The sequence below is a fragment of the Pipistrellus kuhlii genome, unplaced genomic scaffold (genome assembly GCF_014108245.1).
Source record: "Pipistrellus kuhlii isolate mPipKuh1 unplaced genomic scaffold, mPipKuh1.p scaffold_m20_p_19, whole genome shotgun sequence".
Lineage (NCBI taxonomy): Eukaryota > Metazoa > Chordata > Mammalia > Chiroptera > Vespertilionidae > Pipistrellus > Pipistrellus kuhlii.
Window position 1 is genome coordinate 13,816,965 of NW_023425504.1, and position 72,089 is coordinate 13,889,053.

Below are 72,089 nucleotides of genomic sequence, written 5' to 3' on the forward strand. Positions count from 1 at the left end.
GCAATTAGAGCTGAAAACCAGGGCAGGGGCACTCAAAAGTGAAGTCCCCAGACCAGGAACCTCAGAATCTCCTGGGAACTTGTTAGGCAAACAGTTTCTCATACTCTACCCCAAAACCACTGAATTGGAAACCGAGGGTGAGACCTAGCAATCTGTATTTTAACAAGTCCTTTAGGGGATTCTGAGGCATGCTAAAAATTGAGAACCATTGCTCTAGGTAGGATTTTTCAGCTTTGAAATTATTGACATTTTGTGCTGATGGATTCTTTGTTGAGGGGCTGTCATTGTATGGTGTTTAGAAGCCCTCTGGCCTCTACTCACTAGATACCAGTGTCCCCCCCCCCCCCAACCCTTACTTGTGAGAATCTAATGTCTCAACATTGCTAGATGTCCCCAGGGGAAGAAATCATTCCCAGTTGAGAACCATTGAACTAAGGGTTCAATTCTCTTTGCTTTCTAAAGTGGTCTCCTCTTTATTTCACTGGGGGATTCATAGATCAGATAACAGTAACTAAGTATAAGTACCTGATGGTCTCTAGCATACTGTCTTGTTTTTTTTTATGTTTCATGTGTATATATTTCCTAACTCCGAGTCTGTCTTGGGCTAGGCAGATAATAAGCCCAGTGTCTGATAGGTTTTAACAGTCTATTTGGTCATCTACATTAATCCCACATTTCCTAACTTTTATACAATAGTAGAGGCCTGGTGCATGAATTCGTGCACCAGTGGGGTCCCTTGGCCTAGTCTGTGGGATTGGGCTGAAACTGGCTCTCCAACATCCCTTGAGGGGTCCCAGATTGCAAGAGGATTTAGGCCAGGCTGAGGGACCCCACCAGTGCATGAATGGTGCCAGGGAGGGATGAGGGAGGTTGGCCAGGCGGGAGTGGGGAACTGCAAGAGGGCTCCAGGGCATGTCCAGCCCATCTTGCTCAGTCCTGATCAGCAAGCTAACCTACCAGTCAGAGTTTCTGACATCTAGTGGTCAGTGCATGTCATAGTAAGCTGTTGAGCAGCCTTAGAATATCATTAGCATATTACTCTTTGATTGATTGACCAGACAACCGGACACTTAGCATATTAGGCTTTTATTATGTAGGATTCTTTAACTTTCCTAAGAGTGATTTTCGTGTCATTGTATTTAACCCAGTTACTAATTAACTGGAAAGAATCAAAGGGATGGTCAAATATTATAGGCCTAGTGAGGTCTAGGTGGCATAGGGAAGATGCTTGTTTGTCAGTCATACATGGGAACAGGTCATTGGCCAGGGTATGTATTGCTACTGCAAGGGTGTGAAATCTCAAATACATAAGCTCCTGAACAAAGGAGTTTGGTCCTACTCTCTTGCTGTTTGCACCTGACTTCTGGCTTGAAGGACTCTCATGTTTTGCACTTGCCTACATGGCGCATAGCCATGTGGACCCCATGTACAATGTACTAATGGACTGCAACTAGTCTGATGCTGTGCCAGACTCTGCTTCATCATGGGATGGAAACTCTAGACACTGGCTTTAATTTTAGCTCTGCTGAATCCCCAGGTGCACCTTTTCCAGGACTGATGTAAGAGAAATGGGACTTCGCAACCCAAGGGTTGTAATTCCATACACATAAAGCTTTCTAATACATGTCATCCTTCTGTGGGGGCCTCTGGAAATACTTATTCCAGTGGAGCCCCAAGAACCTCATTCCCACTAGCAACCTAATAGGGCAATCCATGCAATTCTCCAATTACAATTTGATTTTTGTTTCCCCAAAGACTTGAGAGCATTTCTAGGCTGTAAAAGATGTGAGATAGTGAGGGCATTCAGACAATGCCATCACAAAGGAGGGGAGTGGGAGTAGGGATTTATGTCCATGTCCCTGCAGAGAGCACCCAAATACCCAAGTGCCAGTGTTAAGAGGACAGGTGAGAGTTAGTATCTGTGCTTAGAGTAAATGGGTTAGGCTGGATTAATGTGCCTTTGGACAGAAGTCTTTCTACAGCAGCCTGCTTTCTCCTTGAGTATCTATCACTTTCCATCCTCCTTCCATTCCCAGTCCATGGCAAACCTATCCTTCACTCCTATACCTGAATAACTCCACATCCCCTTCTCATGAAGCACCCCTTTAGTATAGGGGACCAGAATGCAGACTGAAGGAAGAGCTGGGTGTATGAACTTCAGCAGCTGGACCACTGGGAGAGGCATCAGACAGAGGGCAGTCATGGAAACCTGCCTCCCACCACAGAAATGGGCTGGGACATTTATATATTTTTTCTTTTTCCCCATTTTTTATTAAGGTATTATATGTGTATGTATCTTACCATTGCCGCCTCCCATTCCCATACATGCCCTCACCCCCCAGTGTTTTGCTTTCAATGATTATGCTTACATGCATGCATACAAGTCCTTAGGTTAATCTCTTATCTCCCCTACCTCTCCCTAACCTTCCTACTGTAATTTGACAGTCTGTTTGATACATTACTGCCTCGGTATCTATCTTTTTGTTCGTCCATTTATAATGTTCTTTATTATCCACAAATTAGTGAGATCATGTGGTATTTTTCTTTCATTGACTGGTTTATTTAACTTAGCATAATACTCTCAGGTTCCATCCAGGTTGCTGCAAATGGTGATAATTCCTTCTTTTTTATGGCAGCATAGTATTCCATTGTGTAGATGTACCATAGTTTTCTGATCCAGTCATTGCTGACGGGCACCTAGGCTATTTCCAAATCTTAGCTATTGTAAATTGTGCTGCTATAAACACAGGTACATATATCCTTTCTGACTGGTGTTTCTACAATAGTTTCTTAGGATACATTCCTAGGAGTTGGATTACTGGGTCAAATGGGAATTCCATTTTTAGTTTTTTAAGGAAAATTCATACTGTTCTCCACAGTGGCTGCACCAGTCTGCATTCCCACCAGGAGTGCACAAGGCTTCCTTTTTCTTCGTATACTCAGAAAAACTTGTCATTTGTTGATTTGTTGATGATAGCCATTCTGACAGGTAAGAGATGGTACCACATTGTCATTTTGATTTGCATCTCTCAGATAATTAGTGATTTTGAGCATGTTTTCATGTGTCTTTTGGCCTTCCTTATGTCTTCTTTTGAAAAGATTCTATTTAGGTCCATTGCTCATTTTTTTTTATTGGATCATTTATCTTCTTTTTATTTAGTTGTAAAAGTTGCCTGTAGATGTCGGAGATTAAACCTTTATCAGTGATAACATTTGCAAATATGTTCTCCAATACAGTGGGCTTTCTTGTTGCTTTGTTGATGGTTTCTTTTGCTGTAAAAATGATTTTTATTTTGATGTAGTCCCATTTGTTTATTTTCTCATTAGCTTCCATTGCCCTAGGAGTAGTATCAGTGAAGAAGTTCTTTCAGCATATGTCTGAGATTTTGCAGCTTGTGAATTCCTCCAATATTTTTATGGTTTCCCATCTTATGTTTAAGTCCTGTATCCATTTTGAATTTATTTTTGTGTATGGTGTAAGTTGGTGTCCTAATTTCATTTTTTTTGCATGTATCTGTCCAATTTCCCAGCACCATTTGTTGAAGAGACTGTCTTGACTCCATTGTATGTTCATGCCTCCTTTGTCAAATATTAATTGAGCATAGTGGTTTGGGTCAATATCTGGATTCTCTATTCTATTCAATTGGTCTATATGTCTGTTCTTTTGCCAGTATCAGGCTGTTTTGAGAATAGAGGCTTTTAATACACCTTGAAATCTGGTATTGAGATCCCACCTACTTTATTCTTTTTTCTCAGGATTGCTGTGGCTATTCGGGGTCTTTTTAAATTCCAGATAAATTTTTAGAGAGTTCTTACTAGGTTTGTGAAATATGCCATTTGTATTTTAATGGTGAGTGCATTAAATCTATAGATTGTTTTGGGTAATCTGGACATTTTAATGATGTTGATTCTACCAATCCATGAACATGGTATATTCTTCCATCTGTGTGCATCTTCCTCTATCTCCTTTTTTCAGTATCCTGTAGTTTTCCACATATAAGTCATTTACCTTCTTGGTTAAGTTTATTCTTAGGTATCTTCTTCTTAATATTTTTTTGTGTGTCTCTCTGTAAGTTCACTATTGGTGTATAGCACATGTGTCAAACACAAGGCCCGCGGGCCAAATCCGTCCCGCCAGGCCTTGCAATGTGGCCCGCACCGCGCTGTCATCACTGCACTCCGCTGCGTTTCCATCACAATGACAGTTTATGACTGTTCAGTAAACCATTTGGCCCGCGATTTAGGCTGGATTTTAGATTTTGGCCCCTTCTCTGATTGAGTTCGACACCCCTAGTGTATAGAAACGCCATAGATTTCTTGGCATTATTTTTGTATCCTGTTACATTGCCCAATTAATTTATTAAATCTATTAGTTTTTTGATGGAGTCTTTTGGTTTTTTTTATGTACAATATCATGTCATCTGCAAATGAGGATAGATTTACTTCTTTTCCAATTCTGATGCCTTTTATTTCTTCATCTTGTCTAATTGCAAAGGCTAATATTTCCAGTACTATGTAGAACAGGAGTGGTGAGAGTGGGCATCGCTGTCTTGTTCCTATTCTTAGGGGAAATGGTTTTAGTTTTTGCCCATTGAGTATGATGTTAGCTGTGGGTTTATCATATATATATATATATATATATATATATATATATATATCCTGTTTCCCCGAAAAGAAGACAGTGTCTTATATTAAATTTTTCTCCCAAAGTTGTGCTAGGTCTTATTTTCAGGGGATGTCTTATCTTTCCATGCACTAGATCTTATTTTCAGATAATGTCTTATTTTCTGGGAAACACGGTAATTATGCTGAGGTATGATCCTTCTATTCCCAACTTCTTGAGAGGTTTTTTTTTTATCACGAAAAGGTGTTGGATTTGTCAAATGCTTTTCCTGCATAAATTGATACGACTATATGATTTTTATCTCTCAATTTGTTTATGTGATGTATTCCATTTATCTAATCCTTGTATTACTTGGATAAATCCTACTTGGTCATAGTGTATGATCTTTCTGGAGTACTGCTGGATCTGATTTGCTAGAATTTTGTTGAGGATTTTGGCATCTATGTTCATGAGGGATATTGGCCTGTAATTCTCTTTTGTTGTATTATCTTTATCTGGTTTGGGTATTAGGGTGATGCTGGCTTCATAGAAGAAGCTTGGAAGTGTTCCTTCCTCTTGAATTTTTTGGAATAGTCTGAGGAGGATAGGTTTTAGTACTTCCTTGAATGTTTGTTGAAACTCCCCTGTGAAAACATCTGGCCCTGAGCTTTTGTTTGCTGGAAGCTTTTTGATGACTACTTCAATTTTTCCCATAGTTATTGGCCAATTGAGCTGTTTAGATTCTTCCTGATTGAGTTTTGGAAGGTTATAATCCTGTCCAATAGTCCCCCACCTTCTCCTGGAGTATAGCTGCCCCTTAACTCACCAACAAACACTCCCCATGTGATCCTCAGCTGGTCTTTCTTTCTGCTCTGGGACAAGGCTTGAGACACATCTGTCTATTCAATCACCATTTTTTCTCTCTCCTAGTTGTTTGTTTGTTTTAAATATATATTTTTATTGATTTCAGAGATGAAGGGAGAGTTAGAGACAGAAACATCAATGATGAAAGCATCATTGATTGGCTTCCTCCTGAACTCCCCACACTGGGGATTGAGCCCACAACTTATGCATGTGCCCTGATCTGGAATGGAATTGTGATCTTCTGGTTCATAGATTGATGCCAAACCACAGAGCCACACTGGCCAGGCTGGAACATTTAGTATTTGTTTTTTTTTCCCCACCAAGCCAGGCAGCCAATTAAGAGGCAGCCAGTTGGAAGGCTTTCCAGACTGTCAATCTAGACAGGCCCTAAAACATTAGTGGACTAAAGCAGCAATATAGTATCAGTTTATTCAGGTTTCCATACATGACTTCACATAAATGCACATGCAAATTGCTTCTGTTCCTTCCAAAGTAGACAGCATCCTCGAATGAAAATTAAAAAAAGAAACCAGACAAGAAATACCACACCAACAAACTCACTTTACAGTCCCAGTCAGCTGAAATTCTGACACTTAATCATGTATGGCATAGTGCTGATAATGGTAATAAAAATGTTACTAATTAAACGTTAAACCCTTTAATATAACTCTAGAAATTGTTTGGTTCAGAAATTTGCAAAAGAAAAGTAGAAAACATGCTGTTAAAATAGATTCAGCCAGTGGGATTAATTAATAAATGCCTTTTATTTATTAATATAAAATCACTTTTACTCACCACCACTAAATCAATGTTAAACAAATATTTGAAAAGCATTCCCAAAGCATCCTGAATCTGAACTCCAAGTCTTGCATAGGTCTGCATAAAGCATTTAAAAATGTACTTCATTCATTGGCTCTGGAAAATATGCCTTTTAAGCCTCGCCTATCTTCTAACCGCCTGCACTATACCTTGCTCTATGTGCAGCTGTATTTTCAGGCACCCTTGAGTTCCTGTATTGGCTATCCCTTCTCACCTTGCATTCTTTATACTTGGTAGCCTGATTCCCATATAATCTGCCAGTGGGAATTGCCCTGCACACCCATCTTTAGAAATTCTGTTCATGTGCACCAATAGCAGCAATGAGTCTGTCTGAAACTCAGGTGTGCATAAAATGTAGCTTTCTTAATTTTCTTTACGTAGCTCTGGAAAAAGAGAATGCAGACTCAGAATTTTTAATTAATCCTTGCTGTTTATAAGAAGTGTCTTACAGAAAGTAAAGTAGAGAAGTACTCACCAGTCAGAGGATGAGGCCCACCACAGCCCTGATCCTTATTTCAAAATTGCAGGCTGTTGTTTATATATGAGTACAACCTAAGAACCTTTCCAAAGAATTCTCTTGTGATAATATGTGATGAAGATACTTTGTGATCCTCAGATGGAGATTATGAAACCTTTTCTAATATAGGTTGTAAGAAGTTGTCATGAGTAAGCAAACTTCCAAAGGGCTGTTTAAAAGAGGAGCTGGTAATATCCATTTGAAAAGGCGGGGTGGCTGTTTGTCTAAGAAAACTTCATTTTGCTAACACTTTTTCTCTTTTAACTGCTGGCATGGAAAATGCCTAGATATAGATATAGATATAGATATAGATATAGATATAGATATAGATATAGATATAGATATAGATATATTTCAAAGAGAAAGAGGGATGTAGAGAAATGACAATGATGAGAAACAATCATTGATTAACTGCCTCCTGAATGCTCTACACCAAGGATCAAGCCTGAAATCCAGGCATGTGGGCTTATCAGGAATTGAACCATAACTTCCTGGTTCATAGATTGATGCTCAACCACTGGCTGGGCAACAATGCCTTTTAATGGAAAAGCTAATTTTGTCCTCCTATTCTATCCTCTATAGATTTTAAGTTCAGACATTTTTACCTATACATAAACTTGGCTATGAATATGCTTCACCAAGGATTATACTTGCTCACCATTACCATTAGAGACAATCTGGGGAGATGGAGAAGGTGGGAGGCAGGAAAGGAAGCCCTTTCTAGTGGATGATGGAAAATTAAAATAGTAAGGAAGGTGAATATAGTTAAGAAGACTGTGGCATTAATTAACTCAGTTGTTTCTCAGTTCATATATTTAGTCCTGAGGTTATCTTTCCATGCATTTCTTTAAGAATTTATTGTGGTCAATACATCAGTGACTCATAGAAGACAAGACCCTTTTTTTCTTCTAGACTAAAGATGCTACTGGCTTTGGAACCTAGGGGTTCCCATCAAGGCTTTGAGATCTTAAGTTGTGTCTGTGTTTTGCAGGAGATTTAGATTTGCCCTGTTTTTATGGGCCTGGTGCTCTGGTTCACAGGTGGGGCAGGCTGGTAATTAGATATATGTTTTCTATTGCATGATCTGGAGCCCACAGAGCTGTGTGGGTATGCTGTAGATTGAATGTTTGTTTCTTCCTTAAAGTTCTTGTGTTAAAAATCGAAACCCCAGGATGGAGATCTCTTTCTCTCTCATGTATGTGACCTAACTACCTTTCAAAGGATTAATCTGCATATATATATATATATATATATATATATATATATATATATATATATATGAATTTTGTGCACCGGGCATCTAATATATATATTTTTGCCCGGTGCACAAAATTCATGCATGAGAGTGGGGGCAGGGGTGTCCCTCAGCCCAGCGTCCACGCTCTCCAATCTTGGACCCCTCGAGGGATGTCCAACTGCCCTTTTAGATCCGATCCCACCGGACATACCTCTCACAATTGAGGACTGCTGGCTCCCAACTGCGTGCCTGCTTGCCTTCCTGATTGCCCCTAACTGCTTCTGCCTGCCAGCCTGATCACCCCCTAACCACTCCCATGCCTGCCTGATTGATGTCTAACTGCCCTCCCCTGCAGTGTTGATTGCCTTCAACTGCCCTCCCCTGCTGGCCATCTCGTGGTGGCTATCTTGTGTCTACATGGGGGCAGTCATCTTTGACCACATGGGAGCAGCCAAGATCTCAAAACCTTGATTGGAACCCCTAGGTTCCAAAGCCAGTGGCATCTTTAGTCTAGAAGAAAAAAAGGGTCTTGTCTTCCATGAGTCACTGATGTATCAACCACAATAAAGTCTTAAAGAAATGCATGGGCAGATAGCCTCAGGACTAAATATATTAATTGGGAAACAACTGAGCAAATTAATGCCACAGTCTTCTTAACTGTATTCACCTTTCTTACCATTTTAATTTTCCATCTTTGTGTGTTGGAGTGATGGTCAATCTGCATATTACTCTTTTATTAGATAAGATAGAGGCCCAGTGCATGGTGGGGGCCAGCTAGTTTGCCCTGAAGAGTGTCTCAGATCAGGGTGGAGGTTCCCTTGGGGTGTGGGGGGCCTGAGCAAGGGGCCTGTGGTGGTTTTCAGGCCAGCCACATCCCCTGACAACCCAAGCGAAGGTATCTGGAATTTATTTATCTTCTACAATTGAAACTTTGTAGCCTGGAGCAGAGGCCTGGGTCTGCCAGGGTGTGTAGAAATCTTGGCCTCCTCCATTGCTGGGAGAAACCCTAGCCTCCCTCCTGCTCTCTGTGACTGTAGCCATCTTGGTTGGGTTTATTTGCATACTTGCTCTGATTGGCTGGTGGGCATGGCTTATGGGAGTGGCTTTGGAGTATAGCAGAGTGATGGTTAATTTGCATATTACTCTTTTATTATGTAGGACATATGCAATATACATGCAGATTAGTCGTTTGGAAGGTGGTTAGGTCATAAGAATGGAGCTTCAGGAATGGAATTCGTGTCTTTATAAAAAAGACCCCAGAGAACTTCCTTGCCTCCTTCCACAAAGTGAGGACACAGCGAAAAGATGACCATCTATAAACCAGGAAATAAGTCCTCACCAGACACTGAATCTGCAGGTGCCTAGATCTTAGACTTTCTCAGCCTCCAGAATTGTTAGGAAATAAATGTTCATTGTTTAAACCCATCAGCCTATGTTATTCTGTTATAGTAGCATGAACTAAGATAGGGCGAGTCTAGGAAATTTCATAGGACCTGGCGCCTCTGAGTTTAAGGTGATTTATACTCTGAAATATGTTTTTATGGACCTAATCTACTTCCAGGAAAAGATATTTTGGTGTAGAGTCCAGTGTTGGTCTGGCAGCCTACCCACATTCTGAAAGGAAATGTAAACATTTGCCCTTGGCTCTAAAATTGCAGTGTATCCTTCAACATTTGAGCAAAAGCTCTGAAATAATAGCTGAAGGACAGTTGCATGTAGGTTGAATTGTGTCTTGCAGCTCACAGGTTCATCATAATTTGAAGGGCCTTAGGCCACTGAAGGCCTGTTTCATGGCAAAATGTACTTAGTCCTCATTGAATGTCTCAGATTTTCTTTTGTTTCTACTTTTCCAAAGCTTTGATGGTGGTGAAGAATCTGTATTTTAAATTTGTTATTTTTACATTTCTAAGTATAAGTTGGAAAGTTTGTCCCATACAACAAAAACCTTGGTCTGAGTTCCTGTTAAGATTTCCACAGGGATGAATGTATTCCTGGAACAATGTTTTAAAACAACTGTAAAAGCATAATCCTTACTGCAGAGGAAAGCCCAAGGCCATCTAGACAAAAGGCACACTACAACTGAGACATAGGAGCATCCCACTTCCTGGAAACAGTCAATAAAATCAATCTGCAGGTAGGTAAAGGTCTTTCAACTTTAGTTGTGTCCTATGTCACATTGCTAACAGCTCCCCTGCATCATAAGCAGCACAAAGAAGGTAGCAATTACACACTGAGAAGATGCTATATTGTAAGATCTTCGTATAATTTCAGTACTGTAAATATATTTTTAATTGATTTCAGAGAGGAAAAAAAGAGTGTGACAGAGATAGAAATATCAATGATGACAGAGAATATCAATAGACCAGCTGCTTCCTGCACTCTCTCCCCTTCTTGGGGACTGAGCCCGCAACCTGGTCATGTGCCCTGACCATGAGTCAAAACTTAACCTCCTGGTTCATAGATCAATGCTCAACCACTTAGCCATGCTGGCCATACTAGTTTCAGTATTTTTCATTGATTTCATTATACCATCTTTACCTATGTGTGCTCTAAGCGGGATGCTGGGCTAGAACAAAAAGATAGATTAGAAGCCATGGGATAGCAGTCTGGGTATAGGGAACGGTGTCTAGAGAAGGCAGGTTGCTATCCAAGCAGGCTTTCACTTAGTGAGACCCTATTGTGTGGATAGGACAGGTAAGACCTGGGGACACAATTGAGGGACATCTGCTGTGAACTGACTGTCTATAAGCAGTGTTAATAGCTGCATCACCTCATACATGTCCACTTTTAGTATTTTAGTTGTCTGATCTACCAAACAAATCTGCCTGGGAACTACATTTTTTTAATTATATAAATTTATAAAAATTACAAGCCTGAAGGTCTTAAGTGTTTCAATACTTAAGATTTCACTTTGTAATCATACCTCCAAAATAATTTCACATTTCAAATTAGAATTGCAAGGCTGTCACTATCAGGGAAAATTCTTTCATGTATCACAAGTATATAAAATGTCAAATATGCACAGCTTTCCTCTTAACAAAACAATATAAATATGATGGGTTACTTCTTTTACTTCTGTATCTAATTCTAAGTCATCCCACATAAAGCATTAGGCCTGAAGGCCTACTAAATTCTTATTTATGACTCCATAGGACATCTTGAACCGTATTTGTAGTTGTTCTGTAAGTGATCCTATAACCTTAAGAGATGAGTGATCAGCTATTTAGCCTACTTTCCTGGATTAAAGTTTTATACTTTATATAATAAGTTTGCAACTTCCATCCCAGTTGATAAAACCTTATGATATATTAATGTAGTTTCCTTACTCTAAATAACTTGGAAAATGATGGGATACTGAGATATGTTAAAACTTTTTCATTCACTCACATTCTTATGATATAAATCTTAAGCATATTTAAATTTGTACCCAATTGAGTTCTAAATATTTTACTTGGCATTTTCTGATTTGAGACCACAGTTTATGACCCATTCTGATATTTCCCTGGAGTCAGAAAATGTCCTCCAACTGATGTATCTACCATTATAATTTTTATATTTTCCATTTATATAATAAATTAATAATGCTTCATGAATGAGAAATAAGCATCCACAGAAATACACTCTATTTTATTCTACTTCTTTAAGAACCATTCGTTTTTCTCTTTGTGTATTATATGGAAGTATGGCTCCTCATATACTTAATCAACTATAGTCATTATTCTCTTTTTAAAAAATCATTTTGTTGAGGTATGACATCCAAAATTGTCACAAGTTTAATCAGTGGGGTCTCTTAAATTATCTCTAATGTTCTATCTCAGATGGTTGACTAATCATTGAAAGTTTTGTTTTTTTATGGCACAACAAGATTTTTCAGGCTTACCTTTTGTTCCATCACCATTTATTCCCCTTATACCCACTTCCACTTATACCTTTCTGCCTCAGACATGGAATCACTTATTTGTCCAAGGAGTCTTGGTTCCTTTCAGTGATAAAACAGTGTCAGAGACCAAAATCTGAGCACTAGGGGGCACTGTGGGGGTTTTATTGCTCTTGGGTCATTTCAATTAACAGAGTTAGAAAATATTTGTGCATTTTCTTGTTTCATATCTACATTTCTAATTCTTTTCTTATGGCACAGAATTTCTTACTACATTTTTGATTCCTAACACAGTAAATATAATTACTTTCTTAATTTGGTAACACAAGAAGAGTTCCAAAATGACAATACAATATTAAAATAAAGCTATTAAATAAGGTTCAAGATTTTTAGTACAGTTCTCGTTGTTCTTAGCTGTATCTCACCAACAAGATGTGATAAGATTTCTTTATTATCAAATCACTTTTAACTCCTCATTATTTGTGGTTAAATAAGAATGTCTGATAGCTTCATTCAATTATTTGTTTGCTTTCAATATGAAGACCTTGATTTTTGGCAATTGATAGTTCTTAGTTTAAGAAAGCAAAGGTCTCTACTACTACTCTTTTCCTGGTGAAGTTAAAGGCGAGGGAAGGGTCCACTTACTTGTCTACCGGAAGATAAGGGTAAATTTCAAATGCTCAGTTTACAAGATTCTGTTTCATATATAATGGTACAAGATTCATGAATATGATTTTTGGCTGAATATACCAATTCTGAGTCCTATTGTTTAATTTATAATACTATTAGAACTTCACAATTTCAAATATTTTTAGCTTTACTAAATTCTGCCTTTATCTGAAAACTACTCAATTTGCTGATCTCTCTCCTTTTTTTTTTTTAGCTACATGCTCTTCTCCTTTTTATAACATTGTACCATTTTCTTAAAATGAAATATATTATACTATGTACTGTTAACCAAATTTTGCAGTTTATAAAATGATTTTTTTCAATTAGAATTATTTTAATGCAATAACATTCATTACCTTTACTTTTCCTAATGAGGATCAAGAGGATACCTGGAATATAAAAAAGTGAGGTTGTTTAGCAAAAAAAAAAAAAAAAAAAAAAAAAAAAAGCATTACCAGAGAAAAAGGTGGTGGGAAGAGGTATAAGAAGGTAAAAGAGGCATAAATGGTGATGGAAGGAGACTCAACTTTGGGTGATGAACACACAATACAATATACAGAATTGTACAGCTGAAGGCTATATAACTTTCTTAGCCAATGTCACCCTAATAAATTCAATAAAAATTTAAAAAATAAAATTCCACAGGGTTAAAACAAACACAGTATCTGTAAATATTAATTCAAAAGGGTTTTACCACAAACCCTCCTTTGATTCATGGCTCACAATTCAAATTTTACTTTGTATATATTACAAGTATCCTTATTTAATTGCTTACATTCCTGTTGTAGAATTTTATAGTTTCTTGGAGGCTTTGGATAAAAAATACCTTAATGCTATATTAATTCAAATTACTAAAAGACAATTGAAATGTTAGCAAATATAACCAGAGTACATAAAAATAGAATACAGTAATTACTGGAAAATGTGTCTTTAAAATTTATACAGAAACTTCAGATATATATTTTTTTTTCTGTAGATTTGAAACATTTCCAGATTGTCTCTGTCTGCTAAAATTTATGAGACCAGTTTAGAATTATAACAAGTTTCACTGTGATCACAAGGTTTGTATATTATTTACATATGGCTCTAGATAGTTTTCATTCACTGCAGAGGTTCCAATCCTTTCATGGGATTAGATATGCCATGCCCCTATTCCCAATTTTGCTTTCTGTAATGCTGCATAAAATTGCATTTTTTAATATTAAGGTAAACCAAAAACACCTCCACTTTTTATAAGATGTGCTTTTCAATCACATTTTGGAATTTAAAAGGTATTCAATACTAAACTCTCACAAAAATTATGTTTCTTTTTAAAAATCCCCACAAGATTGAAAAATGAATATTTTATACCAAAAAAGAGCTTTAAGATAAAATATCTTAAGTTAAGATTTTGTTCATGCCCTGTAGTTTATCTGTCTTTTCTGGCACCTAATATTAGGAAATTGGGATATTTATCCCTTTTTGTCCCTTGGACTGAAAAAGACCCATAGGAAGTCCATCTGTTCTAGAGATAGAAGAGTATACCCCAATTTATATTCACTAAAATTACACAGGCAGCCTAAATTACTACCTGAAATGTCAAAGACTTTTTTAGCTGAAAAGGCCTCAAGTATAGAATATTACCAGGCAACAGAGAGGAGGTGCTTTCTAGGTAGGTATGCACTTTGCCCTGCATCCCCTCATCTATCTCCCCTTTCATTGTGGGTCTGTATTGCCTTTACTTCTGTGGGGACTTCCTGTCTAATCAGCCTGCACCGTTAAAGTTGGGGGCTTTGGACTCTTCTATTTTGAAGACCCATAGATCTCATTCTCTAACTTTTTTTTTTATTTAATCCTCACCCAAGGATATTTTTTCCATTGATTTCTAGAAAGAATGGAAGGGAGGGAGGAGAGATGGATAGATAGAGAAAGGCATGGACATGAGAGAGACACATCAATTTGGTTGTTTCCTGTATACTCCCTGACTGTAGCTTGGGATCAAACCTGCAACTGAGGCACATACCCTTGCCTGAGAATCAAACCCACAACTCTTCAGTCTCAGTCTGGTGTTCTAACAACTGAGTGAAACTGGCCAGGGCTCATTATTTAGCATCTTGCTGCTGCACTGCAGGCCATGACAAGAGATAGGATACAGAGTGCCTCTCTCTTCTATTGTTATTTTCACCAGCTGAGGGAAATCCTGTCTCCCTTTGTAGTTCAGGCTAAGATGGTTTGTCTTTATAAGAGACCCTCTCTCCTAAGGGCTTCTTCAGCTTTGTGAACTTAAAAGCCAGAATGATCTATTTGTTTTCTATTATACCACATCTCTCTTCTGAGACAATAAGCACATAACAACTTCTTGAATGAAGGTAAGGGGTGGGGAAAAACATGCCAAGGAAATTCACCCCCACCCCCTAGATTGATAATGAAAAAAAAAAAAAATAGAATCACAGTATCATATCCTACCAAGCCCAGGATCTTAGGAAATGAAGTCTGTTAGAAGGGATTGCGTCTTCTGAGGATACTGCAAAAGTAAGATGCATATAGGCTCTGAAGATCCTGTAAGAACAGTGTTAGAAGGAGTCCTTCAGCTGGCCATTTTAAGGAGGATTCTGGAAGACTCCTTGCTCCTAGATTTAGAAATTATATTCAGCATTTCATTACTCCAAAAGACCATTTATCTCCTCTACTAGATTTTTTAGGAGATTGTTATAAAAAGAGGAAGAGCATTCCCCAGTATATATTTGATTTCAGAGAGGAAGGGGGAGAGAGAGAGAGAGAGAGAGAGAGAGAGAGAGAGAGAGAGAGAGAGAGAGAGAGAAATCATCAATGAGAGAGAATAATTGATTAGCTGCCTCCTGCATGCCCCACACTGGGGACCAAGCCTGCAACCTGAGCATGTGCCATTATCAGTAATTGAATTGTGACCTTTTGGTTGATAGGTCAGTGCTCAACCACTGAGCCATGCTGGCTGGGCATGTACTGGAGACTTTTTTGAGAGAAAATAAACCAAGTTTTCAAATCTCACCCCACCCATCAGTTAACTTCAGAGGAGAGAGAGGATGAACTGTACAGTATTTAACTAGTGGGGAAATACACCCTCTCTCCCCTGCTATGCCTATCATTTTCTCTAATATCCACTGTCAGATCATGTATCTAGAGAAAGGTCAGAAAAGTGACATTCTAGGAGATGACAAAAGATAGACATCGCAAAAGTTTTCTTTCCACTACAACTCCCCCCCCCCTTTTTTTTTTTTTAGAATTTTTAATGATAGTTGGGTAGACTGGTGGACTGGGGCCAAATGGTGCAGGTGAATAGGCTTTTTTTTTAACTAAATCCTGTGGCAGGGGAAGAAGTATGATGGCCTCAGAAAGGAATGCACAGAATAGAACAACCCAGGATAAGACTGAGCCATGATTAGCCGGGTGAAAATGTGGACACCTATTTGGCTGTGGAAAATAGTAGGACATAGTACATTGCATGTCTCTTAAAAAGTAAGAGCTTCTGGCCATGTGCTAGTACCATAATGATAAGCTGAAAGTTAATGGATGAAAACAAAGTAATCCACTCTCAATGCAGTGAGGCAGTAAATGTAGTATCCCAAAGATATTTGGGTAAGACCATTTAGGCAAGTGAAATTGCCAACTCACTAGATTCTCTTCTGTTAATTTTTTTTCCAGAAAGACTTCTGAAGACTGATTCTATCATAAACCTATATTTTATACCTCATTTCAAAAGAGAGATAGACTATCTCAGACTGAATACATTAAAAAACAAACAAACAAACAAAAACACAAAAAAACAAACCAAAACAAAAACACTAGTTAGGAGAGCTTGTTGGAGGTCTGGAAATGACTCTTACGAATTATTACCTTTTCAAGAAACAAAAAGAAAATGGTAAAAGTAAGACCATTGGCCTGGGATACAGAACAAAACTGGATAGCCCTAGCTGGTTTGGCTCAGTGGATAGAGTGTCGGCCTATGGACTGAAGGGTCCTGGGTTCAATTCTGGTCAAGGGCATATGCCCACCTTTCAGGCTCAATTTTCAGTAGGGGGAGTACAGGAGGAAGCCAATCAATGATTCTTTCTCATAATTGATGTTTCTATCTCTCTCCCTTCTTCTCAGAAATCAATAAAAATATATTTTAAAAAAAAGAAAAGGAGAAAGCTCCTCCAGAAAATCTTGGGCTACCATATGGGGAGAGGCATTTGATAGGCTTACTAGTTCAAAACTCTGGTAAAGTTCCAAACATTCACCATGTGTTTAGCAATAATGGAGCTCATGAGACCAAATTTACAGATTAGCAATCCATTTAAATTATAGTCCTGAAGTGATATACAGGGGATAAAATTAAACATTGCAGTTCTGTTACTGATCAGAACTGCTTGTTTTCTTATTATTTTTAAAGATGTGCACACATGGGTAGGAGAGAAGGAGGAAACTTATAGGAGTTCTAGGAATGCTCATGTAATAGATCCCTGGATTATAATAAAATAACTGGAGCAGAAAAACTACAGCATTGTAAACTCAACAGAAGCGATTTCCAAGAAGTGTTTCATGTCTGAAAGGATAAATTGAGTGAGGGGCCATCTACCTCCAAATGCCACCCCCTAGTAAGAGCCAGTCATTGAAGGATTTTGTTGAAAATAGCGTTTAATACGTGTAAACCACTAAGAGTAAAAAATAATGTATTAGTAAATAGCTTTAAAAATTATCTTAATTACTTAACATTCACTGTCATTTAGTTGAGAGCAGGCTCTCCAGGGGAGACAGAAAGCTTGATAGAGGTTATCAGAGAGGAAATGAGAAAGAATTGCAGAATGTGGCCCTTTTTAGGGCTTCTTTGGCCTTGGGAATCACAGCATGAGGGCTAGGTGATAGAGGATCAAAGATAAACTTTATCCACTTCCAAATATGGCTCCAGTTAGTCCTATTATTCACTTCACCAGGAAACTGGAAACTAAAGAGATAAGCCCTTTACATTCTATAATACTTTCTAACTTTGTAATGAGCTCTGTTCTTATACTTTTGATCTTCATAGAACCTAGTGGAGTTATCATGGTCAAGTTTTATTCTATCCATTTGGCAAATATCCACCTGCATTTCCATCTCTTTCCTTTTGTGGTGGCTCATTCCTGAGCAGGGAAGAGGCTCAAGGTATTGAGTAGATACTTACAGAAATATGCCAACTGGAAACAAGAACATTTACTATTCTATCTGGGTTACATTTTAACAACTGCTTTATTGAGGAGTGATTGACATAATAATATGATTGCACATATTAAAAAGTACTATGTGGTAAGTTTTAACATATGTATATACCTGTAAAACCATCACCACAAACAAGATGATGAGCATACCCAATACCTCCAAAAGGTTCTTCATGCCTCTTTGTAATATCTCCCTCCCTGTCCTCCTGCTCTCATTTTTCTTCTTTCTTCTTTCTTTTTCTTAATTTGGGTTTCATATACTGAGGTAATCGGTTTACGATCTTCTTTTCTAACACAGGCATTTAGTGCTATAGATTTCTCTCCTAGTACTGCTTTGGTGGGAACCCCAAACTTGGATAGGTCATGCTTCATTTTTATTTGATTCAGAATACTTTCAAAATTATCTTTTAAATTCTTTGACCCATGGGTTATATAAAAGTGTGTTATTTTCTTTCCATATATTAGGGGATTTTCCAGATATCCCCCCCCCACCCCTTGTTATGTGTAATTTCATTCCATTGTGGATAGGGAATATGTTTTTTATAACTTTAATCCTTTGAAATTTATTAAGACTTGTTTTATGACTCATTTTGATAAATGTACTATGTGCATCTGAAAATAATGTGTGGTGCTGTTGAGTGGTATGCCCTATAAATATCAATTAGGTAAAGTTGATTGGCAGTATTTTTAAAGTATTTTATGTCTATTTTCTGCCTACTTCTATCACTTGTTGAGAGAGAGGTGTTGAAATCTCCAACTGCATTTGTGTATTTATCTATTCCTCCTTGTAGTTATTTCAGTCTTTATTTTATATGTATTAAAGCTCTATTATTAGATGTATACATATTTGTAGTTATCATGTCATCTTGACAAATGACCCTTTATCATGAAATGACTTCCTGGAAATATGATGAAATCTGATTTTTCTTATATTAGTATAGATATTCAGTTTTCTTTTGATTAATGTTAGCATGATATGTACTTTCCATATTTTTACTTTTAACCTATCTGTATCTCTATACTAATAAAAGGATAATATGCTAATTAGACTGGTCATTCCGACATCTTCTGTACATTCGACTTTCTTTTGGACAAAGTCATGGCGGAGGGAGCTGAGGCAGAGGCAGTTAGGGGTTATCAGGCCAGTAGGGGAGGGCAGTTGGGGTAATCTGGATGGCAGGGGAGGGCAGTTTAGGGTGATCTGGCTAGCAGGAGAGGACAGTTAGGGCCAATCAGACTGGCAAGGGAGCAGTTAGGTATCAATCAAGCTGGCAGGGGAGCGGTTAGGAAGTGATCAGGATGGCAGGCAGAATAAATTAGAGGCAATCAGGCAGGCAGGCAGGTGAGCAGTTAGGAGCCAGTAGTTCTGGATTGCGAGAGGGATGTCTGACATCCCCCGAGGGGTCCCAGGTGGTGCTTGACAGGGGACCTCAGGCCATGACCCCACACAGCAGGGCTTGACGGGGGACCTTAAGGGGTACCCTCAATGCTAGATTGGGGGAACTCAGGCTGCGCCCCCATCCAGCGGGGCTTGACAGGGGACCTGAGGCTGCACCCCCTTGGCTGGAGGGGATTGACAAAGGACCTCAGGCCATGTCACCCACCTGGCGGGGCTTGATGGAGGACCTCAAGGCATGCCCCCTGCCCTGGTTTGGGATGGGGGACCTGAGGCTGTGCCCTCTGCCTGGCAAGGCTTGACAAGGGTGGGACTGGCTGAGTCTGTATCTAGTCCAATGGGAGGGGGGGCAGGCGGGTCTGGGTCTCATGTGATTTTGAGGTGCATGTGGGTGGGTAGGGACTTGACTCTGGGTCCCATGGTGTGCCCAAGACTCTGTCAGAAAGAAGGTTTTCATATACATTTTACTAATTTTCTTTCATCTCTGACACTTCTATTATAGAGAAGGGCAAATAGCAATATTAAATTATTTCCTCTAATTAATCCCCTTTTAATGTGCATGAATTTTATGCACCAGGTCACTATATATCCTACATACTAAAGAGGTAATATGCAAATTGACCATCATTCCAACACACAAGATGATCACCCCCATGTGGTCAAAGATGGCCACCCCCATGTGGACAAAAATGGCTGCCACAGATGGCCAGTGGGGCAGGGCAGTTGTGGACCATCAGACCAGCAGGGGAGGGCAGTTAGAAGTGACAAGACCTGCAGGGGAGGGAAATTAGGGGGGACCAGGCTGGCAGAGGAGGGCAGTTAAGAGGGACCAGGCCTGCAGGGTATGGCAGTTGGGGGCGGGGGCAGGACAGCAGCAGAGGAGTGTTGGGAGTGACCAGGCCTGCAGGGTAGGGCAGTTGGGAGAAACCAGGCCTGCAGGGGAGGGAATTTGGGGGATACCAGGCCAGCAGGGGAGGGCAGTTGGGGGTGAGCAGGCCTCCAGGGGTGAACAGTTTGGAGGGACCCAGGCCTGCAAGAGGAGGGCAGTTAGGGGCAACCAGGCCTGCATGGGAGGGCAGTTGGGGGGGGGGGGACCATGCCTGCAGGGGAAGGCAGTTGGAGGCAATCAGGCCCGCAGAGGAGCAGTTAGGTATCAATCAGGCTGGCAGGGGAGTTGTTAAGGGGCGATCAGGCTGGCAGGCAGAAGCGGTTAGGGGCAATCAGGTAGGCAGGCAGGTGAGCGGTTGGTAGCCAGCAGTCCTAGATTGTGAGAGGGATGTCTGACTGCCCATTTAGGCCTGATCCCATTGGACAGGCAGTTGGACATCCATCAAAGGGTCACAGATTAGAGAAGGTGCAGGCTGGGCTGAGGGACACCCCCTCTCCCCCATGCACAAATTCTGTGCACCAGGCCTCTGGTATAATATTATATAGTCTAATCATAAGAGTGACAGGCTTTGCCATCTTCTGTTATTTAGAAGCAAATCATGGGTCACATACACTCAATGAGAAGGGATTAGTACACAGGGTGTGAACATGGAGCCACAGTTGGCTATAAAAATCACAATAATGAATAAGTCCTATCAGCTATTGTCTAGTGAGATTTGGAATCAGGCAGACCTTTGAGCTTGGCAGAGAAGAGAAAGCTAAAGTTCATGAGAATATACATATGTCCCTCAAAATACTTGTGTTAGAATGTTCATAGCATCTCTATTTGTGACAGTTAAAATTAGGGAAATTATGACCCTCAGTAGTAGAATGGATAAATGAATTAGTATTATTTTGGATGAATAAACATTTAGCAAAAATGAGAATAAACATTCTAAAATTGTATTCAGCCATCTGGATGAACTTCTAAAATATAATAGTGAGTAAAAGAAACTAGACACAAGAATGTATACTGTAAGGCTTAATTTTTGTAAAGTACAGAAAGATAATATTAATCTTTGCTAATGGAAGTCAACATGGTTGTTACCTTTGATGATAATGATGGGAGGGAAACTGGGAGCTTTTGAGATGCCAACAATATTTATTTTTGGGGGGAGGAGGGCATCCATTACATGAACACGCTTAGTTTATGAAAATTCACTCTGGTGGTTTCTTATGATTTGCGCATTATCTTATGTGTATTTATACAGTACCTCAACTATATGACTTTCTTAAATCAAAAAGAAAAAAGCCAATGTTTTAACTGATAGGATCCAGTGAGAGGTGTGAGAATGGCCTAAGTGCAGCAGGGATTGTAGTGGAACTGACTGGCCAATCTGTGCAGGAAAAGGGCAAGAGATTTGGTATAGTGAGGGAGCTGCATGGGTGAGGCACTAGGCATGTGGTCAGGAGATATATAGTGTTCTCCAAGTCCTGCATTCAATCTCTAGAGGAGATGGTCTTGAGGGTGCTGCTGTTTACAGCTTCTCCCCTGTTCTCAATGACAGTTTTGAAAGTAAGCTGTCTGTGGATGAACAAAGTGGAATCTCCAGCCCCCTCCCAGAGGCTCCTGATAAACTAGTTACACAACTTCAAGGAGCCTTCTGTGCTTTTCAGTAACCCATCTTGGCCAGGTTCCTAGGTGGCCTGTCTTTTTGTGAGCTCACCACAATCTGTCAGCTGATGCCAAGGGAGATCAGCAGGGCCTAAAAAGGGGAGCAACAACTCACAAAGACTTTCTGAGGCAATTAGGTGCCTCATTGGAGCATTCTGGTTTGTGGCTTCAAGTCATAGGCTTTATCTGGCCTTCTCTGGATCTTTTATTTACTTTTAGGACTCTATTTCCCACTGGAGTCTAAAGAAAGCAGCAAGGGGATGGCACAAAGCCAGAGCACTTTACAAGTGAGCTCTTTATCTTCCTTCTACAGAAGTTCTGTGCAAAGGCAGCAACTCAGGCTGTCCTTTAAGCAGCTTCATTGTCAAAGGCTCAATAGAATTCTCCTTCTGAACAAAAGGAGATGCATTTCTTTATCTCTCTAATTAGTGCTTAGACTTAAAAATATTGTGTTTAGTCTGCAGCCTAGAGGATGAACTACCTGAGAGAAAGAGTATTTTTCTTTGGAAGAAAAAAACCCTTGATGCCATCTCTGCTGTATGGATTTTCACACCAGTCAGGAAGCTTGATAAATAGAGATTCAGAAAAAAAAAATTCCAGGGGGTGTATTCTTCCCTAGCCTAGACATTCAGGCTTCAATTTCCATTATCTATCTAGCAGTCCAGTGGGTGGAAATGGAGCAAATTCAGATCACTGGGAGCTATACTAAATGTGTGTTGCACCAACCACTGTTTAATATGTACAATGCTCTCTGCCTTTACAGTTTTACATTTTCTAGTCTTGTGCCAAAAGACCAATCATCAAAATATAGTGTGCTGGTGGGGAGCAGAAACAAGTATAGAATACATTCAAATTTTCTGTCTCCCAGATCAATTCTAAATTGACCCTTGGTGCATGGATCTGCTAAAGCGTATCTCCCTGAATAAATCTCTTCTCTTCCCCTTTCATCTCTCTCACCACATTTTTCACTACTCTTTCTGCTTTTTTCATTGTCTTGTCTTGTTGCCTGTATCTTCTCTACTTCTTTCTAGGTGATTGGATCATGACATTTTACTTGCCTATATCTCATTTGAATATCTCATAAAAGCCACAAAATAAGAAAAAATCAGGCTACAGAACAAGTAAGTGATTAGGACTTTATCTTCGTGTGTGTGTGTGTGTGTGTGTGTGTGTGTGTGTGTGTGTTAATCCTCACCCAAGGACATTTTTCCGTTGATTTTTAGAAGAGTGGAAAGGAGGGGAAGAGACAGAAAGAAACATCCATGTGAGAGAGACTCATCAATTGGTTGCCTCCTGCATGTGCCCCAACCAGGGCCAGGGATCAAGTCTGCAACTGGTATGTGCCCTTGACTAGAATCAACCTAGGACCCTTCAGTTCACAGGCTGATGTTCTATCCACTGAGCAAAACTGACTAGGGCAGGATTTTATCTTGATGAAAAAATATCTCAAACTAGTTTAGCAAAAAGACATGGCATCTTTGTAGTGTTCATGATTAGAGAATATTATAGAAATTGAATAGCTATGGTCTTGTATTCTGTGTGTATTGTAAAGTTTTACCTTCAACTATGAGACAGACTGTGAATATAACGTGATAAATCTAGAAGAAAGAGAAGCCAGGTGACAGATCAAATGTTTTCTATTTCATTCTCTTGGAAAGTAGGAAAAATATTTCTACAATTCAGATGAGACCGGTATTCCCTAGACTCTCTCCTGAGACCAAATGATTCTTCTCAGAGCCAGCAAACTCAGGTTTCATACAGAGACATTGTTATACCTCATTGCCAGAAATTTCAGTTAGTCTCTTTCCTTTAGAGTAGATTCCTTTTTTCCTGAGACCACCTTATCTAGTGTGGCCCTTTTGCCCCATTCTTAATATATATATATATATATATATATATATATATATATATATATATATATATATATATAGATTTTTTTTTTTTTTACACAGAGGAAGGGAGATGGATAGAGAATTAGAAACATCAATGAGAGAGAAACATTGGTCAACTGCCTTCTGCACACCCCCTACTGGGGTTGTGCCTGCAACCAAGGTACTTGCCCTTGACTGAAATCAAACCTAGGACCCTTCAGTCTTCAGGCAGATGCTCTATCCACTGATCCAAACTGGTTAGGCCCATTCTTAATTAGATGTTAGCAGCATTACCCAAAATAGTTTTGGCTTATTGGTGTCTAACTCAAAAGGTCATTTGGTTGGAAAGTTTAAAGCATTAAGCTTCATTATCTAACACAACAACACTTACTAACTTTGACATAACTCCAAAGAGGAAAGAGAAAGGAAGTTGGTAGAAGAATGAGGGACTTGGTAGGGGAGAATTTGCAGCCCATCAGATGTGGAAGACACCTTCAAAGCCTGAGCACTCTTGATTTTCCCTAAATCTTCCAGATAAGCTCACTTTCTGTGCTTACCCCTGTGGAATTTTTTTGTTTGCTTCAAAAGTATCTCTCTTGCCTAAAGCTTCTAGATGCAAATTTTGGGGCTTGAATTTTATGGTGACCCACATATAGTTTTTGTCACCCATGTCATCTCATTTGGGAATTCAGTAGCTTGAGGCTTCATGAAACACTGTGGTCTCAAGTAACCAAAAGACAACATTCCCCTCTACCCAAACCCTCCCCCAACAAAATCAAAGAAGTAATTAAAAGGGACAATAGGGAAGACAGTCACTGCCTCTGGTTCTGGTATAGACACTTAGAGCATTCCATTCTCTTTCCCTCTCCAGGTTTTCTGGCTGCAAATCTTGAAATGAACATGAGAGCCTATAACCACAAGCTCATCCCTGAAACATCAACCCTTCATACATACAACAACAACAACAACCTCCCTTTGACTACTCTTCATTATATAACCCCATTCTCTCTCTCTTTTGCCACATTCATGCTTTATTTTATTGGCTTAAACTTGATCGTAGAATGCCTGGCAGTCAACCAGGTGAATACACACTGCATCATATTCACTTCTCCCACAAGAGCTCTCAGCAGCAGCCTTCCCTGGGATTGGGGGACTCAGGCGGGCCTGAGAGGACTGGGTGTCACCATTTTTGTCGTGGAGTGGAGTTATGGTTAATTTGTATATTACTCTTTTATTAGATAGAACTAGAGGCCTGGTGCACAGATTCTTGCACCAATGGAAGTCTCTCAGCCTGGCCTGTGGTCTCTAGCAATCCAGGACCCTTTGAGGGATGTTGGAAAGCTAGTTTCGGCCAGATCCCTGCAGGCCAGGCTGAGGGACACCACTGGTGTATCATCAGGGCAGGGGAGAGACCATGGGAGGGCTCCAAGGAGTGTCTGACCCATTTCACTCAGTTCTGATTGGGGCCAATCAGGGCTGGGAAGGGATGTGCAGGAGAGCTTCAGGGTGTGTCCAGTTGTCTTGCCCAGTCCCAGTTGGCTGGACTCCAACAGCAAGCTAACCTACTGGTTGGAGCGTCTGCCCCCTGGTGATCAGTGCATGTCATATCAACTAGTCAAACAGTTGAACGGTCAGACAGTTATTATATTAGACTTTTATTATATTGGATATTCCATGAACACTACTCTTGTTAGACACACTCCAAATACAACTATTTAGGCTTCTCTTTGCCCCACAGGCCCAACCTCCTTCTGAAATTCTCCTCTGAAACTTAAAAAAAATTAACTTCTGTGCTTTGATAGACAACCTTGTATTTCTCCCCTTTCTAGTCCTCCCCTTTATTATATTGTCCCAAAAAGGTACAAAGCAATACATTTTTCCTCATTAACATATCTCATCACTGTCAGGGCCAGTTGTAAACAGAATTGTGAAGTATTTATTGAGCATGCACTGTCTTCCAGAACCATGCAAGCATTATCTAATTTAGCCACAATGTCCCTACAAAGTAGAAATTATCACCATGGCACAGGTGAGGAAATTGATATCAAGAAAGGTTAAGGAACTTGTCTAAGATTAACCGACAAAGTTAAGGCTGCCTCTTAACCATCTCTCTAGAGAGGTGATTTGGCAGAATCTGGCCTGAATAGTGTGGTCCTTTATTAATCCCTTCCCTTTCCTCTGTGCCTTTGTCTCAGTTGCACCCTAGGAGCTTGGCACCCACAGGTTTCAGAGAAAGGAAGAAAGGAAGGAAGGAAGGATGGAAGGAAGGAAGGGAAGAAAGTCATTGTAGTTAGAGTCTGTCTTATGACACATAAGGAGTTCCCTCTGGCCTGCACCAAAGTCTGAAATTTCAAACAGTATTTTGACTTCATTTAAATTTGACAAAGATACTAGGTGTACCAGTTAATAATGCAGATTTTTTTTCACTAGATGAAGTTACACATGTGTTGATATATATGCGATTTGATGTATACTATTTTGTTGTATTGACAACAAGCTTCAAAACTTCATATGACAAATTAGCTGAAGGTTTTAACATCATAGGTATTTTTACACTTAAGAATGTTGAATTTCATGCTAAAAAAAGAGCATTTGTGGGAAGTGAAAATTCATTACTTTATTTTGAAGAAAAAGTTATCGTATATTTCAGGAAGCTTATGGTGAACACATGAATGCTGGTTTAAATGCTTTGAAAGTGATGATTTCAATGTGAAAGACAAAGAATGTCCAGGTCAACAGAAAAAGTTTAAAGACCAACAATTACAAGCATTATTGGGTGAAGATGCATGTCTAACTCAAAAAACAACTTTCAGAAAGATTAAACATTGCTCAGCAAACAATTTCTGATCATTTATAAGCAATGGTGATGACGCACCATCACACACTTCAAAACCAGTTAAAGACATGTTAAAAGGTCTTGCCTGGGAAGTATTAATCCACCCACTATATTCACCAGACCTTGTTCCTTCAGATTACCACTTATTTGAATCAATAACACATGAACTTTCTGAGTAGTACTTCAAAACATACGGAGAAGTGGAAAATTTGGTCTCTGAATGGTTTGCCTCAAAACAAGAAAAGTTCTATTGGCACAGTATCTACACATTACCTTCTGCTGTGCAGAAGCTTTTTATTTTGGTGTAGTCACACTTGTTTATTTTCTCCTCAGTTTCCATTGCCTATGGCTTCTTCTAAGATTTTTATGGTTTCCCATCTTACGTTTAAGTTCTTTATCCATCTTAAGTTTATTTTTGTGTATTGTGTAAGTTGGTGGTCTAGTTTTATTTTTTTTCAAGTATCTATCCAATTTTACCAACATCATTTATTGAAGAGACTATCTTCATTCCATGGCGTGCTCTTGATTTCTTTGTCAAATATTAATTGGGCATAATGGCTTGTGTTAATTTCTGGGTTCTCTGTTCTGTTCCACTTGTCTACATGTCTATTCTTGTGCCACTACCAGGCAGGTTTGAGAACAGTGGCTCTGTAGTACAGCTTTATATCTAGTATTGTGATCCCTTCAACATTATTGTTCTTTCTCAAGATTGCTGCAGCTATTTGGGCTCTTTTTTAAAGCCAGATGAATTTTTGGAGAGTGTGTTCTAGGTTTTTTAAGTGTGCTGTTGGTATTTTAATGGGGATTGCATTGAATTTATAGATTGCTTTGGGTAGCATGGACATTTTAATGATGTTGATCCTACCAATCCATGAACATAGTATATTCTTCTATTTGTTCATATCTTCCTCTATTTCTTTTTTCAGCACCCTGAATTTTTTTAGTGCAGATCCTTTATCCCCTTCGTTAAGTGTATTCCTAGGTATCTTAATTTTTGTTGCAATCGTAAATGGGATTGCTTTTTAAGTTTCTTTTCTGTGAGTTCATTACTTGTGTATAGAAAAGCCATAGACATTTGGATAAGGATTTAGTCTCCAGCTTTTATAGGGAACTCATACAACTTAACAAAAGGAAGATAATCCAATAAAAAAATGGGCCAAGAACCTAAATAGATACTACAAAAGAGGACATACAGAAAGCCAAGAGACATATGAAAACATGCTCACAGTCACTAATCATCTAAGAGATGCAAATCAAAACAACAATGAGGTATCATCTCACACATGCTAGAATGGCTATCATCAACAAATCAATATAGACAAGAGCCAGAGAGGATGAGATGAAAAAGGAACCCTCCTTCCCTGCTGGTGGGAATGAAGACTGGTGCAGCCACTGTGGAGAACAGTATGGCTTTTTCTCAAAAAATTAAAAATGGAACTCCCATTTGACCCAGTAATAGCACTTCTAGGAATATATCCCAAGAAAACAGAAAAACCAATCAGAATGGATATAGGCACCTCTATGTTAATAGAAACACGATTTACCATAGGTAAGATTTGGAAACAGCCTAGGTGCCCATCAGCAGATGAGTGGATTAGAAAACTGTGGTACATTTACACAATGGAATACTATGCTGCTGCAAAAAAGAAGGAATTCTTACCATTTTCAACAGCATGGAGGGAGTTGGAGTGCATTATGCTAAGTGAAATAAGCCAGTCAGTAAAAGATTAATACCACATGATCTTACTCATTTGTGGAATATAAAAAACATTATAAACTGATGAATAAAAATAGACACAGAGGCAAAGAAGCATAGGACAGACATACTACAGATCAATCAAAGGACTTGTTTGCATACATAACCAACGGACTCAAGACACTGGAGAAGGGGTGAGGGCATGTGCCAGGAGTAGTGTAGACTGTGGGGAGGTCAATGGGGAGTCAAAAGGAGATGTATGTAATACTATTTGTAATATTTTAAACAATAAAATATTTTAAAAAAAAGAAACAAAAATCAATGGGAGAGATAAGACATTGGAAATGATAGTATCAGAGACAATTAAGGGCAAATATTGAAAGTTGTAACACCCACTATTTTATACTATCTCTTGTGACAATTCCTTCCCTACCACCATTTGTTTGTATACCTGTTGTGTATGTTTACCAGAGTCATTTATTCTTGTTGGGTTGCTCCCTTTAATATTATTAAGTGGCCTTCCTTATCTCTTGTTATGTCCTTCACTTTGAAATCTAATTTGTTAGATATAAGTATTGCTACCCCAGCTTTTTTTTTTTTTCATTTCCATTCACCTGAAAAACGTTTTTCCATTCCTTCACCCTCAGTATGTGTGTGTCTTTTTTAGGAGGTGGATCTCTTGTAGACAGCAGGTGTATAGGTCGTGTTTTCTTATGTAATCCATTACCCTATGTCTTTTGATAGGGGCATTTAATCCATTTACATTAAAAAATATTATTGATAGGTACTTATTTGTCACCATTTTTATTCTTTACCCCCGTGTTCCTTCTTCACTTTTTTTTTTTTTTCCCCCAGCGAAACCTTTAGCATTTCTTGCATTGCTGGTTTGGTGGTAATAAATTCCCTTACCTGATTTCACTTTCAATTTTGATTGATAGCCTTGTTGGGTATATTATTCTTGGATGCAGACCCTTCCTTTGCATGACTTTGTATATTTCATTCCATTCCCTTCTGGCTTGATGAGTTTCTGTTGAGAAATCAGCCACCAGTCTGATGGGGGTTCCTTTGTAGGTAACTTTCTGTCTCTCTCTGGACTTTTTTAAGATTCTTACTTTGTTGTTGGTATTTGCTAATTTAATTATAATGTGCTTTGGCATCAGTCTTTTGGGATTCATTTTGCTTGGGACTCTGTGAGCTTCTTGGATTTATGTGGGTTTTTTCTTCCCTATATCAGGGAAATTTTCTATCATTATTTCTTCAAACAGGTTTTCTATTTCTTGCTCAGTTTCCTCTACTTCTGGAACCCCTGTTAGGTGGATGTTGTTTTGTTTTATGTTGTCCCAAAGTTTTCTTAGACTCTCCTCCTGCTTTTTAATTGTTTTTCTAGAAGCTGCTCTACTTGGTTTTTTTTTTTTTTTCTTTTTTTTTTTTTCCCCCTACCTTGTCTTCTAACTCACTGATATGGTCCTCTGCTCTTCTAGTCTACTCTTGATGCTTTCTATTCAATTCTTTACAGCAGCGATATCATTTTTCATTTCTTCTTTGTTCTTCTTCATTTCCTCTTTGTTCTCACACATGTTGTCAAATTTATCTTCCATTCTTTTCAGCCACCTTATGACATTTTCTCTGAATTCTTTCTCTGACAGATTGCTTGCCTCCATTTCATTTACTTCCTTTTCTGGTGATGCCTGCTTTCTTTTATATGCGGGCTGTTTCTTTGTCTCCCCATGTTCTCTCTTCTCCAGGTGTCTGGTAATATAGTTATCTCTCTCCTTTCATGGTGGAGTGTAGAGCTCCTCTGAATACACATGTTTGTGCAAATTGGGGACAGGTGTTCTGGGGTTTGCTGTTGTTTGGTGGGTGCTGTAGTTATATATTCTTCGGGCTTTTCAGGTTCCTGACAACATCCACTTTCCCCTTCTACATTTAGTGGTCTCTGTGTCCTAGCTGGTCTCTCTGTGATGGAACCCACCATCAGTGGGGGCTGCCTGGTCAGGGGAGCCCGGTCCAGCATTCCCCCACAGTTTCCTAGAATATAGCTGTCCCTCAACTCACCAACAAACACTCCTCGTGCAACCACACACTCTCCCTTTGTTTTCTCACTCACACACTATCTTGCAGTCTGCCTTCCCATTGGCAGCCATCTTCTTTCTTCTATTCCAGAATTTTAGATGGCATGGGCATCTTTAAGGGTAATGACTACTGTTATTTAATTGACTCAAGATAATGATGATAAAATAATCTAAGATCAGAATGTGGGTGGTGAGATAAACACACACTTCAGAGAGTGCCCACTGAGGACTTATTACTACACTGATTAGGCTTCTGTGCCCCACCTTGTGACACCCACATTTTGCCTAAAAGGGCCATTGAACATTTCACCTTAAAGGCATAATGTATTCTCTCTAGAATATATGTCCCTTTTGATTCCATCTTTAATTTTGGTCCTTGTATGTTTATAGTTCACTTGCTTATTCATGTGGCTCATGTGGATATCTTGTATTGCACTAGTTTTCCCCTGCTAATAATTTTTATAGATGAGATTCAGGGCATTTCCTGAGTCCCCAGAGTGGAAGTTTTATTAGATACCCAATTAGCTGCTGTACAAGTAGCCTGACATGTTAAAAATTTAGACTCTACCATGAGTATAAGGGTTTTCTAAACATAGATATTGCTTTGGAACTTTAAAGTTTCTGATTGATCTATAAAGAATTTTTTTTGTGTGTGTGTGGCACTAGTTTATCCCCCACAGATGGTTTATTAAGTAAAAATCAGCTTTAAAGCAAACATGTCACAATTATTTTATTCTTTGCAGCAGAATTCTTACTGTTGATGAACCCCTAATTGGAATTTGGTTCTGGCAAGGAATGAAAAACAGAGACATACTGTGAGGAAATAGTGCCAAAATTAGTACAGTGAGCAATACAAAGGACAATAGTAGTTCTACCCTGGGTATTTCTTTACGTCTACTCCCTTTCCTTTTAGATGGAGGAAACCATTTGGCCTCAGTGTAATGCCATTTGGAGGCCAGGAGATGGAAACAGCAAGAGGCATGATTCAAGTCACTAGTAAGGAAAAATCCAAGATGTCTGGCAAATTCTGCTTTGGGTTAGCTAAAATAAACAATTTTCCAACTCAACTTCCCTTAACTGCCTCTTCCTAATACCCAGAATTACCATTACTAATGTGTCTCTAGGACTTCTACACTGAATGTCAGCAGTACAAGAGAGTAGTGACATCAGCGAGAACATCAAAATGGCTGAAGATTATTGAACATTTGCTATGTGATGAGTTCTGTGCTAAGTGCTATACTTATATTATCTCATTTAATGCTGGCAAAACTCTGATGAGATTTATACTATTATTTCCCTGGTCTTCAGATGAGAAAATAAAGGCACACAGTGGTTAAATGACTCACTCATTGTGAGGCAGCTTGACTCCTAACCTCTATGCTACTATCAGACAGATTTGTGTGTGATAATTAGGCCATTAGTGCCCCTTAATACATTGGACTCAGTTGTTAGATTAGAAATCACTCACCTCTGTGCCTTATTTACGTATTTTCTGGTGTATAAGACGACCCCCCTAATTTTACAGTTAAAACATAAGTTTAGGCCTATATTCGCTGTATAAGACTACCTCCCACTTCTGAGGCAACACCAGTTATTTTTTTAATAGACTTGTCTGACTCTGGCCAATCTGAGCAGGCTTTTTTTCGTTTCAAAAGTCGTCTTATACGCCAAAAAATATGGTAATGGCACATAGCACAAGCACAGGAGAGTTTTAGAATGGGGTCCAAGTAAGTGTGTGTGTGTGTGTGTGTGTGTGTGTGTGTGTGTGTGTATAGATGGGTAAATCGAGAGAGTAAGGTTTCACACCTCATCTATTAAAGTGTAATTTGAGCATATCCAAAATAGTTGCAATGAAGGACATGATCAGGAACATTATGAATATCTCTGATATTAGGTTTTATGAATAGTGATTTATGATAAAACAGGTTTTCTGGCTGCAAGACTAAAGTCAGTGCAAACTCTACACTGACTGCCTCATTGCTGTCTGTGCTAAAAAAAAAAAATGTAGTTTGAAAAATCTACCTATGCTCGACTCAGCCACCAGCCCTTGCTGGCAGAAACAATGCAGTTTCAGGTCCTAAGGGATGCTGCAGCAAAAGAACCCCAGGTGGTCTGCAAAATTATCAGCTTCTGAAAGTAGCCTTTTCTCTGAACTGGGGGCACAAGGCACAGATGGTTCTGACTCCCCATATGGCATACATTATTGGGCCGGGCTGTTCTACTCATTCTCTGGTGTGATATGACACTTAATGCTGTGCAATTATTTCCTTACTCAATTTAAAAAAATACCTTGCTCTAAATCCTCATCGGTTTCTCCTAAAACCACCGTCCACCCCACCAATCCCCTAGGCACTGAATGTGTTTTCTGCTTTGCTCCTTCCTTGTCCTTTCTTTCTTTTTAAATTAGTGTTACTATTTTTTTAATTGTCCCCAACACACACCTTTGCTGCTTGTCCTTAATTTTTGCTTTTTCTAAACCTTTTCCACTCTGACTTAGAAATGTAGCAAAAGAAAGAAGGAAGTGTAGTTGCACACACTGAGCCTGGATTCTCATGAGGCAGCTGATCCCTGAGATCTGACCATTCGTTTTCTGAGGAAGCCTTTTGGCTATTTCTCTCCTGTAATATTTTTCAGAATTCCACTCTCATCAGAGTTCTTGAAGGCAACAGACATGTAATCAAACAAACAAAAAAAATTTAAGGAAACCTGTTGATTTTATTTCTATAGCTCTTAACCTTCTGCTTAGTTTTTCTATTTACTAGTAATTTCACTGGTCTCTGATTGTCCTCATGTGTAGTTGCTCAAATAATCACTTCCAGGGTTTTGTTTTTATTTTTATCACTTTGCTTGCCTGCTCCAGAACCTTCAAGGGTAAGGGATTTGCTGAACTCAGGAAGATTCTCAGGCCCCAAAATCTCCCCTGTGCATCTACCACAGAACTTGCAAGTCTTAAGAATTGAAGGATATCTCCTGATGACCCCGATGAACAAAGAAAATTATAACTGGGATATATCCTGCATACACTTATAAGTATCCAGAATTTACATTAGAATTACTTGGATAACTTGTTACAATGCATATTCCAGGGCCCTATCCTAAATCAATAGAATTAAAATTGTGTGATTGCATGTGTGTGTGGGGAAGGCCCCATAACCTGCATTTAAAAATAAGAGCTTGGAATAATTTTAGAACTATTGTTACAAGATTTTTAAGCAGGGAAGAACCATTATCAGATTTTTCAAAAGAAAAAGAAAGATCTGATGATAATGTGAAGCCCCCCCCTCCCCTTTTTATTTAGCTTGGGGCAGAGTAAAGATTCAGATAGGAGAAGTAACTTAAAAAGCTTCCTTAGAGGGGGCAAAATAACAGGTAACATATGGGAAACCATTAGAAGGTTCTGGTTTAAGATGTTAAGAAAGAAATTGGAAGTCTGGGATAAATAGCGATAGTGTTTGAAACTCTATCTCAAATGTCTCCCTTAGAAGTTGCTATAGTTTATTTAAAAATATTTTAAAGGGTTCTTCATTCACCCTGTTATGTTGCAGGGAAAGAGCTCACTTCTTCCATTTACACCAGAGATCAGAGGTATAATGTCACATTCTTGTGAAGAAGGACAGCACTATTAAAGCTGTGAATCCAAATAGTGGTTCTCAAAGTGTGATCCTCTGATCACCTGCATCCAAGTTAGCTGAAATGATGGTTAAAATACAGACTCCTAGGCCTCACCTCAGAACTACTGAATCATAATATGAGCCCAGAAATATGCATGATAACCAGCTTTCCAGGTGACACTGATGTATAATAAAGTTTGAAAGACAGAGTTCTGAAGTATTTTTGTCTTTGCTCTTACTGGGAAATTCTTTGCCTCCATCTATGCCTGTGGAAATCTTGCTCATCCTTATAGTCCCAGCCTTCCCTGATCCAACTTCAACAGACTCAAACTCTTATTGCCATGGAGGTGGAAAATATGGAGAGACATGACAACTGGAATGCAGGGGAGAATTGAGGAGCTCTGAGATGCAACAACTTGACTGGAGGTAGTTGGAGAGAACCAGGGTTTGTATGCTAAAAATTTGTTCACTAGAGTTGAGGTTGCAAAAAAATCAAGAAGCCCAGGGTAAGCAAAAAACAAAATTACCAAGACCAGCTACCTGAGTGGGCCAAGCCATGAATTCCATACCCACAGCAAACTGTTTAGAGATAAGGATTAGTGGTCATGTCAGGTCAGGGGTATGGAGTAGAGTGTGAGACCAAATGCCTGCTCACCTGACAACTGCACATGGAGGGAAAATGATGGGTCAGCCTGGATTGTCCTTTCCCTCTATTTTTACCTGTGGGAACTCTGTTCAATCTTTACCATCACAGTGCATTGCCCAAGCTGCTTGGGCTGCCCCACTCTGATGGTAACCACTGACCCTTGATGCTTTCCTGCTCCTTCTGTTTGAGGACCATGAGGGTGCACTTTCCTGGGCTCTTTTGTTGAAATTTTCAGAGACCATGGGTTTGAAAATACCAAGGAGTAGTTCACATTCATTGGAGGCCCAGGATAAAGCAAGGTCCAAGGCAAAGTGAGTTCTGGGGGCCAGCTGTATTAGCTCAGGCTGCTATAACAAAATTTCAAAGACTGGGTAGCTTAAACATTTATTTTTCTCACAGTTTTGGAGGCTAGAAATCTGAACTCAGTGGTTGGGCTCTGGTGAGGATTCTGTTCCTAGCTTTTCCTCTGAGCATGTGCTAAGAGAAAAAGATTGATCTTTGCCTTTTCTGCTTTTTTATAAGACCAATAATCCTATTGGAGCCCCCACTTATGACCTCATTCAACTGTAATTACCTCCTAAAAGCCCTGTCTCCAAATACAGTCTCACTGGTGGGTTAAGGCTCCAACATATGAATTTACGGGGATACAGTTCAATCTGTAGCGCTCAGCATTACCTGTGTGCTTATTTGAAAGGACCCACCCCACAACTCCTCAATAAGAATCTCTGCTAGAGTAGAGACAGAGAATCTGCAAGCACTTGAGGTAATTCTGATGAATACTGATGTTTAAGAACCTCTGTTTTAAAAGTTACACTGTATCTAGTTCAAATTATCTCAACATTTTTGATGCTGGTTTAATTTCACCACATATTATCAGTTGGTAGGTAGCCCAGTCCCTATTTTTATAATTACTCTTGGCTGAAATAAGGCTTTCCTTTTTTCATGTGTCCTAAACAAGTAGTTATCATATTTGAATATGCATGCAAATCAACTGAAGATCTTGTTTTTTATTATATATCCTATATAATAAAAGGCTAATATGCAAATTGTCCCCTCCACCAGGAGTTCGACCAGCAGGCAGGCTGGCAAACCACCCATGTCTCCTCACCCTGGCCAGGCTGGTCAGACCCACCCATGCATAAATGCATGTACTGGGCCTCTAAAATATGTGTGTGTGTGTGTGTGTGTGTGTGTGTGTGTGTGTGTGTGTATGTATGTGTGTGTGAATATATATATATGTATATTCACACACACACACACACACACACACACACACACATATATATATATTTACTGAGTGGCCAGATTATTATGCGTTCAGAGATCATAATAATCTGGCCACTCAGTGTATATATTATTGATTTCAGAGAAGAAAGGAGAGATAAAGAGAGAGAGAGAAACATAAATGATGAGAGAGAATCATCAATTGGCTGCCTCCTGCATGCCTCACACCAGCGATTGAGCCCACAACCTGGGCACGTGGCCTGAATAGGAATCAGATAATTGAACTATGATCTCATGGCTCATAGGTTGACAGTCAATCACTGAGCCATGGCAGCCAGGCATGAAGATCTTGTTAAAATTCAGATTCTGATTTAGTAGGTCTAGGGTGGAGCCTGACATTCTGCATTTCTAACAAGCTTCCAGGTAATGCTGTTGCTGCTGGTCTATGGCTCACAACTTTGATTAGAAAGATCCCAACCATTTTTGCAAGTTTTAAAAGTGTGCCTCTAATTCAGGGATAGCAAATTCAAATGTCATCACTGCCCACCCCAGTAAGAAAATTTAAATGTGTGAAACTACCAGAGGTGATATGAATAGGACAGTGATAAAATCTGTAGGCATTCAAACACAGAGTTGTAAAACATGCTGGGCTGGCCAAATAGCCTACTGATTCCATTTGAGGCAACTGATTTACAACTCCTTTGCTATTACAACTATTTTAATACTAGAGGCCTAGTGCATGGATTCATGCACTGGTGGAGTCCCTTGGCCCTGGCCTGTGGGAATCAAGCTGAAACTGGCTCTCCTACATCCCCTGAAGGGTCCTGGATTGCCAGAGTGCAGCTTTTGGGTGACACACCCCAGAATCAGGCTCCCCGCTCTCTGGTTCTAGGTGCATCACCCAAGAACCGCATCTGCCAAGTCACCACAGCTCAGCAGCTCTTGCATTGAGTGTCTATCTCCTGGTGGTCAGTGGACGTCATAGCTACTGGTCATATTATCTGCCCCTAGGTAGTCATTGGGTGCCATAGCTACTGGCTGGTCGGCTGGTCACTTAGACTTTTATATACACTGAGTGGCCAGATTATTATGATCTCTGAATGCATAATAATCTGACTACTCAGTATATATATATTAGAGGCCCGGTGCATGAATTGATGCATGGTGGGGTCTGTCCAGCCTGGCAAGGGGGGAGGGGACATGGGCAGTTTGCTGGCCTGCCTGCTGGTCGAACTCCTGGTGGAGGGGACAATTTGCTTTTTAGCCTTTTATTATATAGGATATACACTGAGTGGCCAGATTATTATGCATTCAGAAATCATAATAATCTGGCCACTCAGTGTATATACTAGAGGCCCAGTGCATGAAATTTGTGCACTGGGGGGGGGGGGGGGTGTCCCTCAGCCTGGCCTGCACCCTCTTACACTCTAGGACTCCTCAGGGGATGTCTGCCTGATGGCTTAGGCCTGTTCCCTATGGGGAAATCCCTCTCACAGTCCAAGATCCCTCATTCCTTACTGCTCACCTGCTCACTGCTCCTTACCACTCAGCTCATTGCTCCTTAGTGCTGCCATGGAGGCTCCTGCCACTGCCACTGCACTCGCTAGCCATGAGCCCTATCTTTCTGTGTAGTTGTCTATGGGCCAACTGCTCTCTTCCTTCTCGCTTAGGGCGAGCAGCATGTGAGGGCAGAGTGCACTGTTGTGGAACACAGAGGGCTGCCTGGAGCTGAGGGGAGTGGCCGGGCCCACCGGTGAGAGGTGGACACAGAGGACGCTATCTCACCCAATTGTGGGGCAGGCTGGCCAGCCTTCATCTGCCTGACCCCACCCAGGGAGGGACCGAGCAGGGTGTCCGTCTCTCCATTCTCCATCCTTCCATCTGTGACACCTGTCACCCTTGCCAGGCCTTTCCCAAAGTGAGTTCAGCTCACTCTCTGAATGTAAAAGCGCATGACTGGGGTGGGGGGAGCCTCCACTCCAGTGCCCCCTGATTCCCAGCGGTAGGATCTGGTCTCAGGATGGTGGCCATAGCTGCAGAACATAGATTTGTTTCAAGAAAAGTTGGGAATGCAGACTTTCGTATGAGCCTCTATTCCAAAAGGTGGAAGTTTATTCACATTGTGGCAAAGACACCTTCAAGAGTGACACACATGGGTAAAGTCAGGGCAAAGTCAGGGCCAAACCAGGCAATTTCCTCATCTAATCTCTCTGAGGCACTTGGACAGAACAGAACCAGGTCTCAGCTCTTCACAGGACACTTCTTTGTTGTTGTCGTTGTTTGTTTGTTTGTTTTCCCTAAAGGACAGTAGTCTGCCTCTATTTTTGTTCTTTGTGAATTTTTCATCATAGGATAAAATGATACGTACATTGGGGCAATCCTCTCAAGATACAGTATTCAATTTGTATCCACGTGATGATGGCAGAGTCCTTCAGAGGGAAGGAGCTATCAGATGGGGATCAGGGAATTCTGAAAACCAAAGAGATGACAGAGATGCTAAGCCTTTCCTTCATGCTTCTGGCACCCCTCTTCAGGTGGCCTGAAGGCCAGGCGTCTGCTGGACCTTTATCACTTGATGTCCCAGGAAGGCTGTCCTGGGCCCTGCTAAGTGATGTGCAGGGCTGCCTAGGCCCGGGGTGAGTCGCCCCTAACCACCACCTGGCCACTCCTGGTATAGCTCCTGTACATGGGCATTGGTCTCCGGGGGTGACACCGGAATGGCAGTGTAGATGCCTTCCGTCTGCTGCAGCAGTGCCCTGTCTGCACGCCCGTCCTCTGCCTGGGCCTGACCCCTGCCTCTTAGGCATCCCCGGTGCAGGTTAGGAGCTCCATGAAGTGGTAGGGGAACTTGTCTCTACAGCTGCAGGACCACTTATGGATTTTCCAAAAGCTGTAAGCAGCCTCAAAGCATAGCAAAGCCACCCTATCCAGTTTGGCTTAATGGAAGCCTGTGGACTGAAGGGTCCCAGGTTGGATTCCAGTCAAGGGCATGTACCTTGGTTGCGGGCACATCCCCAGTGGGGGGCATGCAGGAGGCAGCTGATCAATGTTTCTCTCTCATCAATGTTTCTAACTCTCTATCCCTTTCACTTTCTCTCTGTAAAAAACTCAATAAAAATATTTTTAAAAAAGCATAGAAGAACCTCTCCATCCCTTTCAAGAGTGATCTCTGAAAGTCTATGTTCCTCAGGGTGCGGTAGTTGCACACTCCCATGTCCTCGTTGGACAGCTCCTTGGCCATGTGCCTGAAGATGTGTGCCAGGTACCCGTCGGAGCTGGCACCCTTGTGGAGACTCAACTCCTTCTCCTTCTCCTTCTCCTTCATGTCTCCAAACAGTGTCGATGGCAACGTCGTTCGAGGCGAGGTCACTTTGCTCCATTATCTGGACAATTTCCCCTGAGGTTAACACACAATTAGCACCCTGGGAACTACGTAAAGTTGTGGGAACATCTTCTCAAAGGGCCTCCAGTTTTTTGTCATGACATGGGCCACAGTGACATGGAAAATCTTGTCTGGAAACAGGTTCTCCGATCTGGCGAAGTACTCCTTCACCAGAGAGCCCATGATCTGCTGGGGAGACTTGGCTGTTCAGAGGTGGGGGTGATGGGGTGACCCAGCACACGCTCTGCATATTGGTCCCAGCTGGGGTAGGCGGAGGTCAGCATGGACTCTTCCTTACAGTGCTGGCAGTATCGATGCACAAATTCCTTCTCACTCTCCAGGTTGAGAAGTCTGCAGCTATCTTCATGTCAAAGACAGTGCTCCCCAAGTCTTTAGAGAAAGCCACAGAGCCTTCTGGATGCATCAGTGAGACTGAGGCTGAATTTAGCAGCAGAATAAGGCAGAGACTAAGGACACATGAACACTGCTAGCACCTTGTGCTGTGAGGTATCATATTTCTTATTAAGGTTCAGAACATGGAAGAAGTCCTTGGTGTTCTGTTGAGAAACTTGGACCCCTTCCTCTGTGGTCACACTGCTGTCACATGCCAGGCAGTCACTCAGAAATATCTTGTTGGCATTAACCAACTTATGGAGTTATCCTTTTTCTCCATTCTCCTGAGCTTGATTCCAGACATTGACTGTGGCATTCTCTTGGTCATTGGATTTTTTTTTTACTACATTCTTTCCATGTGCAGTGATCACACTTCATCTGGAGCAGGAGCCAGCTTGAGTGACCTGGAGGAAGCACAGGGAGAGGCTGTGGGAGGCTGTGGGCCAGGGAAGGGACCAAATGGTCTGCCTGAGGGACCCAGTTCCCCCATTTGCCATTCCCTGATCAATAGAGCCTGAGGGCGAGGGGATGGACCAGTCATCTGTTCGGTCATTACGGACCCTAGGTCCGGTCATTACGGACCCTGTATTAGTATTTATAAACAAGTATTTATTTCCCCATCTACCCACTTTATGGGTTTTCAGATTTCAACCTCAATTCATTTCACTCTTACTAGCCTCACTCTTAATTGGCTTTGTAAACATTTTTAAGGTTGCTATTATTTCAGAAAGTGTGTCCTATATAAGCAGCCAGGTTGTAAATCTTCAGTAGCAGGAACTGGGACTTATTTCTTTTGGCTCCCCTCAATAATGTTTAGTTCAGTGTTCAGCTTGCAGTGGGCACTTGGTCACTGATGACTAATTGATTCACTGTCAGGACCAAGACAGTACTTAGGAAAATAAGTGAGTTCACTAGAATGGCCAGGATTTGGAGATAAGGACCACATCTTATGTAATCAGCATACAGTTCCTCCTTGCTGGAAGATAGCAAGTCAGGCCTTTTTTTAAAGAACCATTGGATTGTTTCCCCAATATTAGAACACAGACCAGGCTTGTTCAACTGCTATTGTTTTGAATTTAGCAGGATGTGTTGTGTTTGCAGCTTCTGGACTTAACTGGATTGGATATTTTTGGTTCTCTTCATAAATAGGATTATTTATATGTAAATACTCAAGTTGCTATGAAAAATTGCCCTAATTTTCTTGTGAACTTTCTTCCTGCAGCTTGTGGAAAGGCATTATGTTACTTCTCCACATTCAAGAATATTTTAAGTACATGCAGCTAAATTGTGCTAAACCAGTTGTCAAAACTTGGGAGTGCACCATAAAAGACAATTGATACAGATATAAAATCAACACATTTGCATGGTCTCCAGTTTATTTATATGCATGCAAATGTATCTTTACCTGGCATAGATATATACACATAAATTGTGTTGTGACTAAAGATTCAACTGGAGTTAATTATCATACAAAGAAAAGAACTATTCCCAAATTAATTCAGAACCTGTCTATCATACTATTGTAAAAGTCACTTTTTAGCTTAAAGAAGAACTCTTTCACTCACTTAAAATTATGATTCTATAGAATGTTAGCTGACTTCTGCTACCATGTTTCCCCGAAAATAAGACATCCTCTGAAAAGAAGACCTAGCGTATGGAAAGATAAGACATCCCCTGAAAATAAGACTTAGCATAACTTTGGGAGAAAAAATTAATATAAGACACTGTCTTATTTTCGGGGAAACAGGGTAGAAAAGAGACTTCTGTTCAAATACACAAAAGGTTGTTGATGACTAGTCAATCAGATAACTGTAAACATGAACTGAAATGAATACTTTTTTATTATGATTTTCAACTTCTTTATTTCTTCAACAACTATTGGTCAGAAAGCCTTCTATGTGCCGGACATAGTACTGGCACAGGGTGGATACGGGGTTATAGTAGTGAACAAGACATCCATGGCCCTTGATTTTGTAAAATTTTAATTAATTCCAAGTTCTGTGATTAGTGTATGTATGTGTGTCTTAGTCCTTTGAGACTACTATAACAAATATATCATAGTCTCAGTGACTTAAACAAAAAATGTTTCTCACAGTTCTGGAGGCTCAGAAGTCCAAGTACAAAGTACAGGCAGATTCAATATCTGATGCGACCCTTTTCCTGTTTCATAGATGGCCATTTTCTTGCTGTAACTTTACATGGTGGAAAGGATATGAGAACATTCTGGGGTTTCTTTTATAAGTACTAGTGTCCTAGTGCACATATTCATGCACATTGAAAAAAATTAATTAGAAGAAATATTTTAATATCACTATTGGAGTCTTGCTAATGTAAAGAAAATAGGATTCTACCAAGTATCCTATCTACCCACTCCAGGACTTCTGTGAGAATCAAATGAGATGAGACACGAGAAAACATTTCACAAACATTTGGTTAAACTGTAAAATGTTTGTGTCTGGTTATAAAGCAAGTTGAGTTCTTGGACTGAAGAAACTCCAAGGAGGCTAGTTGCTAGGAAGAAAAAGACGGGTGTAGCTATGTGACGTCATTAACCAGCCCATAGCCACCGTTTCTGGGATGGGCTGGGGGCTGCATTTTGCACCTTGGGGTCTTGGCTGTGATTTGGTGGGGTGTTGCTCCAGGGTGGTGGTGGGGCCTGTGTCCCACTTAGGGGAAGACGAGTGTTGGTTTGTTGGCACCAGGTTCCTCTGTTGCTCTTTATTTTTAAATGGCCAGTGTGCATGAGGGCAGCTCCTGCTTTGAGCATCTGCCCCCTGGTGGTCAGTGTGAATCATATAGCTACCAGTTAGACAGATAGACACTTAGCCTTTTATAAATATAGATTAACTCTATTCATGATGGTTCCACATTCATGACCTAATCACATCTCAAATGCCCCATCACCTTGTGGGTTAGGTTTCAATATAATAATTTTGGGGAGATACACATATTCAGTACATATAATAGCAATGTACATTTGTATATATAATAACTAGAGGCCCAGTGCACAAAATTCGTGCATGGGGGTGTGTGTCCCTCAGCCCAGCCTGCACCCTCTCCAATCTGGAACTCCTCAAGGGATGTCCAACTCCCCTTTCAGGCATGATCCTGGAACACCCCTCTCACAATACAGAACTGCTGGCTCCCAACAGCTCACCTGCCTGCCTGCCTGATTGCCCCTAACTGCTTATTCCTGCCAGCCAGATCATCCCCTAACTACTGCCCTGCCAGCCTGATTGATGCCTAACTGCCCTCCCCTGCCAGCCTGGTCACACCTAACTGCCCTCCCCTGCAGGTCTGGTTGCCCCTAATTATCCTCCCCTGCTGGCTTGATCACCCCCAACTGCCCTCCCCTTCAGTCCTGATCACCCCCAACTGTCCTCCACTGCAGGCATGATAACCCCCAACTGCCCTCTCTTGCAGGCCTGGTCCCGCCTAACTGCCTTCCCCTGCAGGCCTGGGTCCTGCCCCCGTGCCCCTGCTGGCCTGGTCTCCTCTGCTGGCCAGGTTACCCCTACCTGTGCTCCCCTGCAGGCCTGATCACCCCCAACTGCCTTCTCTTGAAGGCCTGGTCCCTCCCAACTACCCTCCCCTGCTAGCCTGATCACCCACAACTGCCCTCTCTTTCAGGCCTAGTCCCCCCCAACTGTCCTCCTCTGCAGGCCTAGTTGCCCCCAACTAGCCTCCTCTGCCAGCCCAGTCATCCTAACTGCCCTTCCCTTCAGGCCTGATTTCTCCCAACTGCCCTCCCTTACAGGCCTGGTACCTTCCAACTGCCCTCCCCTGCAGGCCTGATTGCCCCCAACTGCCCTCTCTTGCAAGCCTGGTCTCCCCTAACTGTCCTCACTCCAGGCCTGGGTCCCCCCCCCCCCCAAATCTGTCCTCCCCTATAGGCCTGGACTCCCCAAACTGCCCTCCTTTGCTGGCCTGATTTTTTCCAACTGCCCTCCCTTACAGGCCTGGTCCCTCTCAACTGCTAGCCTGATTGCCCACAACTGCCCTCCCCTGCCAGACATCTTGTGGTGGCCAATTCTGTCCACATGGGGGCAGCCATCTTTGACCATATGGGGGTGGCCATCTTGTGTTTTGGACTGATGGTCAATTTGCATATTACTATTTTATTAGATAGGTTTGTAAAAACCTTAGATATTTTCTTCATATAATCAAAGAATCATATAGGCCTGATCTCCTTCAACTGTCCTCCACCCCCAACTTCCCTGTCTTGCAGGCCTGGTCCCCCTCAACTGTCCTCCACTGCAGACCTAATCACCCCCAACTTCCCTGTCTTGTAGGGCTGGTCCCCCCAACTGTCCTCCCCTGGAGGCCTGGGTCTGCCTTCCAATGCTATTTTATTTATTCCTTTATTCTTTAGATAGCTGGAAGAAGTTGGGTATGTGTTGAAGTCACATTGCAAGTTGAGCCCCATTCATATTTTCTGGGCACTCAATATTTATGTGTACACCCATCTGACAACTTTGAACTGCAAATACCAAGCACTTGTCTGTATACTTTTTCTGGTATATGGAGCTTGCAGGACCTATTCTGGGGAGTTAACAAAGCTCTCCCAATCAGTGAAGCATCCCTCAACCAAGAACTAACGGGAATTGGTGAATAAATACCTCAGTTTCATCCATCTTTATTGGGATAACTCTGAAGTGTGTTACAAAGGTTCCTAGTGGGAATGAATCCCAATTACTCACAATGGTGATCTGTTCAGTAGACACTTTATATTGGTTACTTTTGTTCTCTATTTTCCTAGTAGTCCTAGTAGCATTTCATGTGATCACCCTCCCACCCCCCCAAAAAATGCTCTGATTTCACATTCTTGTCTCAGGGTCAGCTTCTGGAAGAACCCAACCTATGTTTCAGCACTTGGCTATCCAACAATACATGATGGAATTGTATATTCAAGGGCAAATTTATTTTGAAAATCATATACAATGTGAAATTCATGGCTATCATTTATAGACAAAAATTACTTAGTACTTTGCTTATTTTTGTCAAATATTTAGATGCACATGATAGTTAAGTATATTTGGAGAAGGCTTTGTCTTTAAGAAAAAGTACAATTATTTTGTAATTTGGACAAAAGAATCCACATTTAGTTGAGTAATTTCACAGTTTTGTGTACAGCAATTTTCAGAAAGTCACTTGGTACCAGATTCTGAAACCTTGTTTTAGGATCTGGCTACCTCTTTTAATGTCGTCCCACTTTTTATCCCATAACCCAGGGGTTCCTGAGATAGAGTGTTGGCCTGGGTGGTTACAACTTGACCCAAAGCTCACCTCCTTTTTTTTTGTTTCATTTTTGGTTTTCTTTTTTTTTTAATATGTTTTTTTAAAATTGATTTCAGAGAGAAATGGAGAGGGAGAGAGGAATATCAATGATGAGAGAGAATCATTGATCGGCTGTATCCTGCACGCCAACCTACTGGGGACCGAGTTGGCAACCCAGACATGTGCCCTTAACAGGAATCAAACCTGGGACCCTTCAGTCCTCAGGCCAACACTCTATCCACTGATCTAAACTGGATAGGGCTCAGTTGTTTTTTGTTGCAGTTTTCTCTCACCCATAGCCTATGTCTGTTTTCCTCTATCTTGAATGGAATCTGACCCAAGTTTTATAGACGTGGTGTCTAGTATTTCCCTTTGCAGTCTCATAAACCCACTGCATGTATTTCCCTTTATTGGTGATGAGGAAGCCATCTGATTTTTATCAGACTTAAAGTATTCCAGTCTATGAATAATGAAACATGGGAAATGAAAACAGACAGGCAACAAAACTGTTGGGCTCATGGACAGGACTGAAGACTTACAACATGAATTTTTTATACTTGTACATTTTATGCATGTATACTAGGATTTATTTACCTCTCTCTTTTTAACTTTATTCTTCCCTCAATTCCCTGAAACTGGTAAGATCCTTTCATTTGTGCACTTGAGGGTGGCCATTCGCAGGTCAGAAAGCATAGCAGAAGCTCCCTGACTAGAAAGGAGAACTTGATTTCAGTTACTTAGGCCATTGTGCTGTTAGCCCTCCATGTTGCCTGCCCCAATTGTTTGTTTGGACACTTGAACTCTTGCCCATTACTATAAATGTCTTGGTTCAAGATGCTTGCTTTAACCCTGTCTAGGCTTTATTTTCTTTATCCAATGTCCCTGCTTAACTCACTACCTGTTATGAATTGTTGCACATAGCATTAAATGGGTACTTCTTAAGTAGTGAATATATTCCCTGACTCCTCCTTGATTGATCTTGCTAAGGCATTTAAGACCTGAGCCCTTAATTTCTGACTCCAAACTTTATCCTGAACTCATACTTTTAGGTAATTTCCCAGGGCAGACAAGCTCTTCTGCTAAGCTCTTCACCCTCAGTCCCACTTCAGTTCCTTAGAGTTCCAGTTCCTTATTTTGCACCAACACTTGATGATTTGCTGTATTGCTGACAACCCAATAATGTTAATGTCTGTAGAATATTCACAGTAAGGGAACAAATTAATAAATATGAGATATACAATCCTGTTTACACTTTTATTTTGAAGAATAATTATGTCTTTGCATAAGTAAAACCCTATGCATTGAGTGCAGATGTCAGAGCAAGAAAGTGTTGTCTAAGACTGGGTTCCTGCTGTGAAGTGCAAGATGCATAAAATTCTAGCATATGTGCAGAAATTTAAACCTATCATTTACTGACAGGTAATAATTACTTTAATGAAATCAGGAGACTATTTCAAACAAGTAATTATAGTTAACAATAAAACTGTAAATAGGACCCTAATTAATGAATTTTGAAACTATACTCCCCTTCTATGAGAATGCTGTGAGCAATAAAAAGAATGCGAATAGCTCATATTATTGAATATGTATGTCATGTTGGGCACTGTGCCAGGGTCTTTACATATATTGTTTTATTTACTCATAACAACTCTGTGAGGTAAATACTAGTATTATTTCCATTTTGTAGATAGAACTAAGGTTCAATGATAAAAAAAAACAACAACTGTCCAAAAGTTGCACAGGTTAGTAAATAAGAGACCTGTGATTTAAAAATTGATTAGTCTGACTCTAGAACCCAAGTTCTTAACCATGACACCTCGACTATATAACACAAATGTAAAACACACTTCCCAGTTGTATTAATCAGTGTATGTTAATAGGAAATATATGGGACATTCAGATTCGGATAATTTGAAGAAGGTCTATTTATAAATGGACTATTTATGAAAGTGTGGGTATAAGGTATCCATGAAGAGTAGCATAGTGACAACAAAAGGAATTGTTATTATCTTTAAGTTGAAGGGGCAAGAAGCAGGAGCTGTTCCAGGCATCCAGAAGGGGAGACTCGTGTAAAGAAGGCTGATATGAGGGTCCAGTTATCTTTGTCTTGAGGCACACTCAGAACAAGTCAACCTAGCAGAAAGTAAGCTAGGGGAATAAATAACCTCACTTCACAACCCTCCCTCCATCCAGTCTCCTTTCCAGGCTCCCCATTGTCCAAATCTAAGGCAGATAGTAGTCATATGGGTTACCTGGTAAATGTATTACAAGAGCATCCCACAATGTAGAATTTATTCACTTGCCTTTGAAATCCAAAGAGACCTGCCAAGTATTGTGTCTCTTTCATCACAGTGGGCAGTATAAAGCATAACAACATGTCTCATACTTTAGAAAGGATATCCAGATCACTGAACCTTTTAAAAATACCATCAATGTGGTAAGCCCCTTAACTTTTGCAGAATTTATCTTCTACCTTCTGATAATATATATATATATATATATATATATATATATATATATATATATATATATTAATATATATATATCTTATGGTGGCATATAGGGTTCTTGCTACCTTCATCTCATTAGCCATATGTTATCATATAGTGGAGCAGCATGATATTAAGGGATCTCTGGACTATGTTATGATGGAGATCAGGAGAACTTATACCAACCTGGGGTGTGATAGTAAAGTTATAGTATTGTTTCTACCATGTATTGAAACTGCTTGTAATTTTCCTTGCTGACTGAGATGGAAAGGAAAGAATTTTCCAGGAAAATACCTATATATCAGGTGCAATGGGATATTTTGACTTTATCTAATAAAGTTAACATACCTGGAACGCATTTGTAATTGGCATCATCATATTATTAAGTTTAGGATATTAACTCTCATGCACCAATATACACCTGAGCTTTTACAATTGTTTAAATCTCATTCTTCACTTGAATCTCAGTTCCTGTATTGTTTTTTCAAGACTTCTTATACTCAGTCCTCAGTGAGTTCTTCTTTTGCATTCTAGTAGCCCTTACTATCTATGAGTAGACATAGTAAAACTAGTACCTATTTCTTAGAGCTCTTAAAATAGTATTTTTCTCATAGGTTTGCTGTAAGGCTTCATTTAACTTAATATATGTGAAACTTTTAGAATAATGCCTGACAGATAGTAAGCTCTCAATAGATTTTAGCTGCTATTGAAATGATGAATTATTATTATTGTTGTTGGCAATTAGCATAGCACTTTGTATTGTTACTTTGCATGTATCTTACTTAATAATAGAAAAACATGTAAATTGACTATACCTCTGCTATGCCCACAGCCAAAAAAGAGTGAGCATGCAAATTAGAAGGCAAATGATCCCAGCCACCAGGCTCAGAGTGGTCAGGTGAGGCAGGACACCTGCTATGAGAGGAAGGGTGGGGCAAAGGGATCTACAGGAGCCGAGAGCCACAGCAAAGACAAGGCTGCAGACTCCGGAGTCTGCAGCAAATATGAAGATGGCAGACTCCGGCCTGAGTCTACAGTAAAGAGGAAGAAGGCAAACTCTGGCTGGAGCTAAGGCCTGGGTCCTGGGTGCTGGAGGAAAACTATGCTGGAAGCCAAGGAAAGGAAGAGGAACTTCCTTCAAGGCCTATTGCATGCAACGGGCCTCTAGTATGGAATATTTCCCTAATTAAATTAGACTACCATCCCTATGAGTGAAGGATATAAATTCTTTATCAATTGTTTTATTCTGAACATTTAGTACAGAGCCTGGCAGAGAGAAGGCTTGAATAAATGCTTTCTGGGTGTTAGGTGATATGATTATGATTATGATGATGCCTGCTACTCTAGTCTCTGATGCTTTTGGAAAGTCACTGCAGTATATTTCAATTTATAAAATTATTGATTGAGTTATAAAGCTGATAAACAACTCATAAATAATTTAGTTCCACATCATCGTCTTTTTTAATGAATATTTATCGTTCAGATTATTACAGGTGTTCCTCCCCCCCATAGCTCCCCTCTGCCTGATTCTCCACCCTACTCCATTCCCTTAACCGCTGCTACTGTCTTCATCCAATCTCTTCCCGCACCCCTCACACTCCCTTCCCCCTGAGAATTGTCAGTCCACTCCCTTTCAAGTCCCTGATCCTATTATATTCCCCAGTCCATTCTGTCCTTCAGATTTTTATTCATTTAATTTTTAGATTCACTTGTTGGTAGGTATGTATTTGATGTCATTTTGTTGTTCATAATTTTTATCTTTACCTTTTTATTCTTCTTTCTCTTCTTAAAGAATACCCTTTAGCACTTCATGTAATCCTGGTTTGGTAGTGATGAACTCCTTTAGCTTTTTCTTGTCTGTTAATCTCTCTATCTGATCTTCAATTCTGAATGATAGCTTTGCTGGGTAGAGTAATATTGGTTTTGGTTCTTGCTGTTCATCACTTTGAATATTTCTTGCCACTTCCTTCTGGCCTGCATAGTTTCTGTTGAGAAATCAGCTGACAATTGTATGAGTACTCCCTTGCTGCTTTTAAGTTTCTCTCTCTCTTTTTTTTTCCCCCTTGGCATTTTACTTATAATGTGTCTTGGTGTGGTCCTCCTTGGATTCCTCTTGTTTGGGGTTCTGTGTACTTTCTGAACTTGTAAGTCTATTTCTTTCAACAGGTAGGGAAAGTTTTCTGTCATTATTTCTTCTAATAGCTTTTCAATATTTTGCTCTCTCTCTCCTTCTGGCACCCCAAAAATCTGGATGTTGGTACTCTTCAAGTTGTCCCAGAGGCTCCTTACACTATCTTCATATTTTTCAATTCTTTTTTTTTCTGGTTGGGTGTTTTTTATTTCCTCATAATTCAAATCTTTGGTTTTATTCTTGGGGTATGTTGATCTACAGTTGAGTTCCTGTATATTCTTTATTTTAGACAGTCTATGCTTAATTCCTGACTGGTCCTTTTTCATTTTTTGCTCATTCTCATTAAGGTCCTTGAATGTCTCACTAAGCTCCTCAGAGGTATCATCAAGTTACTCAGTGGTTTTTAGAAGATTCTTGATTAACCTTATAAGTGTGGTTTTAAACTCTGTTGCTCAGTAGTTTGCTTTCCTCCATTTCTTTCATTTGTGACATGTTTCTGTGTCTCAGCATTTTGGCTGCTTTCCTGTGTTGATGGAGTGGTTTTGTGTGGTAGGTGACCTATAGGGGCCAGTAGCTCGGCCTCCCCAATCACCTGAGGTAGATGCTCTTGGTACATCCCTTTGTGGGCTGAATGTAAAGTCTTGGTATAGTTAAGCCTTGATTGCTGTTGGTACACTGGGAGGAATTGATCTCCAGGTCAATTGGCTGTGAGGACCCGCTGTGTTTATAATGGAAGAACTGCAGTGCTGTGGAGACGTGCTTATGGTGCAGGACTTGTTTCAGTGGGGCTTTGGTGCTCACTGAGCCTTCCTCTTGAATGTGTCACTTATGGATGTGAGGAGTTGAAATCTGGTGTATCACACTGACAACTAGGTACACTGGCTTCTAGATCTCCAATGGGGTGCAGGTCAACTACTGTCTGAGGCCACCCAGCAGGAGCTAAAGTGAGAACTACAGTTTTCTCCTCTTTTCTTAGGGTTTGGAAGTTTTGGAGCTGTCTGAGCCGGGTCGCAAGTTTGCTAGGTTAAGCTGCGATAGGGAAGGCCATTCATATGCAAAAGCTGCTGCTTGGAGCTTGGGTGGGTTTGTAGATTGTGTGGGGTGAAGTCTCAGGGTGTCACCAGGCTAGGGCATGGCAAACAGCAATGGCTGCCAGCCAGCTGTCCCTATCCCTCCGACCACGTCCCTGTGTCCCGCACCCCAGCACAGCAAAGAATTATTCCTGTGTGCAGCTCTGAAAGCAAGCCACCCTCACTTTCTGACTTGATGGCAGACAGTCCAGCTTCTTCCCATAGGAGTTTGGATGCTCCACACCTCCCCAGAAACTGGATTTCAGAGAAATTGGGAGCTTGTTTCCCTTTGGATTGAAGAAAGCAATGCCCATCGCCAGCCTGGTTGATGTGCGCCTCCGTACCTCAGCTTTTCAGTGCTTGTGCTCTTTTATTTTTCTTTTTAGTTGTAGAACATCCACTCAGTCAGCTTTCCCATGGTTCTGGGTGATAGAAGTTTTGTCTTTTAGTTGTAGTTTTGAAATTGTGCGAGGCAGCAGTTTAGGTGTTTACCTATACTGCCATCTTGGATCCTCCCACATCATCATCTTTTTTATGGTAAAACTCAGGTTCAAGGGAGAGAAAAGGTCTTGCCCCAAGCCAGAGTTGTCATATAGTGACAGAGACAGAGCTAGATCTCAGAATGTATTCCAGATCAGTGAAATGAATAAATATTTATGGAGGTTCTACTATGTGTCAAGTATTATGCCATTTGTTTGGGGCATATCTATTAGCAGGACAAAGTCCTATCCTTTCATTCCATTTATTTTTTAATGGTGGGGAAATACATAAATAATCATATACGTAGGCAAATAAACAAAAATAAACATAATTGCTATGACAAATAAAAGAGGGTAATATGAAAGACTAACAGAGTGAAAAGCAGGTAACTTAGGTCTTCTGAGGTGATAGCTAAGCTGAGTCCTCCATGATCAGAAGGAAGGAAGGAGGGAGGAAAGAAAGGAGGAAAAAAGGAAGGGAGAGAGATATATATATATAGAGAGAGATTATAAGGAGTTGGCTGACATGACTGTGGAGGCTGAGAAGTCCCAAGATCTGTACTTGGCTAGCTGGAGAATTAGAAGAGCTGATGGTATATGTGGGCAAGCTCAAGACCCAAGAATAGCCAATACTTCAATTTAAGTCCATAGGCAGGAAGAGACAAATATCCCAGCTCAAGGGTTCAGGCAGGAGAAGTTAACCCTTCTCAGCAGGAGGGTAGGACTTTTTGTTCAATTTGGCCTTCTGCTGAGTAGATGAGGCTCTCCATATTAGAGAGGGCAATCTGATTTACTCAGCCTACCAATTCAAATGTTAATCTCATCTAGATGAATCCTCATAGACACTCTCAGAAATAATGACTAAATATATAGCACTGTGTCCCATCCAAATTGACATATAAAATTAAACGTCACAGGAACTATCTTTATTAGTTAAATCTCCTTTTATCCCCATGTGCTGTTGTTAAATTATATCCTTACCTTGAAGGGAAAACATACTTATAGCACTAAGGTGACAGTATTCTTGAAACTTTCTCAATCTGCCAGTAGCATGTGCCAAGCCTCACTTTATATCTTGGGCTATTATACTCTATACTCTTAAGTACTTTTAGAGATTTAGGCTTTTGAACTTTTTTTTTTTTATATCAACCAACTTTTCTTGTTAAAGCAATCCTTGTCTTAAAAACTTAGTGCATAGCTGACAAATGTAAGCACATTTGGTACATTTTTGAAACAAAACAGAACAACTGGCTCTAAAAGGAAAGTATTTTAGAAACTCAATTTCCTCATTATATCTGATCAAAGGGAGGCATACCTCAAGCTGCTTGCTTGCTTGCCCTGATCAATGAGGATTTCTGCTTTTTAAGGAAGCAAAATTTCTAATTATGTTTATTTGGTTATATTTTGTTAAAGTTGGATGAGTTGGAAGGCTAACCTATTTGGGGTCATGTGTACTTTTAATTTCTCCCCCCTAAATCCTTGTATTAACTTTGGCTCTGAGTCTGTTGTGGTTTCTATAACAAGTGCAAGCAAGAGAAAAGAGAAAGTTACTAGGGAAAGGTTAGTGTTGTTGGGTATTTGGAAGCTCCTGAACAGAACTGCTCTACTCAGTCTCCTCTGAAGTCTGACAGGTGAGGAGGGGCGCTATTGTTGCCAGGGCACAGTCAGAGCCCCAGAGCTGTAAGGCCAGCAGGAGGCAGCAGGAGGCAGCAGGGTCAATACCAGAGAAGATAATTAGTCTCAGCCTGCTATTTTCCACTCTCACAATCCCCTGTAGCCTGATTCATGTATATAAAATGTGTCCTCTGGAGTGTGCAGGTGGCTGTAGATAGAGGAAAAGAGATCTCATACAATGCGTTTGGCCCTAGATGGCATAGAGGAGAGCTCAGTGGAGGTTTCACTAAAAATCAAGGAAGGGGAAAGAAAATGTTTGCAGAATGACAAGTAGTGGAGCTGTGTCAGAGAAGTCAAAGGAGAACAAAGAGGATATCCTGAACTGCCTGAAATGCTCTGGACACATCTCATTGGACACAACCTTACTCCACTGCCCCCTAAATGTGTGTGCCCACCTCTTGCTCTAGTGGCCTCAATTTAAAGGCAGTTGGTTGTTATATACTGGAAGCCCATGAAGCCTGGGGAGAACGGGATACTGCTAGGGGGTTCTGCAAGGAGATCCTACATTGCAGAGTTGTTTGAATAACAAAAAGCAAAGAAAACAATAGAAGACCAATCACAAGGAATGGAGCAGAGCAAAGGAACCCTACAACATTGAGAAGGGGGTACAGAAAACAGCATATGAAGCAACTGTGGTTTCTCTAAAAGGGAACTTTTGTTTTATTTTTCATCTCTCAAAAGATGTTAACTTGAGAAAACCTTACAGCTCCTGTTCGCTGCTTGCTATCAATTAATTATTTAGGAATGTGATGGATAGTTCATCAAACCTTCCTCCAACAGGGTTGCTGCTTAGGCTTAGAATAATTGGCCAGGAGCAGCGGAGGCGGGGGTGTGTGTGTGTGTGTGTGTGTGTGCAGGCCCTTTCCTCAGTGATTCTGTCTTCTCCCACCTCCCCATATGGACAAAAGTGGAAGATTGAGGGTGATTGCCTGGGTGAAGAGACCTTTCATCCCAAATGGAAAGAAATAGACAGGCCAAAACAGAGGTCATGTCTAGAAGGTGCCTGCAGGAAGAGCCAGCGCCGTTCAGTAGAGCAAGCCATCTTCCAAAGGGAGTACTCTTTCCCTGGGGCTTCTAAGAAGCCTCAGATTTCACCCTGAATCCCAATCTCCCATTCAGTGTATAGCAGTGCTCCCAGGCCACTTCATCCTCAGCTTTTCCCTATTGCCAAATCTTGGTGGCTTTTAGAGTCTATAGGTTGAGGTTTGCCTACAAAAACAGAAGTGAGTGCATCATCCAACCATAAAGCAATGACAGCTGTTTTATTCCCATCTTCTCTTCCTCCCCATTTCCTTTCTCTCACACCTAACACCAACCTCCACACAGCCACACACTTAATGGAAATGGGAGAAAGGGATGGTCCCAAATTTATGAAAACAGATTTCAGGTTTAAGAAACTGCATCTTTTTAAGAGTAAACAGATCATCAGTATTTATAAAATCACTGACAGGATTGAAGGAAGACAGACAAGAACTGTAGCTAACTTCAGGATGATCAGTGGATGAGGTTAGAGGCAATATATCACAATGCTTTTCTTTAGTCTGTCAAATGTGGGTTCAAGTCAGTACTCTACTCCTAACATGATTGGCCTTGGACCATTCATATAACCTCTCTGAGCCTCAGTTTCCCTATCTATAAATTGGTGATGATAATACTTCTCTCACAAGAATATTGTGAGGATTAAATGAGCTTTTATAAAGTACTTGACCTATTGTAAGCATTCAATAAATACTAGCTTTTCATGTTGTTGTTTAGTATATTAATATTGGTGGCTTCATGCATAGATTTGCGCATATTAAAATGAAATTAATTAGAATAATTATTTTAATATAGCTGTTCACCCTTTCTCTATAATAGAAGTGTCAACCAAATTCACGATTGACAATGACAGATCAAAACACAAATGCAATTCTCGCCAGGGAGAGCTTTATGTGTCCCACATGCAGGAGTTAATGTTTATTTTTAAATTGCAGGTCATATGTACTGGCTGGCCGGTTGATAGGTCGGCTGGATGTATGATCGGTCACTGAGCTTTTTATATATGTAGATTTATACCCCTACATTTGTCATAGATCACATGGGAAACTGGGAAAAAGAATTTGAATGGCTCTGGGAAAATCCAGTCCTTACTGTTGGAGAAAATATTCATGTTTTCTTGTTATACATTCTATCTCTTCTATGCATGTGGTGTTTTGTTTTTCCCCCTCATCAAACTGCTGTTGCTACTCTAATGCACTCTTGCTGCTTATTCTCTCTCTTCTCTCTCTCTCTCTCTCTCTCTCTCTCTCTCTCTCTCTCTTATTCTCTCTCTCTCTCTCTCATTCACTTCCTTCTACTCAGTTTGGCTTTGTTGTTCTGTTTCTATTTCCATGAGGTTTGACATTAGATTGTTTATTTGAGATTTTTCTTGTTCTTGAGATAGTCCTGTAATACTATGACCTTCCCTCTTAAGACTGCCTTCTCTTTGTTCCATATATTTGGGGGTTTTGTGTGTTCATTTTCAAGGTAACTTGATTTATTCCTTGATCTCATTGTTGACACATTCAATGTTTAGTACTATGTTATTAAGCCTTCATATGATTGAGTGTCCTTCAGTTTTTTTCTTATAATTGATTTCTAGTTTCATAATATTGTGATCAGAAAAAATGCTTGATGTGATTTCAAGCTTCTTGAATTTATTAAGACTCGTTTTGTGTCCTAACATGTGATCTACTGTAGAGAATGTTCCATCTACACTTGGAGATAATGTATATTCTGCTGCTTTGGGATGAAATGTTCTGTTAATATCAATTAAATCCCATCTGGTCCAGTGTATCATTTAAAGTCACTGTTTTCTTGTTGATTTTTTGTCTGGAAGATCTATCCATTGATGTCAATGGGGTGTTAAATTCCCTACTATGACTGTATTACTGTTGATCTCTCAAAGTCTCTGATGATTTTCTCTGTAGATGCTGTATAGAATCCTCTTCCTGCCTTTGGCACTCTTGATTGGGTATCCAAGTGTGGGGTTGAGACCCCACATTCCTTAGGAGGGACTTTTGCAGCACAGATATCTCTCCAGTTTCTCAGGCACTGCACTTAAGGTCAGGGGCCAGCCCTCTTCATATCTCCACCCTTCTTACCAGTCTATAAATCCTTGGTTATAAGACTTCTGTTCAGATGTCCTTAAGTTGGTTATTCAGGTTTATTGTTCTATAATATAGCTGTAAATCCATGAGCATAGCTTCTACCTACTCCACAGCCATCTTCATGATCCAGCGGTTTTAAATGCAAATGCCAATAAGTGAAGCTGATGGGTGGGAGGTAGTAGGAATTGGTAGACACTTTGGGAAAGTAGAGCATATATTCTTCATTTATAATCATTAAAAAATTAAACACTGTGTAGATCAAACAAAATATATTAGTATGCTAGTTTACCATACAGCTTACAGAATCTTGGTCTGATTCAACCCTCAAAGTTATCAACAAGGAAATTAAGACCTGAGAATTGCAAAGTGACATCTAAAAAGGTGCCCAACTAGTAAATGGCAGAAAAAGACTTGACTTTTAAGCTTTTTTAATGTGAGCACTTCATGTCCACTGCTTTGTGTCATTCCATTATGCGGCCTCCTTACGTTTAACCTTATAAATTAGAGAAAATAATACCCATATGAAACCAGTGAAGGAAACTTATAAATTATCATAATGCCCAGTGCTGGAAGTATTGTGGGGAGATGACTGGACCATTGATAGAGAAGAAAGTATGAAAAAGTGGCCTAGGGAAAAAAAGATGGCGACCAGCATGAAAGTAGGGAGGGAGAGTGTGTGAGAGAGTGAGGAAGTGCTAGACGAGTGTGTGGACGTGTGTGGGTGTGTGTATGAGTGAAATAGGGACAATTAGATCATGCAGGTCTTCCAAGGGGCTGCCAGTCTGGGCAGTCTTAGATGGCAAAACCCTCTGCCACTGCAAACACTCCAGGGAGGACATCAGTGGCACATCAATCAGAAAAGATATATGCACCCCTATGTTCATAGCAGCACAATTTGCAAACAGCTTACGTGCCCATCAGCAGATGAGTGGATTAAAAAACTATAGTACATCTATACAATGGAATACTATGCTGATCTAAAAAAGAAGGAATTTCTACCATTTGCAACAACATGGATGGAACTGGAGAGCATTATGCTAAGTGAAATAAGTCAGAGAAAGATAAATATCACATGTTCTCACTCATCTATGGTAAATATCCTACCTAATAAAAAAGTAATATGCAAATTAACCATCACTCCGCTACACTCACAAGCCACACTCACCAGCCACACCCACCAGCCAATCAGAGTGAGTATGCAAATAAACCCAACCAAGATGGCTACAGTCACAGAGAGCAGGAGGGAGGCTTGGGTTTCCCAGGCAACAGAGGAAGCCAAGCTTTCTGCCTGCCCTTGAAGGCCTAAACCTCCACTCAAGGCTACAAAGTTTCAATTATAGAAGGTAAACAAATCCAAACATAAACGGCTGCTGCCATGGAGCAAGCAGAAGGCTTGGCTCCGCTCTAGGCTACAAAGTTTCAATTGTAGAAGGTAAATAAATTCCAGATACCAGGGCCTCTGCCTGGATCGCCATGGGGCATAGCTGGCCTACAAACCACCATAGACCCCTTGCCCAGGCCACTCCACACCCCAAGGGAATCCCCACCCTGATCCGGGACACCCTTCAGGACAAACCAGCTGGCCCCCACCCATACACCAGGCCTCTATCTTATTTAATAAAAGAGTAATATGCAGATTGACCATCACTCCAACACACAAGATGGCTGCCCCCATGTGGTCAAAGATCCTGCCCTTATGTGGATATAAGATGGCCAGCAGGGGATGGCAGTTGGGAGGGACCAGGCCTGCAAGGGAGGGCAGTTGTAGGTGATCATACAAGTAGGGGAGGGCCGTTGAGAGTCACCAGGCCTGCAAGGGAGGTCAGTTGAGAGGGACCAGGCCTGCAAGGGAGGGTAGTTGAAGGTGATAAACCCTGCAGGAGAGGGCAGTTAGGGGAGACCAGGCCCGCAGAGGAGGGAAGTCTTAATTTACTTCTGGATTGGAAGTGATAAAACTCATAAGAGATATAGGTTAGACATGAAGAGGGAGAGTGACAGTAATGGCCCCTCTGAAAAGTTAGACAAGGGAGTCTGAGACAAACATTTAAAGGATGATCACCTATAGTTGATATTTGAGTTAGCAGTTTTAAATCATACCTGGAATTACCTAAACTAAGAAGTGAAACAAAGATTTATTTGCATTCATCTGTAGGGTATGATTTTGAGCAATGTGATGTATACACTTATGAATGCATGTTTCTGTGTGTCTAGAACTATAAGTTAAATACTACTGTATGTCTGTAATCAGATTTTTGATGAGAAAATGAGTTACACTGTACAAGTATCTGATGTCACCTTCATATATATATAGTGACATTTTGACAGTTTCTTCTGGGAAAAAAATTGTACCATCCACATGCATCACAGCCCTAATTTAATTGCTGTCTAATTTTTACATGCAGATAGAAGTTGATAATATGTGCACCTGTGAGGTGTCATTGTAGGCCCTTTGTTTTCCTAACCAACTGTGTGATATAATTATGAAGGTTGACACCATTCAATAACACCACCCAAAGAATAAACTTTCAATTAAATTTGCCCATAAAGTGGATTACGTCAGACATAGTCATCTTCTATATATTGGGGTGATAGATTCAAATTTCATTCCACAAATTCAGGTTTCTGTAGCACAACTTAATTTTTATTTGAGTCCTTATACTAAAGTGACCAGATTTTAACACTGGTAAAGCGGGACACCATTGACCTGGGGGCGGGGGGGGGGGGTTCTTGATTAAAATTTTGGTCTATATGGAGCAACAAAAATTTTCATAGAACACAAAAATAGTATGTAATATATATTTTTAAATTTCAACATAAGTACAATTTACAAATATAATGAATAAATAAAAATTATGTATAGTTGTAAGTGTCACTTTCAAGGTTGGCACTAGACTTTTTGCCGCCACTATAAAATATAAATAATACGAGTACTGTCTGCTAAATTCAAGAAAATTTATATATTTGTGAAATAAATAAATAAATAAATAAATAAATAAATAAATTACCTAAACTATCTGAATAGCTGATTTGTAATGACATCACTTGTTTAACTAGCTTACTAACACGCAGTATGATGTGTTTCTTCTGAGAGATAGTTATAAAATGTTTTCGTCATTGCCAATCCCCAAAAATGCCATTGTTCATTAAGTCCAAACAATGGTGGTTGAATTCCAACAACTGATGAACAATGCGAACTTTGATAAGTATTCTCAATAATCAGTTCTCAACAATTATTTGTTATTATTAAAGTTTAACATTATAAAATTAACAAAAATAATATAAAACTCATATCCTGGATAAATAGCCAGATGGCTGCCAAAAACCATATATTCCCTTCCAGTTCTCCCACTGTTCCCTAGCTTGTTGTCCATTCTTTCCAAAAATCGGGGCTTTATTAAAAGGCCTTGGGATGTGGGACAAATTGTTAAAAATCTGGACTGTCCCGCCAAAAGCGGGACATCTGGTCACCTTATCTTATACCCTCAGCTGGCATCACTGAACATTATTCTATTCAGGTATACTTTCCTTTTCTCCTAGGGCAGTGGTCAGCAAACCGCAGCTCATGAGCCACATGCTGCTCTTTGGCCCCTTGAGTGTGGCTCTTCCAAAAATACCATGGCCTGGGTGAGTCTATTTTGAAGAAGTGGCGTTAGAAGAAGTTTAAGTTTTTAAAAAAATTGTCTCTCAAAAGAAATTTCAATTGTTGTGCTGTTGATATTTGGCTTTGTTGACTAATGAGTTTGCTGACCACTGTCCTACCTTCATGTACAAGGGAAGTTATCTGTTGGGCTATATCATCTGCCAGGCAGGTCGACCCTTTGCACCCTTCAGTTCTAATGGCTTTCTCTGATAAGTTCATGTTTTATTTGAGGAATTTTTAATTATTCTGCTCCTTCTAGACAAAGACAAGGTTCTTAAATTTCTTTCCTGTCATTTCTTTTACTTTTGGCCAGGAAGCAGATTGTACAGACTCTCTCTGAGTTTCAGTCACATCTAGAGAATCAAAATTTTTTCTGTCTATTTTCTTCTCACAGTGAAGGATCTTTTCCAGTGTGAATAAATATGAAATACTTTCCTCCTAAATAAACATGTTGACTTTTCCTCTGTCCTCTCTGGTGCCCTTATAACCTAAGCTTTTAGCCTGTAAAGCTGACCAACTCTTTTTTATTTTATTATCTCTCCACAAGGAAATAAACATAGGATTGCTGAATTGAAGGAGTTGGAAGAAAGGTGGTAGTCATTGGGATAGAGACTGGCTCATCAAGAGAAAAGAGAGTTCAAATACTACCCTGATCTAAAACCAAATGATTTAAAATTATCACTATCATCATCAGCAACAGCAATATTTATTCTTTGTAATCTAAATTACTGTTCAAAGAAAAAGATTAAACATTTTTGGAGTTAGTCATAACATTCTTATTATGAGGAACTGTTTGGGTTCTGGGTTATGGTATCAGGGGCTGTCTGTGGCCTGGGAAATAGGCAAAGCAGTCCACAGGGCAATTGAATGATGCCAATATCTACATTCCCATCTCCTCACACTTTAGTGTCTAGTGCAGTCATTGCCTTGCATAGAAACTTTTTATTTTTTTATTAAATTATTATCTGTGTACATATTTTAACATTGCCCCCCTCTCCCAAAAATACCCTCCCTCCACAGAGTTTTGTGTCCATTGGTTGTACTTATATGTATGTATACAAGTCCTTCGGTTGATCTATTATCTCCCCCAGATCGCCCTCCCCTCTGTAATTTGACAGTCTGCCTGTTGCTTTACTGTCTCTATATCTATCTTTTGGTTCATCAGTTTATAATGTTCTTTATTATCCATAAATGAGTGAGGTCATGTGGTGTTTCTCTTTCATTGACTGGCTTATTTCACTCAGCATGATGTTCTCCAATTCCATCCAGGTTGCTGCAAATGATGAGAATTCCTTCTTTTTTATGGCAGCATAGTATTCCATTGTGTAGATATACCATTGTTTTTGACCCAATCATCTGTTGGCGGGCACCTAGGCTGTTTCCAAATCCTAGCTATTGTAGATTGTGCTGCCATGAACATAGGGGTGCATATATCCTTTCTGATTGGTGTTTCTAGTTTCTTGGGATATATTCCTAAGAGTGGAATTACTGGGTCAAATGGGAGTTCCAATTTCAGTTTTTTGAGGAACCTCCACACTGTTCTCCACAGTGGTTGCACCAGTCTGCATTCCCACCAGCAGTGCACGAGGGTTCCTTTTTCTCTGCAACCTCGCCAACACTTGTCATTTGTTGATTTGTTGATGTTGGCCATTCTGACAGGTGTGAGATGGTACCGCATTGTTGTCTTGATTTGCATCTTTCGGATAATTAGTGACTTTGAGCATGTTTTAATGTGCCTTTTGGCCTCCCTTCTGTCTTCTTTTGAAAATATTATATTTAGGTCCATTGCCCATTTCTTAATTGGATCATTCATCTTCCTTTTATTTAGTTGTATATGCTGTCTGTAGATGTTGGAGATTAAACCTTTATCAGTGGTATTATTTGCAAATATGTTCTCCCACACTGTGGGCTTTCTTGTTGTTTTGTTGATGGTTTCTTGCTGTAAAAAAAGCTTTTTATTTTGATGTAGTCCCATTTGTTTATTTTCTCTTTAGCTTCTATTGCCCTAGGGGCAGTATCAGTGAAGAAGTTCCTTTGGCATATGTCTGAGATTTTGCTGCCTGTGGATCCTTCTAGTATTTTTATGGTTTCCCGTCTGATGTTTAAGTCCTGTATCCATTTTGAGTTTATTTTTGTGTATGGAGTAAGTTGGTGATCAAGTTTCATTCTTTTGCATGTGTCTGTCCAATTTTCCTAACACCATTTATTGAAGAAACTGTCTAGACTCCATGTATATTTGTGCCTCCTTTGTCAAATATTAATTGAGCATAGTGATTTGGGTTGATATCTGGGTTCTCGATTCTATTCCATTGATCTATATGTCTGTTCTTGTGCCAGTACCAGGCTGTTTTGAGAACAGTGGCTTTGTAATACAGCTTGAAATCTGGTGTTGAGATCCCTCCTACTTTACTCTTCTTTCTCAGGATTGCTGTGGCTATTCAGGGTCTTTTATTGTTGCAAATGATCCTTTGGAGAGTTCTTTCTAGGTCAGTGAAATATGCCATTGGTATTTTAATGGGGAGTGCATTGAACCTCTAGATTGCTTTAGGAAGTATGGACATTTTGATGATGTTGATTCTACCAATCCATGAACATGGTATGTTCTTCCATCTGTTTACATCTTCCTCTATCACTTTGCTCAGTGTTGTGTAGTTTTCTGCAAAAACGTCCTTTACTTCCTTAGTTAAATTTATTACTAGGTATCTTAATTTTTTGGTGCAATGGTAAATGGAATTGCTTTTTTAGTCTCTGTTTCTGTAGTTTCACTGTTGGTGTATAGAAATGCCATGGATTTCTTGGCATTAATTTTGTATCCTGCTACATTGCCAAATTCATTTATTAAGTCAATTAAGTTTTTTAATGGATTCTTTTGAGTTTTTTATGTACAATATCATGCCATCTGCAAATAAGGATAACTTTACTTTTCTTTTCCAATTTGGATGCCTTTTATTTCCTCCTCTTGTCTAATTGCAATGGCTAGTACTTCCAGTACTATGTGAAACAGAAGTGGCAATAGTGGGTATCCCTGTCTTGTTCCTGTTATTAGAGGAAATGGTTTTAGTTTATGTCCATTGAGTATAATGTTGGCTGTGGGTTTATCATATATAGCTTTTATTGTATTATGTTGATGTATGATCCTTGTACTTCCACCTTGTTAAGAGTTTTTATGAGGAAAGGGTGTTGAATTTAATCAAATGCTTTTTCTGCATCAATTGATATGATTATATGATTTTTATCTTTCAATTTGTTTATGTGATGTATCACATTTATTGATTTGTGGATATTGTACCATCCTTGCATTCCTGGAATAAATCCTACTTGGTCATGGTGTATGATTTTTGTGATGTTCTTCTGGAGTCGATTTGCTAGAATTTTGTTGAGGATTTTGGCATCTATGTTCATGAGGGATATTGGCCTGTAATTCTCTTTCATTGAGTTGTCTTTATCTGGTTTTGGTATTAGGGTGATGCTGGCTTCATAGAAAGAGTTTGGGAGTGTTCCTTCCTCTTGAATTTTTTGGAACAGTCTGAGGAGGATAGGTTTTAGTTCTTCCTTGAATGTTTGGTAAAACTCTCCTGTGAAGCCATCTGGCCCTGGTCCTTTGTTTGCTGGAAGCTTTTTGATGACCATTTCAATTTCTTCCCAAGTCACTGGTCTATTGAGATTTTTAGATTCTTCCTGATTGAGTTTTGGAAGGTTGTATTTTTCTAGGAATATGTCCATTTCCTCCAGGTTGTTCAGTTTGTTGGAATAGAGTTGTTCATAGTATTTTGTAACAATCCTTTGTATTTCGGCGGGTTCTGTTTTTATTTTACCTCTTTCGTTTCTGATTTTGTTTATTTGTTTCTTGGTTAGCCTGGCTTGAGGTTCATCTATCTTGTTTATCCTTTCAAAAAACCAGCTCTTGGTTTTGTTGATCTTATGTATTGTTTCTTTGGTCTCTATGCCGTTTATCTCCGTTCTGATTTTTATTACTTTCTTTCCGCTGCTTCCACTGGGCTTTTCTTGTTGCTCTTTCTCTAACTCTTTCAGTTGTAGAGTTAGATAATGTGTTACCATTTTTTCTTGTCTTTTTGCAATAGGCTTGTAGGGATATGAACTTCCCTCTCAAAACTGCTTTTGGCCAGGACCAGTTTGGCTCAGTGGATAGAACGTCGGCCTGCGGACTGAAAGGTCCCGGGTTCTATTCCGGTCAAAGGCATGTACCTTGGTTGCAGGCACATCCCCGGTGGGGGGTGTACAAGAGGGTGTGCAAGAGGCGGCTGGTCGATGTTTCTCTCTCTTCGACATTTCTAACTCTCTGTCCCTCTCAATTCCTCTCTGTATAAAATCAATAAAATATATTAAAAAACAAAACAAAACCAAAAAACTGCTTTTGCTGCGTCCCATAGATTTTGGATTATTGTGTTTTCATTGTCATTTGTTTCCAGGATGTTTTTAATTTCTTCCTTGATTTTTTTCTGGTAACCAAGTCCTTGTTTAATAACATGCTGTTTAGTCTCTATGTGTTTGATTTCTTTGGATTATTTTTATTGTAGTTAATTTCCAGTTTTATGCCACCATGATCGCTTGATATGATTGATATGATTTCTGTCTTCTTGAATTTGAAGAGACTTTGCCCATGTCCCAAAATGTGGTCTATCTTTGAGAATGTCCCATGTGCACTTGAGAAGAATGTATATTCTGTGGCTTTGGGGTGAAATGTTCTGAAGATGTTGATTAATTCCATCTGCTCTAGTGAGTCATTTAGGATTGATATTTCTTTGCTGATATTTGTTTAGGTGATTTGTCCAAAGGTGACAGTGGTGTATTAAAATCTCCTACTATGATTGTATTGCTATTGATCTCTCCCTTAATGTCCTCCAGCAGTTTTTTTTTTTTTTTAATGTATTTGGGTGCTCCCATATTGGGTGCATATATATTTAGCAGGGTTATTTCTTCTTGTTGGATTGCTCCCTTTAGTATTATTAAGTGGCCTTCATTATCTCTTGTTATGTCCTTCACTCTGAGATCTAATTTTTCAGATATAAGTATTTCTACCCCAGCTTTTTTTTTTTCATTTCCATTCGCCTGGAAAACCTTTTTCCATACCTTCACCCTCAGTCTGTGTGCATCTTTTTTTCTGAAGTGGGTTTCTAGTAGACAACAGATATATGGGTCTTGTTTTCTTATCCAATCTGTAACCCTATGTCTTTTGATTGGAGCATTTAATCCATTTACATTTAAAGTTATTATTGATAGGTACTTATTTGATGCCATTTTTATTCTATACCCCTGTGTTCCTTCTTTGGTTTCTATTTCTTTAATATTACAGTAGACCCTTTAGCATTTCTTGCATTGCTGGTTTGGTGGAGATTAATTCCCTTAGTCTGTTTTTGTCTGTGAAGCTCTTGATTTCACCTTCAATTTTGATTGATAGCCTTTCTGAGTACAGTATTCTTGGATTCAGACCCTTCCTTTGCATGACTTTGTATATTTCATCCTTTTCCCTTCTGGCCTGATGAGTTTCTGTGGAGAAATCAGTTGCTAGTCTGATGGGGGTTCCTTTATATGTAACTTTCTGTCTCTAGCTGGCTGCTTTTAACATTCTTATTTTGTCATTGGTGTTTGCCAGTTTAATTATAATGTGCCTTCGTGTCGGTCTTCTGGGGATCATTTTGCTTGGGACTCTGAGCATCTTGGATTTGTGTGGGGTTTTTTCTTCTCTATCTCAGAAAAGTTTTCTGTCATTATTTCTTGAAATACGTTTTCCATGTCTTCCTCAGTTTTCTTTCCTTCTGGAACCCCTATTATTCCAATATTGTTCTGTTTTTTATTGTCCCAAAGTTCCCTTAGACTCTCCTGCTTTTTAATTTTTTTTTTTTTCCAGAAGCTTCTCTGATTGGGTATTTTTTCCCATCTTGTCTTCTAGCTCACTGATGCGGTCCTCTGCTTCTTCTAGTCTACCCTTCATGCTTTCTATTGAGTTCTTTACAGTAGGGATGATATTTTTCATTTCTTCTTGGTTCTTCTTCATTTCCTCTTGGTTCTTACTCATATTTTCAAATTTGTCTTCCATTCTTTTTAGGTATCTTATGATCATTACTCTGAATTCTTGCTCTGGTAGCTTGCTTGCCTCTAACTCATTTACTTCCTTTTCTGGTGATGCCTGCATTTCTTTCATATGCAGGCTGTTTCTTTGTCTCCCCATGATCTCTCTTTTTTGGATGTCTGGTTGCATAGTTCTCTCTTTCCTGTTTTGATTTAAAGGCACAAAATACAACACAACCAGATACAACATACAAGGCACTGAATAGAAATGTGTTTGCAATATTAATAACCTCCAATAAAGGTGACTAGAACCCAGCTAACAAAAACATACAATCAAACAAAAAGAACAGGCAATTCAATCTTATAAAAAAAGCATACAACTTCAATATAGTTAACATTCAACATACAACTACAAAGGAATAGAGAGAAAGACTGTTTTTTTTGTTTGTTTGTTTTTTTAGGACAGCGATGAGGGAGGTATGAATGCACTTGGAGCAGGGGATTGGAAATTAGTTATACACAAGTAGGGTGAAATTTTAGGAGGGGGGGGGTAAAAAGAAAGAATGGGGAGAATCTAGAACAGGAAAGGGTTAAGATAAAGAGGGCACCAAAGGAAAAGGTTAGGAAGAGAGTGAAGGCATAAAGGTAGCATTGAGATAGAATAAAGCATTGGAGAAGGAAAGATAAATATTGACTGTAGAACGGTAATCTCGAAATAAAAAAAATTAATAATAAAAATAATTAAAATAAACAAAAGAAAATAATATAAAAAAGGTAAAATAGTAGTAGTAATAATGTTGGTTACATATACAATGTAATTATTAAAAAGGTAAAATCAAGTGAGGAAAAAAATAGTTTCTTGAGAAAACATTGCAAATAATAGGAAAAAAACAAAAATTTAAAAATTTTAAAAAAATAAAATTTAAAAAATTTAAATAAAATTTGCAATAATGAAGGTCATTTGCTTCCTCTATTTTTGTAATCCGGTCCTGATTTTTATGCAGGTCTTGCTTTGATTTTATTACACTAGGGTCAATTTGTGATTTAGCCTCTGGGTGGCAGTGTTTCTAGGTTGACTTCCCAGGCTCTAAAGCCTCTCTAGCTTTTTTTTTTTTTTTTTTTTCCCCTCTCTGTGGCACTGATCTATGGAGGGGGAGAGGGGGCAAGTCTGAGCTAACTGTAATCTCCTGTAATTCTCTGATATCCCTCCAAGTCAGATCCAAATATGTTGCTCTTTAGATATCTCCCCTATTAGGAGCCCCGTCCACTTTCATGGGTGACACCCGCCCAACAGCCAGGGGCTTCTACTTGTAATCACTGCCCCTGACCTCCAGTTTCCGCACTTTTGTCTTCTCCGCGAGCACTCACCACCCTCTCCCCACGAAGTCTGACCTTTTAGCCATGCTGTGGGGCCCTCCTGTGAGTCCAAGGGTTTGCACCGCCTGGGATCAGCATTCTGGGGGTTATAGCTACTTAGTGGTCGCTGCGGCTGTGGATATTCAGGCCTCTGACACGATCTAATTTCCCCTCAAGATGGCGAGATTTCCCCTCCAAGCCTGTAGGTAGCTCTGGGAAGGGACTACCATGGGGGCTTCCCTGTCAGTTTCTTCTGGTGTTCGGCTGTCTCTTGGCTTGCTAATAAACACTCACAGCACGAGACCCTCAGCTGCTCTCTCTTTCTGCTTTGGGACAAGGCTCAGAATCCACCTATCTATTCTTCTGCCATTTTGTCTCTCCACATAGAAACTTTTTAAATGAATTCTTTTTGAAAGGGCTAAGCTGCCCTATAACCATCCTGAAGAATCAGTGTGTATATTTATTGACTTGATTAAGATTTCTAGTTGAAAATCTAGATATTGTTGCAAATCTTTTTAAGCCTTAGCAGTGCTACTTGCAAAATGTGTGTGTACACATGTATCCACATAGGGAGGGAGGTAAAAAGAATACAGACAACAGAGAGAAAGGAACCAATTAGGGAAGTATAGCACAGGGGGAAATAAAAATATATTTGGAGTTCATAAAACCAAGAAGTACTCAAATTATGGGTAGGAGCAACAGAAAGGAGCAGACTCTGGCTGGTTAACTTAGCTGTTTGGAATCTTGTGCTAATGAGACCAAGGTTGTGGGTTTCTTCTAATTTGGGCCAGGTAGCTTTATTTTGCTCACAGGTACAAACTAGACATAGGATATAAATTTTGACTCTAAGGGTAGTTTCAGTCTGAGGCCCTAACCATGATCATAGGCTGAACACTAAACCTTGTCACAGGTGAGTTCCTAACCCTGGCCAGCTACCTCAGATATATGAATTATGGGTCATAAAAAGGACCAGAAAAGAAGGGTGTTCGTTACTTCTAGTAAAAATCCAAACTTACCTTGCTAATAGGAAATGAGTGACTTGTTTCATATGATAAATGCTACATATATGTTTTTATATTAGAAGCCACAGGGCTGGAGTAAGAATATAAGTTTTGCTGCTAGCTCTGAGGATAGAAGTTAGGATAAAAGTGATAAGGTCTCTTTGAAAATGTTTCTGGCATTGTTTTCTTTGATAAAGTGATAAATAAAAATGTTGTCTAGTTTGTTTTACTTTAATTTTTTTATGTATAAGACTCCAAGGCCAATGGCCATAAGAACTGTTTGTGAAAATGACAATACTGAAAACCCTGTTGATTCCTAAATCATTTACTTCACAATCTCTGACACTTCCTTCTAGCAAACCTGTTAGAGTCATCTCTTTGGGTTTTGACTTTGGTTACCCTGTTTTAATTGTGGATCTTACTTGCGAAACTTTGTAAACACATAGATACTGAAAACTAAAATGCATTTTGAGAAAGAAGTTCATCCTGAGTAACCAAAACAGACTTTTTAGAATTTAATCCAGTTTGAATGTTGGTGGGTAAAGTGTACAAGAGGTTCAACAACAAACTGGACAAAGAAGATTTATAAAATAGAGTAAGCCACACTTGATGATCAACTATTTATTGCAAGTTCAAAATCGTACTTCCAATATTCATACAAGTGTGTGTGTGAGAAACTACCTTTAAATACCTAAAAGGCAGTCATGTCAAAAGCAGTGAAAGTGGGGAGTGACTCTCCACTTCTAACCCATAGTCAAGGTCTAGCTCCTTAATTGAAGTTTGCTAGAAGGTAGAGTATTTCACATATGGTGCCCAGAGACAAGTTTTATGTCTGTTTGAGATTTCTAGTTGGAAGAGGTCAATGGGGGAAAAAGTGGTACATATGGAATACTTTAAATTATGGTTTCCATTCTTAGAATCATGTGCTGTAATCAAATATGTCAATTGTTAGCTCTGGGAGGAGAGGGCAGTATAAGTTAGTGGGATGGGGTGGGGAAAGAATATGAATAACTGGATTATAAAGCAATTTAACTGGATTCTTGTCTTGTTCTGACTCTGGCTGTGTGATTTTGGAGGAATAACTTCACTTTTTTGTACTTGAGATTCCCTAACTACAAAAATAAAAGTTTAACTTTAACATTAGGTATAGCTTTACTTATGTCAATATTACTCAGCCAAGACATCTTTTTGTTGTTGTTGAGGAAATATAATCTTTCTTACACCAATTTGTTTCTAGTGAGTTACTCCCATGATCACTTGACCAATTTATTTGATTCTAATTAGTAGAAACAAAACAAAAAATTATTTTGCTCCACATGATACTTTACTGAAAAATAACTCAAGTAAACCTCCAAGATAACTGCTTCTGATTTGAAACCTTTGTCCTAGGCTCCTCATTACTTTTTCACTTAATTCACTCTGGCAGCTTATTTAACCCACTTTTTTTTTTTAATGGTCCAGTGGATTTTTATTCTGTCGAAATTTTCTTTTCTTTTATTTCTTATGGTATTATATTTTAGATTTCTCCTGAAATTTGAGTTTCAACTTCTTTTAAAAAAAATCTTCACCTAAGGATATTTTTTCATTGATTATTAGAGAGGGTAGAAGGGAGGGAGAGAGAAAATAAAAACACACACGGATGTGAGAGAGACACATTGACTGGTTGACTCTTGCAGCTGAGGTATGTGACTTTGACTGAGAATTGGACCTGAAACTCTTCCATCCTCAGACTGGCGCTTTAACCACTGATACAAACTGTCCAGGGCTGGATTTGAACTTCTAACAGCTTATGAGACATTTTCATTTGTATATCCTACAAGCACTTCAAACTATTCCCAAATGAACTTCTCATATCCAAACAACAATAACAATGATAAAATAAATACTAAATGTAGTTCTCTTCTTGTTCCCTAACTCAGTGAAGATACAAAAAGTACAACTTAGAGTCTCCCTTATTTGCTCAAATTCTGATTACAGATGCATGAACAGCATTTTTCACTTTTTTTCCTCTTCTTTTATCTCCTTCTACCACTGCCTTGAATTAGGCCTTATTCATTCATAGCCTGTTTCAAGAGCTCCCTAACTGGCTCTACTCACTCTGTCTCTATCTACGCTTCACATGTCCATCGGAGTTGTCTTTCTAAAGCACAGATGTCATCATGTCAGTTTCCTCTTCATAAACTTCCATTGTCTTCATCCTCATTGTTTATAGAATAAAAGCCAAACTACCCTACTTGGCATCTGAAGGCCTCCACTATCTAGCCCCAGCCTTCCTTTCCAGGCTTGTTTCCCTCTTGCATTCTTTGCTCTTTATATCCTATTTCTTTCTTACCCCTATGCTTTGGTTGATATATTTCCTTCTGCCTGCAGTGCAATTCTCCCTATCTCTGCCTTTTTCCTTCCCATCCTTTAGCTTGTTGTAATATTTTTGTAATTCTTTATTACAAAATTATCTTTATTGATGAGATTCTCTGCTAGATGTTTTACTGCTCCTCTTTATGTGGTTCCCTGGGAAGTGCCTGTTGGGGTCTGTGATCTGTTTTCAGTATCAGTAGGAGATGAGTGGAATGTGTTGATAGGCAGGATATTTTAACAGTTGGCATTTATGACATGGCTACACCCCTTTCCTTCCAGAAGTTGTCAGCCTCCAGGGAAACTATTATGTCTCCCAGACTCCAGCACAGCTTTTCCCCCCAAGATAAATTGCCACCCCCCTCACTACTATTGCCAGACTTACACTGAGGATAGGGTAGGGAAATGCATAGAGGTTGGACAGCTTGTCTGCTACAATAATTTCAGTGACCCTTTAATTCCCTCGTTAGTTTCTCCTTTCCCATATTTCATAGCCTCTAAGTGTGATTGTACCCTTTATGTAGCTTCTATATTTTAGAAAAAATAGTGCTTGGTACTAAATTTGTATGCTTCCTAGGCTGCTGTTTTCACCTTTAGTTTGGTTGATTGGCTGTCAGTTTCTCAGGAATTCCTCAAATTTCAGTCATCTAACAATGCTTCTTCTTTTCTGTGTGTGTGTACAAGCTATAACATTTATATTTTAGAAAAGATCTACAGAAAAGAAGTAAAAATGAAATTTGTATAAAGGTGTTTTGGGCAGTATTATAGTCCCATTTTTTACTACAGTAAAAGGAAATAATTACCCACATTAATCAGTTTACATATTTTAAAAAATCTTGTATGGTATTTTTTAAGTCTATTGAATATGAAATATATTTATATTTAGAGAAAATGTTTGTAGTTAAGGAATTTATAGTATAAATGCTAATTATATGCAAAATAGGTTACTAGATATCAAATGGAACTAATAACCTAATGATCAGATAAGTATTATAAACTAATACTACATATATACCTTAATTGTCCTGTTGTTAAAGATATGTAAAAATAAAAAAATAAATATGTATTCTTTTTATGTTGGTTACTTTTAAAAAATATATATTTTACTAATTTTTTACAGAGAGGAAGAGAGAGGGATAGAGATTTAGAAACATCGATGAGAGAGAATCATGGATCAGCTGCCTCTTGCACACCCTCTACTGGGGATGTGCCCGCAACCAAGGTACATGCCCTTGACGGGAATTGAACCTGGGACCTTTCAGTCTGCAGACCAATGCTCTATCTACTGAGCCTAACCGGTATTGGCATATGTTGGTTACTTTTTTATTATACATGTAGTATATCTACATTAAAGAAAAATTGGAAAAGACATCTAAATAAAGAGTATAAAAATTACCAGTAATTTTATCATCCAGAGAAAACTACCATTAATCAATACCAATATTCCTTTTGAGGGGGAAGAGGGTTGATTTCATCTTTATTGTGTGTATCAGAACTTAGGTTATCAGTACTGGTCAGCACCACAAGCCACTTATCTGCAATCTGTAGAATCCAAGTTTAGCCTAAGAGATCTATAACAAGAAAGAAAGAAAGAAAGAAAGAGAGAGAGAGAGAGAGAGAGAGAGAGAGAGAGAGAGAGAGAGAGAGAGAGAAAGAAAGGAAGGAAGGAAGGAAGGAAGGAAGTAAGGAAGGAAGGAAGGAAGGCAGGAAGGAAGAATAGAAAGAAAGAAAGAAGAAAGAAAGAAAGAAAGAAAGAAAGAAAGAAAGAAAGAAAGAAAGAAAGAAAGAAAGAAAGAAAGAAAGAAAAAAGCCTTAGGACCAGATCAACACTCCTACGGTATGTCTCTCTTTTCAAAGCACCACGTAATGTTACTGAACACTCACCCACCCATAACAGTTCTGTGCAGGAAATGTGAGACTCTGCTTGGGAGAAAAGCTTGTTTGTCAAAGCTTTTTCTTTCTCTCATAAAAGGACATTTGGCTTCTAGAGACAGATGTGGAATTAAAGAGTATCT

General features: G+C 39.7%; 1 pseudogene; it reads right to left on the bottom strand.

The window, feature by feature from the left end:
* Window positions 1-38,319: 38,319 nt before the first annotated feature.
* LOC118721952 lies at window positions 38,320-39,825 on the bottom strand (annotated as a pseudogene).
* Between the last annotated feature and the right edge of the window lie 32,264 nt (window positions 39,826-72,089).